This window comes from Meriones unguiculatus, chromosome 7, assembly GCF_030254825.1.
Source record: "Meriones unguiculatus strain TT.TT164.6M chromosome 7, Bangor_MerUng_6.1, whole genome shotgun sequence".
In the NCBI taxonomy this organism is placed as follows: Eukaryota; Metazoa; Chordata; class Mammalia; order Rodentia; family Muridae; genus Meriones; species Meriones unguiculatus.
The window spans coordinates 20,159,607-20,218,310 of NC_083355.1; the positions used below are offsets into that span (position 1 = coordinate 20,159,607).

The following is a 58,704-nucleotide window of genomic DNA, read 5'->3' on the forward strand; positions in this document are numbered from 1 at the left end:
ATAAGGCAAAACCTACGAGATTAAAAAGTGAAAGGAGATTCTGCATCCCATCCCAGACTTTACTGTGAACTTTACCGAAACAGAGAGGCATTGGTACTCATGTTGTCGTGACCCCCCAACCATAAAATTATTTTGTTCCTACTTTAACTATAAGTTTGCTACTATTATGAGTTATAACTATCTGATATGTGACTCCTGTGAGGAGGTCATTTGATCCCCCAAAGGGGTTGCAATCTACAGGTTGACAACTGCTGGCCTCGGAGGTACCTTGAAAAGGAGCAGAATAATTTTTTAAGTGACACAAGTCACAGAAAAATAGACAGACTTATGGTTGGATGAGGTGGCACACACCTTTAATTCCAGCATTCTGGAGGCAGAGGCAGGTGGTTCTCTGTGTTTGAGACAGCTTGGTCAGTGTATGTAAAGAGTTGCAGGCCATTCAGGGTACACACTGAGACCTTGTCTCAATCATTCAATCCATCCATCCATCCATCTGTCATTCAGTCAATAAATGGATACATTTGACTTTATAAAGATTTAAAATCTTCTAAAGCTAGACATGATAGCACACATTTGTAATCTCCAGCACCAAAGACATGGCAATTAAAAAAAAATATTTGTTTACCAGTTGGTGGTAGTATATGTTTTTAATCTCAGACTTGGGGGGTTCAAGGCCAGCCTGATCTACAGAGTGAGTTCCAGGACATCCAGGGCTACACAAAGAAACCCTGTCTTGAAAAGCAAAACAAAAAAGTTCTTTGTTTTGTTTTATTTATTTTATGTATATGAGTGTTCTATCTGCATCTACACCTGCATTCCAGGATTGAATTGTTGGGAATTGGTCGCCAGGAATTGAACTCAGGACCTCTGGAAGAGCAGAAAGTGCTCTTAACTGCTGAACCATCTCTCAAGCCCAGCAAAACAATATTCTGTCGTTATGTGTATTTTATTTTGTGTGTGGCTGTTTTGCCCACATGGATGTGTGTGCATCACCTGTGTGTCTAGTGTCCACAGAAACCAGAAAAGGGCACCAAATCCCCCTGGACATGGAGTTATTGATGGTGGCAGGAATTACATCTGGGACATCTACAAGATCAACCATCTTATTTCAGGCTCCTAACTGCTGAGACATCTCCTCAGCCTCAGACAGCAATTTTGAAAATAGCCTGAGGTATACGAGATCTTGCTTCAACAAAACAAAACACGAAAATGTTTCCCACATTTAGAGAGATCTCAGGAGCTCTCAGTTGGTTTCGTGCACAAAAGTTTGGGTCACATGCCTCCTCCTGGGTGGAGCAGAAGTCAGAAGTCATCAGCTGCCTAGTGAGTTTGAAGCCATCTTTGGGATCCATGAGACTTCCCCTTTAGAAAAAAAAAAAAGATGAATCCAGGCACAGTGACACACACCTTTAATCCTAGCACTCAGACAGGCAGAACTGGTGGATCACTGTGAGGTCAAGGCCAGCCTGGTCTACAAAGTGAGTCCAGGACAGCCAAGGCTACACAGAGAAACCCTGTCTTGAAAAAAAAAAGTATGGGAGGAAGAACTATTAGCTGGCTAGACCATTCATGAGAATTTATTGACTCCTGTGTATGAGTGTGCGTGTCCTTGTGACAAGGACTCACCATGCAGCCCTGCCTGGCCTGCAGCTCACTGCGAGGAGCAGGATGGCCACTGTGAAGATCTGCCTGCCTCGTGCTGAGATTAAAGATGTGCACTACCACACCGGTCCGTGAGAGTTTCTTTTGAAACCTGAGGAAGACATTTAGAATCCAATGAATCAATACAAATATGTGAATATAATTTACAAGAGGAACTGCAGTGGGCGGCCACATGACAACCTTATCAGTAATCAATGGTATTAATCAAAATAACGGAGAACTGCCATTCTCTGCCATTGTTTCCTAAACATAGCTTACTATACTGGTCGAGGCATCATAAAACAGTCTCTCTTATGGATTCCTAGAGGCATTACGAGCAATTGTTTTGAAAACAACTGCCCATATTAATAAATACTGAGAGCCAAAGTATTCAGTCCTTCCAATTACAAGGCTCTGACAAAGGGGACAGTCAACCCCGCATAGTGATACTGTTATCATCACACAAATTGGAAGCAATGGAAATTTTCAGCAATAAAGAGATTCACCAAGATCTGCTGTAATAAGCTGCAGACACGAGAACATTAATCACCAGAACTGGAGCCACACGGAGCACATTCAGCTCTGTTTATTAGACTTAGGGGCGGTGGAGCGGTGTCCATGCCATGGAAAACCTTCAAAGGACAACTTGGTTGAATTGATTCCCTCCTACTCTGTGGGTCCTAGGACCTGAACCTAGGTTCTCAGGTTTGGTGGCACACACTGTTACAGGTTGAGCCTTCTTGTCAGCTCAGATATACTCTATGTAAAAAGAAAAAGGCAGGTTGGAGATAGAGCTGAGTCAGTGGTGGAGTACTTGCTCTGCATATGAGAGCCCTTGGATTTGATTCCAGAGCCATGCATGCTCACTGGAGCAAGCTTTCTCTCTCCTTCTCCTCTCTCTCACCACCCCACTCCCCAGACTGCCCATGATGGCTGACACCCTTCATACTGAAGTCAAGGCAGTTCCTTGGAGTACTTGCCTCACACGGGTGAAGCTCTAGGTTCAAGCCCCATTTCTGTTAAAAAAAAAAAAAAGTCGGTATCATCACATACTTTACTATACTCTACTGTACTTTGGGTTGGAGAGATGGCTCAGTTTAACTACTGATGCTTGTTGCTCTTCCAGAGGCTCTGTTCCCAGCGCCCACATGGTGACTCACAACCACCTGTAACTCTAGCTCCAGGGGATCTGATGACTTCCTTCGACCTCCAAAGGCACCAGAGAGGAGCGTGGTGCACACATGAATACTCAGACTAAACACTCATGCACAGAAAATAAAAATGAATGTTTAAAAATTAAAATACTTAACATCTATTTACCTTATGTAATGTCCTTTCCCACTAGAATAAAGGTTATTATATATATATATATATATATATATATATATATATATATATATATATATATGTGCATATATATGAAGCCACCCTGCAAAATGCACTCCATCAGAAGGGTTTAAAAGACAATTTGAGTCTCCTAAAAAAATTACACTTTAAAAATGGACACCTGGGGGCTGGAGAGATGGCTCAGTGGTTAAAAGCACTGTCTGCTCTTCCAAAGGACCCGGGTTCAATTCCCAGCACCCACATGGCAGCTCACAACTGTCTGTAACACAAATGTCAAGGGATCTGACACCTTCACACCAATGCAAATAAAATAAAAATAAAAATTAAAAAAAAAAAATTGACACCTGCCGGGAGGGGGAGGTGGTGGCGCAGGCCTTTGATCCCAGCGCATAGGAGGCAGAGACAGGTGGATCTCTGTAAATTCGAGGCCAGCCTGGTCTACAGAGCTAGTACCAGGACAGCCAGGGCTACTTGGAGAAAGAAGGGGACCAATCGGAACAGAGCATGGGCGTTTCCGGCTCACCTGCCGGTTCAGGCTGCGCTTTCCCGCTCAGCCTCTGGAGGGCGCCCCGAGCCGGGTATGCGGGACCTGGACCAGGGCTTGTGCGTCTGCGGCCGTCAAGACGTCACGTCTGGTCCCGGGCGGAAGTCTTCAGCTAGCCGACCGGGAAGTAGCCGAAGACCGGGCGATGGGAACTCTGGAGGTCTCACTCCGGGGCGGACCCGAGGCCACCGTGCCCCCGCGGTAGAGCGAGCCTGGGCGGCGGGCTCCGGGGTCCTGAGGTGAAGAGCGTCGGGGCCTGAAGTGAGACTTTAGGAAGTCCTAGAATCCCTGACGGCCACTTCGGGGGCCCCTTCCCCCGCCCGGGAGTTCAAACTGCCTTAGCCGGGCTCTTCCCCGGAAGCAGGTCCTCTTGGTGTCAAACCGCTCCCGGAGGGAAGAGCGCGGAGCGGGATGGTCCTCTTCACCTCCACCGCCCAAGGCAGGGGCCAGCCTCCGGCCCGAGCTTCAGGGGCGCCGAGCCTTAACCTCTTCTTTTCTCCGCTGCCGCAGGCATGGAGGGGTCCAAGGCGTCCAGTAGCACCATGCAGGTGAGCTTCGTGTGCCAGCGCTGCAGCCAGCCTCTGAAACTGGACACGAGCTTCAAGATCCTGGACCGGGTCACCATCCAGGAACTCACAGGTCAGCAGGATTCGCGAGAAGGGGGTGGTCGGGAAGGTGGGAAATGGGCGACTTTAGAGACGACGTGGCTGCAGTCTCTGGTTTTTGGTTTCCTCATCAGGAGTAGACTGTTCTGACGTTGTCTCCAGAGTGAAGGAATAGAACAGATTTTCTTGAGGACTTACAGTGTGCCAGGTGTATTTCATTTAGTCCTTGGGACAATCCCGGTGGAAACCAGGCTTTGTGGCTCATATCCGTAATTGCAGCACTCGGGAGGTAGAAACAGGAGCTGCCTCAAGTTCCAGGCCAGCTTGGGCTATAGAACAAGTCCCTGTTTCTAGAAGTAAAAAGAGCAAGAGACGTTCCATGGTTATGTCCTTTTACAGGTGGAAAATTGAGGTTTACAGAGGTCATGTGTCTTGAACTTACCCGAGGGCCTGCTAAGTGTAGGGGAGTCTAGAGGCCTGAAGAAACGCTGAAGGTGACTATAGGGAGTTGAAACAAGTTCGCGGACCTGGCATTAGCCTGTAAACCTTGGTCTTGTATCCCTATGGACCTTGGTTTACTTTTTAAAAATTAGTACTATTACTTATTTATGTGTGTGGGTGTTTTGTTTACATATATATCTGTCTACCACATGAATGCCCGATGCCCAAAGAAGCCAGAAGAGGGTATCAGATCCCCTGAACTGGAGATAACAGGTGGTTGTGAGCCACCGTGTGAGGGCTGGGAGTCAAACCTAGGTCCTCTCTCTGCAAGAGCAACAAGTGCTCTAAACTACTGAATGGTGTGCCCAGCCCCTATTCTTATTCTTTTTGTTTATTATTTATACAGTATTCTGCCTGCATGTATGCCTACATAGCAGAAGAGGGCACCAGATCTCATTATAGATAGTTGTGAGCCACCATGTGGTTGCTGAAAATTGAACTCAGGACCTTTGGAAGAGCAGCCAGTGCTCTTAACCGCTGAGCCATCTCTCCAGGCACCCCTTCTTCTTTTTCTTTTTAGAAATATTATTATTACTATTATTATTTTAGACAGACTCTCACTATGCACCCTTTGGCTGTCCTCATACTCATACTGTCCTGCCTCTGCCTCCAGAGTTCTGGAATTAAAGACATTCATCAGCACTGTTTTTCACATTTTTAAAGGTTACTTGTGCATTGAAAGTGTAAAAGTGGTAAAGGCAGGGCCGACCCTTCATCTCCCAAGTGTTGGAGTACAGGCATGTGCTACTGTGCCCAGCTTTACACATTTCTTAACTTTTTGATATATTTTTAAAGTCTGATATTTATGGGACACCACTTGATGTTTGAGTACACAAATAATGTTCAAATCAGGGTTAGCACATTTGTCTCTTCCAACAGTTATTGTTTCCTTGCGGCAATCTTCCCTTCTGGCTTTTTGGGACTGTGCAGTTCATGATGGCTCCCGTAGTCAACACTGTTCACTAGGACACCAGAGTTTGTTTCTCCGGCCTAACTGACCTGTTGACCTTTATGTATCCCACCCCTACCAGCTGCAGCCCCTAAAAACCACCATTTTGCTCTCAGTTTAAATGAGGTATACCACATATGAGATGGTTCAGTGATTGCTTTTGTGTGCCTGGGTAATTTCACTTAATGTATGGCCTTCGGTCTTAAATGATGGAGTTCCTGTTTTTTAAAAAAAAAAAAAGCTGAATAGATTTTTTTGTGTATATTAGCTGTGTTTTTGTTGTTGCTGTTTTGTTTTTGAGGTAGAGTCTTAATATATAACCCAGGTTGGCTTTAAAAACATGATTGAATTTCCTCAGCCTCCAGAGTACTAGGATTATAGCCATGCGCCCCTGTACACGGCTCTCCCATAGGCCCTCTCCTGATTCCGGGGTTTGAGGAGGGCCTTGCTGGTGCCCGACAGTGTTCTGCCACTCAGCCACACCCCAACCCTACACTCTTGACACCCAGGAGCAGACAGAGTATAGCTGGTCAGGAAATTTTCTCATCCCTTCCCAGTTTCTCTAGGGTAGAGGGATACTAACTTTTGTGATGGAAAAACTTAACTATAGGGCTGGAGAAATGGTTTACTGGTTAGGAGAGTTTGGTGCTGTTCTTCCCGAGGACCTGAGTTCAGTTCCCAGTGCCCACATTAGGTCATTCACAACTGCCTGTAACTCCAGCTCCGGGTGATCTGACACCTTCCTGTCCGCCTGTGGACAGCCCACACCCATACTACACATATACCCATAATTTTTTTAAATTGTTTTAATTTTTAAGGGTTTTAAATATATAAGGAATCCCTACCTGCCTATCATCTAGTTTCAACAATTACAAACACATGTTCAATGATATTTGGTCTGTAGACCCATCCATTGCTCTCTGCTCTGTAATAACTAAAGAAATTGTCTAGGACATGAAGACTAACTCTTTCTGCATGACTCTTAAAGTCCTGACATCTATTGTGCTTTCAGGAAGAGGGGGAAGAAAACATTTTTCTATGTGTAAAGAATACAAAAAAGAGGGGCTGAAGAGATGGGTCAGTGGTTAAGAGTATTAGCTGCGCTGCCAGAGGACCGGGTTCAATTCCCAGCACCCACATGGCGCCTCACAGCTGTCTCTAACTCCAGTTCCTGTGTTTTGGACACACCTCACACAGACATATATGTAGGCAAACATAAAACAAACAAACATAAAAACAAGCGTATAACATAAACAAATTATTAAGAATTAAGGCGAGCAGTGGTGGCACAAATCATTAATCCCAGTACTCAGGAGTTCAAGGCCAGTCTGGTCTATCTATATAATGAGTTCCAAGCTAGCCAGGACTACATAGTGAGGCCCTGTCTAAAGAGAGGGAGAGAGGGAGAGATTGTAGTAAGGTTTGGGCTGGTAATGAGGCTATTTCAGATTCTTTCCCAGGCTTTGCAAAGCCCTCCTGCTTTGATGAGACTGTTTCTGACTCAGGATTTTCCTTACCCTTAGCTCCATTACTTACCACAGCCCAGGAGAAACCAGGAGAGACCCAAGAGGAAGAGGCTAACCCAGGAGAGGTAAAAGAAGTACCCTCTCCCCATCCTCCTTACAGTATGCCAGACTGGAGTTTTGACATGAAAGCACCACAGTACAGGCTGGATTTTTGCAGAGTGTTCGGTGCCTCCAAACTTTGGGGTTAATGATAAAGCGTGGTTATAAAAGACACTCTAGCCAGACAAGGTGTTGCCACCTGTAATCCTAGTGCTTGGGAGGCTGAGGCCTTGCGAGTCACAGATGAAGCCAGCCGGGGCTGCGTGGTGAGTTCTAGACCAGCCTGAGATGCATATGTGAAAAACAAAAAAAAATAGGGCTTAGAGCCGACGTGGTGGTGCATGCCTGTAATCTCAGCACTAAGAGAGGCAAAGGCAGGAAGATCTCTGTGAGTTTGAGTTCAAAGCCAGCGTGGTCTACAAAATGAGTCCAGGACACAGAGAAACCCTGTCTTGAAATTAAAAAAAAAAAGGTAGAGGGCTGGAGAGATGTCTCAGGTTAAGAGCACTGGCTGCTCTTCCAGAGGTCCTGAGTTCAATTCCCAGCAGCCACATGATGGCTCACAACCATCTGTAATGGGATCTGATGCCTTCTTCTGGCATGCTGGCATCCATGCAGATAGAGCATTCATGCATAAAATAAATAAAATCTTAACAACAACAACAACAAAAAGGTCAATGACTAAGGTTAGAGATGAATGACCTATGTATTTGGGCTGCTCCAGGGTGTTCTTGATTTTTTTAAATTTTCAATAGCTATTGTCTCCGTTCCTCTCCATTCACAAACATATCTTGCTTCGACAGAGGGTTGTATCTTTACCATGGACATAAAAGATTAGCAGTGTTAGAATATGTCATTTTAAAATTTTAGTGCTGTCAGTGATGACGCTGGGATCGTAATTCAGAGGTAGAGCCCTTGCCTTGCACGGGCCAGGCCCTGGATTCAGTCTCCGCTTCACAGTGATGATGATGATAACAATAATAATAGAGATGCTTTTCATTATCAAAGGTAGATGTTGGACGCTGTTTTTCTTTTGCGGGGAGCAGGTCGTTGTTTGGGTAGAATTTAGTGATTTGGGAGAGGAGCCTCTGTGGAGCAGCATCCTGTTAGAGGGCGTTGGCTTCACCCTTGTGATAAGGGAATATTTATCCACCTGTCTGTCTGTCATTGGGAAAATGGAACCTTAAGTGGGTTGGGAGCTGTTATTTCTGGCCACGTGCTCTGCAGGGAATCTAGGGTGCAAGGTCAGAGAAAGCCTGCAGAGAAGCAAAAGAGGCAGGCAGCTGAAGCCAGTGATGTTATGAAGAAATGCTGGAAAACTGTTGACGCTGATGGTGGGCATGCCGTTCTGGTACTGGCAGGCCCACTGCTTTTTTTAAAGTGCATTCAAGAAACACTTTTTTCCTAAAAATACATAGAGAAAGCAAACCAACCAACCCTTAAGTGGTCTACTTTGTGCCGCAACAAACTTCACTGCGGTCTGTTCTGCCTTCTGCCTTGTACTATGACTTAGGGTGTTTGCCTCCTTAATTGCTAAGTGTTAAGTGCAAACGGAACCACAGACAAAGTGTAGTATCCTTAGGATGCTGTTCCCCATCAAAGAAAGCAATCATCAGATGGTATGAGGAAGTTGTCTGTGCTGTGGGTCCTTTCTTAGTTTCTATGTACAAAGTCTGTATCTAGGTTTCTACCTTATTTTTTGAGACAGTCTCTTAACTTGGACCAGGATCAGTCCTGGAGCTTGAGGATTAGGCTGGCTGCTTATGTCCATAGGGTAGGAAGAACCTCCCAGTTTTGCCATTACAGGTGCACACCCCACTCGCTCTTTGGTTTTTGTACAGTTCTTTTTGGTTTTGTTTTGTGGGTTTGTTGTTTTGTTTTTGCTTCTGAGACAGGGTCTCTCTACATAACTTTGGCTCTTGTGCTATGTCAACTAGGCTGTTTCACAGAGCTCTGCCTGTCTCTGCCTCCCAGAGTGCTGGGCTCAAAGGCATGTGCCATCATGACCCATTTGTTTGTTTAACTGTGGGGATTTGTTTAACTGTGAACTCTGGTCCTGTTCCTTGAATAGAATGTTTTCTACTTAGCTGTCTCCCAGCCCAGAGACCACCCACTTCTTAAGTTGCTCAGTTTATCAAGTTCTTGTGGTTATCAATCTAGGCTAAAGCCAAATAGTTCTCAGGCTGTTGGGGAAATAAACTGCACTCTGCATTGCCAGAATTCTGATGCTCTCTTATTTCTGTCTCAGGAACCATTTGTTGAAACTCGCCAGGATGGTGTCTCTCGAAGATTCATCCCCCCAGCCAGGTGCTTACTATTCCTCATCCCCTGTTTCTTGCCAAAGACCAAGGACATTTTTCTTAGACTTAGGAGTTAGGACTTGGGACCAGGAGATGTAAATTATTGTCTAGCCTCTTGGCTCTTTTTAGGAAAGATATGTCCCCTTATCCCTGACCATCACCTTTCAGCGTGTTTTTTTTCCCCTGTAGCCATCACACAGAGTCAATACCCGCAGTAGTGAAGTGAGGGGTGCTGAGGGAGTGACTGAGATGGGTTCTTGAGAAGCTTTTTAGTAGATGTTGAGGCTCTTAGTTCTCACTGATGTAGCAGCTAAAAGTTGCTGTCAAGGAGAAGTAATATTAAAAAATGGTCTTCTTGATTCTCCTTCCTTTTTGCTGTAGACATACATATCAATTTTTGGTGCCCCCTCCCCCTCCTTAGTCCATCCAGGCTAACCTGGTGCTGAGTAGTGCCCCTGTGGAAGACCAGGATGGCCTTCCCTTGGGAGAGAGGTACTCTGGGAGGTCCGCCTGGGCTAGGAGTAGGAATGCATCTTGAGGCCCCTCAGCCGGTGTTCGAGAGTCTCTGCCACTGGCTGCACAGTAGGTGGAGGAGGCCTCTCTGCCCCCTCATGTGGCCCATGGGTGGGGGGCTATCTGCAGGATGATGTCCACAGAAAGTGCTAATAGCTTCACTCTGATCGGGGAGGCATCTGATGGCGGCACCATGGAGAATCTCAGCCGGAGGCTCAAGGCAAGTTTCCCTATTTCACTGTCAAGAAATATGTGTGGTTGGTACAGGGGGTGGCCGGGCGGGTAGCCCAGGAGAGGCCCCATCCTGACTGTCCCATGCTTCCAGGTCACCGGAGACCTTTTTGACATCATGTCGGGCCAGACAGATGTGGATCACCCATTGTGTGAGGAATGCACAGACACTCTTTTAGACCAGCTGGACACTCAGCTCAATGTCACTGAAAATGAATGTCAGAACTACAAGTGAGTTCCTCTAGGGCCAGGGTTTGGGCCTGGGAGACTCCTTGGCCCCTCAGATTTAAGAGCTGTGCTCCCCTCAGGCACATAGAACAGCAGACCGTGTTTGTGTCCTTGGCAGACGCTGTTTGGAGATCCTCGAGCAAATGAACGAGGATGACAGTGAACAGCTGCAGAGGGAGCTCAAAGAGCTGGCCCTAGAGGAGGAGAGGCTGATCCAGGAGCTGGAGGATGTGGAAAAAAACCGCAAGGTAGTGGCAGAAAACCTGGAGAAGGTCCAGGCTGAGGCGGAGAGACTGGATCAGGAGGAGGCTCAGTGAGTGCTTGCCCTGCTCTGCTGCCCTCTGCCTCTAGCACCAGGAGGGGGGTGTGTGCCAGCTGAATGTCTGATTGGGTCAGCTGTCAGTGCTGGGTCTGCTCCAAATCCTGCGCATGGTTCCTGGGCCTATTTCCAGAAGAGTGTTGGGAGGGCTGTAGATGAAGACATAACATGAGAAATGAAGAAAGGATGTTAGTTGGGTCCAGTGTGGCACCAGTGCTCTGAAAACGCCGCTCTTGCTGGGGCCAGTTAAATGGGTCTGTGGGTTTAAGTGCTTTCTGTCAAGCCTGATAACCCGAGTTCAGCCCTGAGACCCACAGGGTGGAAGGAGAGACATAGCTCCACGTACACGCAAATAAATAAATGCATCGAGAGACCCGGTGTTTTGAGACACTGGGTTTCTCTGTAGCTCTGGCTGTGCTGGAACTCCCTCTGTAGGTCAGCCTGGCTGAGAGACTCACTTTTAACTTGTTTCACTTCTGAAAAAAAATAAATAAAATCAAAAATACAGAAAATGTTTTGTCATAGTTCACAAGGTTCTTTTTTTCTTCTATATTTTAAAATGTGGGCATCTGGAATTTGAGACACTTTCCTACTTTGTAGTCAAAACATTCCTCTGAGAGGAAGTAGTGCCAACTGTAGAGAGTTCTGTAATTAAATGTAATTATATCACTAAAGTAAATCCTTCAGCAGAGTGATGAGAAAGAACCCAGAGCCAGCTCTCATGGCCCCCTTGGTGGCTCACAGGTACCAGCGCGAGTACAGTGAGTTCAAGAGACAGCAGCTGGAGCTGGATGATGAGCTGAAGAGTGTAGAAAACCAGATGCGCTACGCCCAGATGCAGCTGGACAAGCTGAAGAAGACCAACGTTTTCAATGCGACCTTCCATATTTGGTAATGAGTGCTGCCGGTGGGGGGGGCACATCTGGGAAGCACTTCATATTTGGACTGTAGCCGTTAGCAACACACCAGGTGACCACCTTCCGATAGGAGAGGCACTGTAGGTCATCTTTACCTAAGCCAGGTTTCTGTGTGCATGTGAGCACGAGGGTGCAAGCTCAGGAATGTGCACACACACACAGGTAGGATGCTGGAGTTCAGCGGTATCTGCCTACCAAGTCCTGTCTACCCACCAAATCCTGATACTTGCCTGATACTGCTTTAAAAATTATTTTTAATTAGCTGAGCCAAATTGTCTACTGTGCCTACAATGAAAGTCAGAAAAGGGGTCAGGGAAGAAGAAAAAAGATTTATAAAACTTGTGAGATTTTCCACTTTCACCCAAAACCTAGCCTGAATCCCTCTCCTTCAGATCCACACACCCAGGCTCCCCCTGGCGCTTTAAACAGATGCCCCAATCTCAAGTCACCTTTCCCAGCTGCTTTGATGCCGAGGTGAAACCCTGAGAGTCACTGAATATGCTCATGCTCCTCCCCTGACAGGAACCCACAAATACCGAAGTCAAACAAAGCCAGCAGGTGCCCTGAGCCAGCTCCTCCCTCCCTCTCCTTTAGGTTTGGGTGTTTGGGTGTCTGCCTTCATGTATATTGGGGGCATCACATGCATGCATGTCTGGTGCCTACAGGGCCCAGATGAGGGAGTCAGACCCCTTGGGAGTGGAAGAGCAGAAAATTGTGAGCGGCACTGTGGGTATCGGGAATCAAATTTGGGTCCCTGGAAGAGCAGCCAATGATCCCAATAGCTGGGCTTCTCTCTAGCCCCAGGCGCTGAGTTATCAACCCCAGACCCATTCATGCATTTCCTATTGAATTGGTGGCACTGAGTGTGTGCTGTGTGGAAGGCTTGTGCTGAGCACCAGAAGGGTCAAGCAGATAACACACAATCTAGCAGTTACCTGTGATCTGGAAGGACTTGGTAAACAGGCAGGAGTGCTACAGTGTGATAGCGATAGGCCAGGTGCTGGGCGAGCAGAGAGGACTTGCCCAGTTTGGGGAAGAAGCCTGGAAATTTCCCCGAGAAGGCTCATGTGGCTGAGAGTGAAGTACGGGTCTACAGAGGAGTTGTTCCTGGCAGAGAACATCGTGTGCTGAGAAACGGGAGCAAGGGAGTGGTGAACTGAAAGAACTGAAAGGATCTTATTGTGACTGAAACTTAGTGTAAGGAGGCAAGCGGATATAGGAAACCGGAGAGTTACCGTTATTCAGGCGTTTGGACTGGAGCCTGAAGGCAGAGGGAATGACTGGAGCATTTCAGATGGGGAAGTGACAGAAGGACATTTGCCTTTGTGAATGATAGCTTTTCTTAATAACGGGTGAGAAATCGGCTGGGAAGGAGGTTATGATGCTGGGCATCTAAACTGGAAAAGAGTAGCAGTCTTGAGATGGAGGGAAGTAGATTTTTTTTTTTTTGAGACAGGACTTCTGAGCATAACAACCTTGGTGGTCCTGGAACTCACTGTGTAGACCAGGCTGGCCTGGAAATCACAGAGGTCTGCCTGCCCCTGCTTCTCCAGTGCTGGGATCAGAGGTGTGCACCACCACACTCGGCAGAAGTAGACACAGTTGAGGCAAGTAGGAAGGGGCTAAAGAGATGGCTTGGCTGTGGTTGAGAGCATCTGTTGCTCTTGCAGAGGATTTCAATTTCCAGCACCTACATGGTGGTTCACAACCATCCATAATCCCAATTCCAGGGATCCAACAGTCATGCCTTGCTGCACATTCATACATGCAAGTGAAGAAAAGAAAAAAAACATTCATACACATCAAAAAAAAAAAAAATCTAAGAGGGGGAGGAGACAGACAGTGGTGCTTGCTGGCTTTGACTTTGATGTTTGTGTTCTTTTTAATTGGGGGAGGAGCATAAACATAGCGACTCTCACAGTTCTACTTTGGCGTGGAAACAGTGGAAAAGGTGATGCCTTGGGGCATCCGTTTAAAATGCCAGGGGAAGCTTAGGTATACAGCTCTGAAGAAAAGGAGAGGGAGTCATGCTATGTTTTGGGTAAAAGTGGGCAGTCTCAAGTTTTGCCTCTTTTTCTCCCCTGACCCCCGTTCTGCCTTTTCCTGCAGGCACAGCGGACAATTTGGCACAATCAATAACTTCAGACTAGGTCGTTTGCCCAGTGTCCCTGTCGAGTGGAATGAAATCAATGCTGCTTGGGGTCAGACAGTGTTGCTGCTCCATGCTCTGGCCAATAAGATGGGTCTGAAATTTCAGAGGTGAGAAAATGCAGTTCTTCCGTAGCACCCGGGTGAGGTAGGTCTTTGACGTAACGTGTCTGTACTACCTGGTACTGCTCTGCTGTGGGTGGAGGGCACGTGCATCTGATCCCTCATCCCAAGGCTCTTGCCTGTGGTATCATGGAGCAATCCTCAAACTCCAGCAGTGGTCCCCAGCAGTCTCCAGAACCTAATCTTTCCCTAAGAAAGTTCCAGGCTTCATTTTTTAAAAAATCCACCAAGGTATCCAACCTTTAGATATCAAAACATGTTATTGTGGTCTGCAAATGTATTGAGTCTCAGGCATAGCTATCCTGGGACAATGGACAACCCACAGGCCACAAGTTATATGCATCTTTTAAACCAAAGTAACTGGCATGGTGTTAAACACCGGTAATCCCAGTACTGGGGAAGCTGAGGCAGGAGGATCAAAAGTTCAGAGTCAACCTGGTCTATATAGGGAGACCCTGCCATTTCAAAAAAAAACCAAAACAAAACAAAGCCAAAACAGACATTAACGCTATTTTGATGAATGCTCCCCCAGATTGAAAATTCCTGGGTACAGCCAGGTGGTGGTGGCATAGGCCTTTAATTCCAGCACTCAGGAAGCACAGGCAGGTGTATCTCTGAGTTTGAGGCCAGGTGCGTCTACAGAGGAAGTTCCAGGACAGCCAGGGCTACACAGAGAAACTCTATCTCAAAAAATAAAAAAATTACTGAATTGCAACTTTGCAGTAATCACTACAGGAGTCTGATATATATCTCTCTGCACCCCCACTTCAGGTACCGCCTTGTTCCTTATGGAAATCATTCATATCTGGAGTCTCTGACAGACAAATCTAAGGTATTCTGGGAGGCCCCCTTTTCATTGGCTTACAGAGTTCTTGTTTATCCAAACAAAATGGGTTTGCTGTGGGGTAGGGCTGTAGCTTGGAATAGAGAACTTGCCTAAAGTGCGCGAGGCCTTGTGGTTTTGTTTTCTTTCTTTCTTTTTTCTTTTTTTTTAAAGCTTAGTTTTTATATCAGCTGCCATTTTCAGTTTCTCAGACAAACTTAAAAGGAACCAGCCTCTTGTTCAAACTTAGCTCTCTGGGGTTTGTAGAAAAAATTCCGTTTTTTACAACCTGTTAGAAAGGGGTCTGGGCAGATCAGAGGAGAGCGTGTACTTGAGGGAGGGGGATATCTGAGGCTCAGTAAATTTCCATTGGTAGGAAGCTGCCAAGAGTTGCTGTTTGCCGGTGGCTGTTGAAAGTTGTTGAGGGCTCTAAAAGACATTGGTCAGCTACAGTCCATGTTCTGGTGGGTGCAGGCGAAGCTTGGGTGGCTGGAGGACCCGGAATGACGGGGGCATGCCCATAGCCAGTCTTCTCTCCCTGGGCAGGAACTGCCATTATACTGTTCTGGGGGACTGCGGTTTTTCTGGGACAACAAGTTTGACCACGCAATGGTAGCTTTTCTGGACTGTGTGCAGCAGTTCAAAGAAGAGGTGGAGAAAGGCGAGACTCGATTTTGTCTTCCGTACAGGTGAGTGTTAACCCTGTATCCCCTGAGGACTCTGAAATTGTAGCAAGGACTAAACTGAATTAAAGGGCCAGTGAATGAAAACAGACTTTAAAAAAAATGGTCAAAAAGAAAACGGTGCACAGTCACATGACATTACGAGCAAGGACTGATTCGGTATTGTGAGCAGAACTGTGTAACCACCTGAATATTCTCTTGGGTGGTGGTAGAGATTTTCTTGGCACAGAGCTCGAGTTTGCAGTCCCATTTCAGAAAGGCTTTCGCTGCAGCCTTTGGGAATAGACAAGAATGCTTTTCTTAGTGTAGCAGCCCAGCATAGAGACTGGTTCAAGAGACTGAGTTGGAAAGGCAGGTGAGATGGGCACACCCATAACCCCAACACTCAGGAGGCTGAGGCAGGAAGAGTGTGTGGTTTTGAAGGTCAGTCTGTGCTTTGTAGTGAGAAAAGAAGGGGGCAGAGTTGAATTTTCTTGCACCCTAATACAAAGTTTTTGTTCTGCTTCCCTCTCTGCTCCTTGAGTTCGGGATGCCTAGGCAGACAGTGAAGGGTACTGTTTCCTTCACTCCCCCCTGCTCCAGACTTCTCACCTGTTTGGCTGTGTGTCCTGTCCTTGTACTCTGCAATGACAATGAGACTCTTGTGACAGCTTTTGGTTTTAGGCTTTCCAGCAAATCTAAAACATACTAGTGGTAGTTTTTCACCAGGCATTCTTTATCAGATAAAATGACGTGAACGGTCTTATGATGGAGTCGCAGTCCGTTTGCCTGAACTGCCTTCGTGGCTGTGTTACTGATGAGCTCTGCTGTGTCCATCTGCAGGATGGATGTGGAGAAAGGCAAGATTGAAGACACTGGAGGCAGTGGCGGCTCCTATTCCATCAAAACCCAGTTTAACTCTGAGGAGCAGTGGACGAAAGCACTCAAGTTCATGCTGACGAATCTCAAGTGGGGACTTGCTTGGGTGTCCTCACAGTTTTATAACAAGTGACTTATTCCTTAGGGGATGTTTGCTTTTAAGGTTTTACATTTTGTTTGGTTTGGAAAGATGCTTTAAATTTGGGTAATATTAAACCACATGTTTACAACCAAAAGCCACTTTATTTTAAAATATCATGACAGATAGTTTCCAGAGTATAGCACACCATGTGTAGCAGACAGCCCTATCATAGTTTTGACGTGGCCCCATGACTTCCCTCTTTCCCCTGAAAACAACTAAGTTAAATTTGCTTGTTTTTTTTTTTTTAAGTTAAATTGACATTGATGTGTTTTCACTGGATTTTATCTCTCAACTTCCTGCACTTAAAGTATGAAACAGAAAAGTTTTGAGATGATGTTTGTGGTACACAGTTGGGTAATGTGGGGAAAGGACACCAGGTCAGCAGCTGGGACTTTTAACTCTGTCCCCTCTCAGTTCTAGTACTGAATACCTACTCTGTTATCTGTTGGAATTACAGAATGGTAGTTGATACTGTTTGAGACATGGAGAGATCTAATTATTTGTAATAAAGGATTTGCTACCGTCTGTTAATTACCAAGAGGTATGCCAGTATGTTTTCCTTTGAGTATTTTATACTCTGGAAGAATTGAGCTCCAGTCGGTTCTGTAGAAGTTCTTTGAAACATGTTTTAGTTTAAAAAAGTAAAGCAGTGAGCCAGGCATGAGGGTACTTAGCCCCAGCATTCAGGAGGCAGAGTCAAGTGGCCCCCTGAATGCCAACCCAGCATGGGGTGAACAGCGAGGTGTAAGCGAGCCAGGGCTACATTGTGGGATCCTGTCTCAAACCAAAACCAAACAAAAACAGCTGTAGGGGAACAAAAGAAGAAAGGCTACTTCGGAGATACTCAGTCAAGGTCATCCAAAAGTCTGTTTTAAAACCCTCAGAAATACTTATCTCTGTATCTGATATTCCCTATTAGATTAAATTAGGAAAAATTAAATGTCTTGTTAAACAAAAATGAGCCAATTTCATAAACTAACTGTCCAATTCTTTGACGTTTTCAGCCTGCCATGACACAAGAGACATGCTTTTCCCTCATAACTATCTCTGATGTAGAGAAAAATGTGCCTGAAATTGAAATACAAGATACTGTTCAAAGGAAACTTGGGATTTTTGTGCCCCGAGTATGAAAGTAAACAGAAAGAAGGAGAATACAATGACAGAAGGCTGTGCGCCGGGGCTTGGCCAGCCTCATGTGTTAGAGGAAGCAGCAGTCCTCAGAGCTCTGGCTGCCTTGTAGGGAACAGGCTGTTGTTGCCCAGGAGTGCTTGCTCCCACGCTGTGAGTCAGGATTGCGTAAGAGACCTCAGCAATGCTTTCCAAGGCAATGCCCGTGATGCTCCGCAGGTGCCCTACGACCTTCGAAAGACAGATTGTTATCACTAAAGAATCTCACCATATTTTAGTGTACAAACACTTGTGCACACACATTCATGCACAAACACAAACATAAACACTTGCTTGAAATATTCTCTCAAGCCTCACAAGCTTTTCATTTTTCGGAACACAGTGGGAAAATTAAATCCAGATTCCTATGTTTGCTGATGGCCAAGTGTCATTTCCCTGATAGCGTAACATGAACTCTTTCTACTACTTGTTTCCCTCTATAAAAGATAAAACATAACTACAAAGGCATATGAACATGCCATGGGTCATAACTACAAAGGCAAATGAACAAATGGGACATGGGCCTTTCTTACCAATTTCATAAAAGAAAACCCAAACATTACCATCCTACTCTAGTTTCCCAACCCTCTCTTCCTGGTTGCCCATCAGTTCCTGGGTCCTGACACTTCTTTTCTGCAAGACTGTCTTCTGAGTTCCTTTAACTGATGGGGGACTGCTTCCTATTAAACAAATTCTGATCAGGCTGGTCCTGCTCAGTGATGCGTACCTGGCTCCAACATTCATGGTTTTGGATGAAAGCACTTGCTGCAATGATTCCAACTGCCAGCAGCATAAAGTCCTCCTTCACAGAGACAAACTTTTCCCTGAATAATGAAAACCATATTAATTTTGGACTGAGTATGGAATGTGGTCCTATATTCTCAGAGAACTTCAAGTATGAGTTGTTCGTGTTGCTCATCTTGGACTTTTAGACACAGAAAAAAGAGTGGTCAGAGAATAGCTCAACTGGGATTAAAGCACCTTGCATTTTGGGTGGCTGACAGGCCTTTTGTTGTCCCATCTGCCTTCCTAACAAATGTGACTGAGGCTTTGGCAAGTCTGACTTTACAGTAATCAAATACTTTTGTCCAAGTCATAGCCATGTGACAGGCTTTTTTCCCCCTCAAGTGACTATAAAAGCAATCTAGCACTCTCAAATTGTAGGTAGTTGGAAAGGAAGAACTAGAAAAGAATGTTAATTATTTGAGGTAATTTACATTTAATAGTAAAAGCCTTTAGGGGTTCCCTGGGTGTAGTCATTGGCGTCTGACCCATATAATGGCAGTTAATAAGAACCAATTAACCTGTGTTGGTTTTCAGTGCTGGGTATTGGATTTACTAGGCAGGTACTCTACCGCCACTTTCCAAACCGGGAACTCCTCATAGTCCTATGATCCGCCCTCTACTGCGCATGCCCAGAAGAGGCCTCCCCTAGAGAAGTTTCTTACCCTTGCAGCTGGCTGGGTGTGGAATTCTCAATTGAAGCCCTCAACAGGCTCTCGTAGATGGGTTCGTGCAGAAGATAGACCAGGTCGAGGAGGGTCAGACAAGTTGCGTGTAGTTGTGCGGCTGGGACCAGACAGCCGTTGTACCCTACAAGGAGCAGGGCCGTGGCCGGGAGCATCAAGTCTTCCCTGATCATGTCTTACGACATAACGCTGGCTAGTTGCCAGTGTGCTGCCTCATTGCTACACTCCACAGTGCAAACTCTGTTAGCAGGAGGCCAGTTTTCTTTGGAGACAGGGCCTCACTGTATAGCCCTTGCTGACCTGGAACTTTTTGTAGACCAGGCTAGCCTTAAACTTAGAGACCCACCTGCCTCTGCCTCCCAACTGTTGGGATTAAAGGCATGTGTCTTGCCAGAAGGTTAATTTTAAAGGCCAGTTTTCCATCTGCTGTACATAGATACAATTACAATACAGTTGTCCTGTCTTACATTCCTCCATAAACTCAGTTCTTGGATCCCGCACTAAGAAAACGGCTAATGATCAGGGTGTGGTGGTGCACGCCTTCAATCCTAGCATTTAGGAGGATAGCCTGGTCTACAAATTGAGTTCCCAGACAGCCTGGGCTGTTACACAGAAGAAAAAGCAAGGGTGACTAATCCAAACAGAAAGGTGCTGAGACCTTTGCATCACCTTCCCTGACTAGTGCTGGAGGGAACATTTTCAGTCATCCAGAAACAGGCTTCCCGCTGGTCCTCTTTGGTAGGCTGTGTCCCCTGTTCCCAAATCCCTGGCCATATTTGGTTTTTGCCTGCTATGCAAGTCTCCACCCCACATTTCCTGACACATTTAGTAAAGTACCTAGAACTTCAAGGAGCATCTCCACATATGCCAGCGGAGTGGGCAGGTTTATCTGGAAGTTCAGGGACTTCAAAACATCAAGCTCTGACTCTAGCAGCTCTTCTTTGGTGTGTACGTAACCGAGAGCCTGGAGGAAACTCAGAACTGTAATGTTGCTGACAATCTGAGCAGAAAACAAAGGCAGAGGAGAGGTGTCAGCATGCAGGTCCTATGCGCTGCCAGCCCCTGAGCCCACTTTGTGCAGGCAGGGGCACCTGCAGTCAGGTCCACGTTCTCTCTTCTCCAAGTGCCGGCACATGCTGGATTTCCCTTCCCTTCCGCCTACTCCTTTCTCCCTGCCCTTCCTAATTTTGTTTCTTTGTGGCCACCATCTCCCATCTACCAATTTCAATGATTCATTTTCTTTAAAGAAGCGTCCTTGACTCCCCAAGGCTGATGAGTCTCATTCTTAGCCCTCTATTCACACTATTTTTATTTTATTTACTTTCCACCCTGTTTACCCCTCTGCCTTTTCCCACTAGGTAGGAGATCCCTTGAGAGCACAGACAATATTTCTTGTGGCAGCCATAGTATCTACTGAAGCATCTGGCCATGGAAGAAACTCAAAAGTATTTGCTGAGTGAATGACTTTACTGTACAGGCACTGGATAGCAATGTCGAAACAGTTTATCCTTTTTAGGTGTAATCATTTGTCCTGAACGCCGATAGGCATGTTGGTAATTCAGGTACCTTATGTAAACTGTCCTTAAGTCCAAGGGGAGGAAAGGTGACCTGTATGAATGATGGCATCCGTCCAGCAATTATTACTCAGGGAACAGAACTTGAGGCTATTTAAGAACTGCCTCTGTGTGACTGTGTGTGTATTCAGGAGGTCTGCTTAGGAAGTGTAATCACACTCTGGAATTTCCACATGAGCGGTATCGCCTAGCTTAGCGGCGGGTTTCTCACAGCCACCTTCACTGAGCTGCTTTCTCTCTGACAGCCCGGTGCCCACGAGCAACCCGCCTCCTTACCTTGTAGTGGAAAGACAGTTTGCTGGCCAGCTGAACACATGACACCAAACGGAGTATAAACTTGTTGAAAAGCTGCTCTTTCAGAGCCCTCCAATTCTGCGATTCTGTCTTGTTATTTCTCGGCTGGAGTGTAGCTTGCTGACAGATGTTCTCGGCCTGCTTTACCATAAACCTGTAAGGGGAAAACGGAGAGTAACTCACAGTGACACCAACTAAAGGGACTTTGTGCTGCAGACACGTTGCATCTTATCCTGCTGGGCACCAGATGCTGGCTAGGAGAGCTACATTTGCAAGTAAAGGAGGGTGCAAACCCAGCAAGCCTCAAGGTAAGGGGCAACTGGTGCTGTGTAAAGATCCTGGCATGCCAGCCATTCTGAGGGGTACTAGCACAAAGGCCTTATGCACAGGCTTTACCTTTCTAGGATTTCTACAGCCTGGTAGCTCACAGATTTCTCCAGACACCATTGTTCAGACAGGAGAAAAACAAACTCTGCCAAAACAGGAAAGAAGAGCTTAATTCACAAGATGCAACCCAAGCCACTCTGTTAACTCTTGGCATTGTGTAAAAGCCATGATGGAGCAGAGAGGAGGGGGTCAGGAGGTGAGAAAGATGAGACTGGAAAACCAAAGCGGAGCAGTTTCCTTTGCTGCCAACAGGCAGATCAGAGGCATGGAAAGCAGGCCGACTCAGTGCCAAAGTCAAGGGCTTACCAATCCCCTCTGTGACCTTTGAGCCTCCCTGTGAATCTCAGCAGATAAAAGGTTTGGTCAGTTAGACACAAACATATACCAGGTGGCCTAGTTGGGCTCTGCCTCATGCTGGGAACCCCTATCTCCAAGGAAGATTCTTGGATGGATAAAAACCATAACCCCTATATTGTTTTTAGTGGAATGTTGGCAGGAACAGAAAGGCCCCTCCTGGAGCCTCGATAGTCTTTATGACACTGTTTGTTTAATAACCACCCTCTGCAGAACTCCCATTGCTTTACAAACACAGTTCACCTCGCAGCTGGCCACCACCTCTCCACCACCAGTTGGTTGGGTAAATCTCTAGTGTTACTGTGGAGTGCCTTGTTTTGAAGAAACACCCCCAAACTCAGAGAACATAGCCCAAGTTAGAGGGAAAGAGTCATTAGGAGGGTGAGGAGGGTGAGATACCTTGGCAAGATTTTATCCTGCTTCTGTTTCCCTTTGAAAGAACAGCCCCAGATAAAATTCTATTTAGCTTGCAATATCATTAGAGGGTGGAAACCAGGCTAAATGTCAGTTCTCAAGGAAGAAGACTGAAGAGCTGAGAACCTTTATCATTGATCAGCAAAAAAAATGACACAGTGGGCATCCGAGAAAATCTGACTTTCTTAGAAGAAAAACAATTTATCAGGCATGATGGCAATGCCTGTAAATTCAGCAGGTGGAGGAGGAGTCAGGAGTTCAAGGACATCCTCACTTACATAGTGAAGTAATAGCTAGCCTGGGCTACATGAGACCTGGTCTCAGAAAAACGTGGATTTTTTTTGTGTGTGTGTGTGTGTGTGTGTGTGTGTGTGTGTGCTTTTTGTTTGTTTTTTTGTTTTGTTTTTTGAAACAGGGTTTCTCTGTGTAGCCTTGGCTGTCTTGGATTTACTTTGTAGACCAGGCTGGCTTCGAACTTACAATGATCTATCCAGCTTTGCCTCTCTGTGTGCTAGGATTAAAGGCTTGTGTCACTGTGCCAGGCCAGAAAAAAATATTTTTTTCTAAGATTTATTCATGTATTTATTTTATTTTATAAGTGTTCTATCTGTATTTACACCTGCATGCCAGAAGAGGGCATCAGGTCACATTATATGTGGTTGTCAGCAACCATGTGGTAGCTGGGACTTGAACTCAGGACTTCTGGAAGAGCAACCAGTGCTCTAAACCACTGAGCCATCTCTCCAGCCCCCAGAAAAAAAAGTTTTTTAAATTCACAAAATGCTAAAGTCAAGCTGTCACAAGACAGTTTTGTAATATACTTAACACAAATTACAAATAGACTCACACATAAAGCCTTGTTACAAAGACCACAGTCCTAGCTAACAATTTCTATTGAGGAAAAAGAATTAAACACAACTATCTGTCAATGAAGCTGCATGTGGCGGCGTACACCTGTGATCCCAGCACTTGGGGAGGCAGAGGCAGGTGGATCTCTGTGAGTTCAAGGACAGCCTGGTCTACAAAGTGAGTCCAGGACAGCCAAGGCTACACAGAGAGAAACCTTGTCTCAAAACAAGACAAAACCACACACACACACAAAAAAAAATCCCAAAACAAAACAAAAAAAAAAAGTATCTGTTATCGGCCAAACCTTTGACCTTTTATTTGCTGGACCTTAGGTTTTATTTCCTAGCTCACGAGATGCATGTTCTCAGATCTTTGATCCTCGTTTTGGATTTCTTGAGACTTACTTGGGGAGTCGTTTTATTTATTTATTTTTATTTTAGTTTCTCACAGAAACTGAACTTGATCTAGGCAGAATGAATTGTAGTCACCGCTTGCTCTTGGCTTCACCTACTCCATGCTCTACTGCATACAGAAATGGACTACCACACACACGGTGTTCCAGCCTCTAAGGCACAGCTCCACCTCTGCCTCTCCTCACTGCCGAATTCCTCTAAGGCTCCATTTACATACCTGCTACTTCCATTTCATCATCCTCTCTCTGAAGTTTCTGCAATTTGCCCTCCACTTTTCCCAGTTTGCTAAGATGATTACATCAAAAGGCAGCAAGTCTTCCAAACTGTGAAGTAGCGGTCCTCTTCCGCCCTGCTCACACCCTGGAAGCATCTGAAACTGATGACCACCATCCTTCCAAAACTCTCCTGTTGGCTTCAAAAGACGTTTGGTACCTGCCTCCCTAACTAGTGTTTGTTGGTGGGGTTTTGTTGTTGTTCATTATTGTACTCCCAAAAATATTTTTTTAAAAGCAGGCAAGGTGGTGGACACCTGTAATCCCAGCACTCAGGGAGGCAGAGGCAGGTGAGACTCTATGAGTTTGAGGCCAGCCTGGCCTACACACTGAGTCCAGGACAGCCAAGGCTACACAGCGAAACCCTGTCTCGAAAATAATTTTTTTAAAAAAAATCGTGTGTATGTGTGTGAGTGCAGCACTTTTGGTGGCCAGAAGAAGTTGCTGGATCCCCTGAAGCTGGAGTTAGAGGCAGTTGTGACCTGCTGCCTGTGGATGCAGGGAACTCAGGGTGGTTCCTCTGGAAGAGCTCTCAACTACTCAGTCTTCTCTCCACTTCCTTATTTTATGTGTATGTGTGTATGTATGTGTTATGTATGCATGTATGTACACTACATTAGTGCAAGTGTCTGCAGAGACTGAAAGAGCTTGTTGGTCCCAGCACTCAGGGAGGCAGAGGCAAGGGGATCTCTTTGAATTCCAGACTAGCCTGGTCTACAAAGTGAGTCCAAGACAGCCAAAGCTAACCCTGTTTCAAAAAACAAACAAAAGAAAAAAAGAGAAAAAGAGCATGCTGGGTCTCCTGGGTATGGGTGCTGGCAACCAAACCTGGGTCCTCAGCAGTTCTCTTAACTGCTGAGCCATCTCTCCAGCACCTTAGTTTTGTTTTTGAGACAGGACATGGGTGTATCTCAGGCTAGGCTTATGTGGGACTCACTATGTTGTTCACACTGGCCTAAAATTTGCAATTCTCCTACCTCAGCTTCTTAAGTCCTGGGATTATTGCATGAGCCACCATGCAGATCACTGTATTGAGGGCTCTTTCCTGTTCTATTTCCCTGAGCACAAAATGGTTTCCCAAGGAATTACCCTTGATATGCTTCTCTCCTCTCCTTCTAGGAGTATCATGAAAGTAAGTTAAATATTTTAATTTCTAGTTCTGACCTTTAAACAGTCCACTGCTGACCTTCCTCTGGATGTTCTTCAGCTATCTTAAACTCAGTAGATCCAAATCAAAACAATTTCCCCCAAAACAAAGGTCATGTTTCCTTATTTTTTTGTATCCTGTGTATGTGGATGTGTTGCTCTTAATGGCAACACTCTGCTCCCCGTCTCGAGGCTCAGCCCTTTGGCAGTTATCTTTTCCTTCCTCATTTCTTAAATGAAAATTTGGGCTTCTAGATTTTGCCTCTGGGATGTTTTGCATCCATCCTTGCCATGCCCTGTTATCCCTCTTATAGACAGGCTCCTCTAGCCCGCCTCCTCCAGTTGAGTCCATCCTTTACTCTACATACAAAATAATTTTTAGCAAGGCAAAAATCCTGGTTTTATTTTCTATTGCTTTTCCGCATGCTCTGGCCAACCTGGGCTACAAGTGTACCCTCTATCACCACCTTCTCTCCTGCCTTCCAAAGTTTTATTTATGGTATCGTACAATGTGTACCTCAGATGTCACAATCCCTGGACCTCATCTTATCACTCCTTTAAATTCTCATAAAATAGCTTGTATTCTCTACGCCATTGTTCCAACCATACTCGCACCTACTTGTTCCTTGTTTCATATGTTTAATATTCCAACCCAAAGACTACATACTTTGAGAGCAATGGCTCTATTGCGCTTTTATCTTTGTATGCCAGGCTATGTCGATAATAAGCACTCTCATAAACACGTTTACAAAAAGAAGAGTAAGGGGCTGGGGTGCCTCAGCAGTTAGAAGCCCTGCCCTGGCTGCTCTTCCAGAGGACCTGGATTCAGTTACCAGCACCCACATGGCAGTTCACAGTTCCAGTGGACCTGACACCCTCACACAGACGTACATGCAGGCAAAACATCAATGCACATAAAAATAAAAATTAAAAAAATAAAAAAATAAATAAAAAAGAGCCGGGCCTGGTGGTGCACGCCTGTAGTCTCAGCACTTGGGGAAGCAGAGGCAGGTGGATCTCTGTGAGTTCAAGGGCAGCCTGGTCTAGAAAGCGAGTCTAGGACAGCCAAGGCTACACAGAGAAACCCTGTCTCGAAAAACAAAACTAAAAACCCAAACCCAAACCAAACCAAACAAACAAAAGAGGAAAACTCCCCATGATACTATGTGCCTTTAATCCCAGTACTTGGGAGCCAGAGGCAGGTTTATCTCTTGAGTTTGAGGCCAGCCTGGGAGAGTTATAAGCCAGGGCTCCACACTGAGACCTTGTCTCAAAAAAAGGACAAGGGGGGAAGGGGGGGGAGAGAAATAAAGAGTAAGAGTGCTGATAAGCCTCGTTCTTCACTTATAATCCCCACGACCTAGCATAAGAGGAGTAGTAACAAAATACATTTGGGCGAAAAAGGTTAGTGTTCCCAAGACTCCCATAAACCCGACTCCCCCACTCTGCATCCACACCCACGATCCGGGTCTCCCTGAAGCTGCCCATCCGTCCCGCAGCCTCCTTTACTGCTTGCTCATTCTGCTGGGCCAAGTGAAGAAGGGCATTTTCGATGGTCTCTGTGGCAACCACTCCAAACTGGAAGTCACTGGGGTTAGTAGGCCTTGGCCTCAAGGGTCCTTCCATATTCAGAAGTCTTTCAGAGCACTTGGACAGTTCACGGGATCCATAAACTGGCTTCCTTAGCTTGTTTTCAGAATCTTCTGCCACACCTTGGAGTCTTCCTTCCCTTCCTGTATGTTTGTCCTCGCCTCGAATCTGAGGAAAACGTAATTCCCACCACAGCCTCGAACTGTCATCAGCTTTTCGCGCCCCAACTGCCACGAAACGCTCAGCCAATCAGAAAAGACAGCCGCTTCTCGCCATTCCTGCCCCTCCTCTAGGGCGGAGAGACCCTGCTTCTACCCAGAAAACTCCACGCGGACTACAACTCCCAGAGGCCTTTGCGGAAGTCAAAGACTACAATTCCCGGCGTGTTCCGGACTCCACGGCTTTAGGGCGGAGTGGCAACATGTCGGCTCCCGGAGCTGGTGACCCTCTGGATGCTAAGAACGAAAATGCTCCATTCGCTCAGCGCATTGACCCGTCGCGGGAGAAATTGACCCCTGCGCAGCTGCAGTTTATGCGGCAGGTGCAGCTCTCCCAGTGGCAGAAAACACTGCCTCAGCGGCGGACCCGGAACATCTTGACCGGCCTGGGCATTGGGGCTCTGGTATTAGCTATCTGTATCCGTCCTGGTGGTTATACCGCGTATGGGGGAAAAGGAAACAAGACGTGTAGCTTTTAATGTGCGGGGACATGGGGTTAATACCTAATCTTACTGTCTACGCTGCTCTTAGTGGTTTAGTAATAACAACCGAGTTAAAGATTCAAAAAGAGCAAAAAGGTGACACTCTAAATGGGTGAATAACAAGGGTGGCACAAGAAAGGAATGCCTATATGCTTTGTGGTTTCCTGAACCCACCCTGCCAGATGGTTACACCTTCTACTCAGTGGCCCAGGAGCGGTTCCTTGATGAGCTGGAAGATGAAGCCAAAGCTGCCCGAGCCCGCGCTCTTGAGAGGGAGAGATCGTCCGGACCCTAACTGTACGGACCGTCTTCAAACTGCTGGAGCCCTGTACATGTTGGAGATGCCCGGTGATCTCACAGCATCACTGGCTTACTAACTTGGACCGTGATTGAGCCCAAGAAGCCAGAGACTGCGTTTGGCCACTGCCAAAGGGGGGTTGTTCATTTCACATGCAGTTTGTACAGTTACTCAGCCCTTCTTACTTCCTTGTTTGAGAGGTATGCGACCTTGCCTTTCCCAAACGATGTGGTTTACCCCTTCACCTCCCAGGAGCCCAACTCTTATGCAGAGTTGGAACCTAAAGCGGGAAAGATAGGGTCAAGTTAAGAGTAATAAAATGAGTCATCTCTCCTGAAGCCAAGCTGGTGTGTGGGGGCTGAGAGACACATGGCACTTCACGCTGGAAAGCTCCCTGGCAGTAGCTGCAGTGGTGGCATTGCCCCAGGGAGCTGTAAATGTTTAACTAGAATTACTTTTTCCGTGAGATCTTTCCACCTGATTTAAGGGAGAGATTACTGGACTGTTTGAGACTGAACCAAGCCTTAGTGGGGAGGAAGGTCACTCTTCTGTTCTCTGCCTTCAAGAACAGACTCTAATGTCACGGCCTTTTCCTGTCCGTAGATTGGTTGATGAGGGATGAATGGACGAGTAACTTCATTCTTTTAGCAATAACTGGTACCTGCCTATACAGGCCTAGGGTGGGGTCTGGAGGGGATCATAGCTCGGTCATTGGATCACTGGTCATGTAGTTTCCTCATGACCTGATGGCAAAAAGCCAGAAAGCTGGGCAACTTCCATCCTGCCTCCTATTGTGAGAGAATGGCTTCTAGATCCTCACCTTTTTTGTTCTTGCCCCCAGTTCCCAGGGAGATGCAGACACAGAGCCACGGTCCCTTTTCCAAGTATTTTTATTGGATGCTGTTAACTTTGGTGGTGTGAGTATACCTCCTACACTCTGCCAGCTGAAAGCTGGCCTTCTACAAGCATCTGGACATTTGTTGGATTGCTTAGTGGTTGGCCCTTGCCCGGGGAGGAACAGAAGATGAAGGTGGGATAGGCTACAGAAATGACATTTCCACACAGCAAAGAGTTCCCACATGTTTGACTCTTCAGGATAACACAACCGCATTCTCCATGCCCACAGGCCTTCTACCCTCTCAGTGCTGGGGTGTTCTTTGCCGAGTTGAGTTGGTCACAAAAGCATCAGGTTCTGAGAGCCCAAGTGCCATGGTGGGCCCTGGTGTTGGGGAGACATAGGACTTCTGTTTTGAATTCACTGGAGGGGAAAAGAAAAATGCTGAAGAAATGTCCAAAAGGGAGGCAAGGCAAAGCTGCGGCCAGTCACCATTCCCTGGGCTCTCCCTCCCTTGGGCCCGCCCTCACCATCCTGCCAACATCCCCGGCGAATGTCACCCCCTTGCTTGCCCGCTGCTCCTGGGAGCCGGTGCTGCTGCCACTCAGAGAGTTCCTTCGCATGATGCCTGGGAGCAGGATGAGGGAAGGAGAGAGCACTAGGTGAAGGGAGGAAGAGCGAGGAGGGGGCTAGTCCCCCAGAACCAAGGGTGGACCGCCAGGGCCTGGAGAAAGTCTGTCTCGATAAGGAAGGAATCTCAAGGGAAGGATGAGAGCGGGCTGGCTGCCATCTCACCAGGGCCAGGGAGATCGGAGCGCTGCAGGCTGTTGCGGCGGGAGGTGGGAAAGCTACCCTTGGAGAGGCGGCGCTGGCGGCAGGACAACATAGCAGCGGGGGCTACGATACCAGGTGGGGGCTGCTTCCCAAGCCGGCTGTACAACTCCTCAATTTCCTTTTTCTGTAGGGTCTGTAGTGCCTCCACTTCCGACAAGTGCCTGAGGATGCGTCGAGGGCAGGGAAAGGCTAGTTACCCACTTGGTTCTCCCAGGTTCCGCTCTAGGAACCTCTGCCGCCTTCCCCAGACTCACTTCTGCCGAAGGTTCTGCAGCTCGGCCCAGAACTCCTCATCCTCCCCACTGCTCTCTGACTCCTCGCTGCTCAAACATAGGCTGCTGTAGGAGTAGTTCATCCACACTGGGCTGGGGTGGCTCAAGAGCGGGGAACTGCCCCCGATTCGGAGTTCCTTCCCTTCATCCCCTTCCTCTTCAATCGCAACCCCCAGGCCCTCAGCCGCACGGTCGCTCTCTGCCAGAGCCTCCCTGGTCTCTGGTCCCCCTGCAGCACTGTCCTCTGTGTCTGAGCTCTCTGAGGTCAGCTGAGGGGTTGGAAGCTTCAGGGAGCTCGAGAGAGTTGGGGATACTGGTTGTAGGGGAGGCTCTGCTGGTTCCTTGGATGAAGTCACTTGGAAACGCCCAACAAGCTGGGGCTTTCCCTCTGCAGAAAAACGAGGGAAGTGAGGAGCATGAAAGAAATCTAGCAGAATATAAAGAAATGCCTGGGGGGTAACAGGCAGGGGGAAGGTCAGGGATTAGAGGCCTCACCTTCAGAGATGGGTGCCAACCTAGCTTCACTGAGCAGCAGCTGAGCGGGATTTTGGGGGGCCTGCAAGAAAGTGGTACCGTGAGGAAGGGAAGGCTCCAGAAGCCATTGCCTCATCCATATTCTCTATCCTCTTCATATGGTACTCACCTCGCTCTCTGTCTCAGCTGTTTGGGGTGAAAGGCTCTCCTGGGCACAAGAAGCAAGAGGAAGGGGCAGGCTCGGCAGAGGACCCGGCAGCACCGGAGGGGATTGAGAAGGAAGCCCAGGGGAGGGGGACAGCAGAGACTGGGCCACAGTCATCACAGCCAGAGAGAAGGCACTAGCCAGAGAGAGGAGAGGGGCTGCCGTGGTGGAGGGGAGCGGAGGAGGAGAGGGACAGGCAGGAAAAGAAGGGGGGTTAAGAGTGACTTTGGAGCAACTAGAAGAGAATGGATGAGAAGAGCTGGTGGGGAGACAACTCGTGGGAAGAGGAGAAGATGGGAGTGGAAACTGAGGAGTGCTGGAGGAGGAGAGGAGAGGGGAGATGGGGGCCTGTGGACAGAGGCTTGAGGAGACGGGGGAGAATGGGCAGGGATGGCATGAGGGTGAAGTGATGGGAAAGATGGAGCATGGGAAGACAGGAGGAGTCCCAGGGGAAAATGGGGTTCCAGGGGACAGGGGGGTTCCAGGAGAAGATGGAGTGGTGGAGAAGGCGGCCCAGCTCCTCTGTTCCGGGGAGGTGCTCCTCTGGGGCTCTGGTGAAGAGGGAGGTTGAGGCTCCAGACCACCATGGCCTACACCCTCCACAAGGTCAGCCCACAGGTTGGGATGAGCGGGAACAGAACTTACCACTGGCTGGGCCTGGGAGGGCTGGCAGGGCTGCTGGCTCCTCCTGAGGGAGAAAAGGGGCCGTTAGTCACAGTGGAACGCCGAGTCACGGACGGGAAGTTACGGAGTGGGATTCTTAAGCTACGACCCATGAGCCTCTAGGAATCCAGACCTGAGCTTCTTGGGATTCAAATGTGTATGCTGAAATATGTGGAGGTAAAGAGGCATGAGAGCTGCCAACCTATTCTCAAGCGGGTCAAAAGAACATAACATACAATACAGAGGAAGAACGGGAAAGCTAGTTTCAATATATATGTATATGTACATATATATTTACATACATTATGTAAATGACTGGCAAATCTGGGCAAAGGGCTGCTAGGAATATGCTCTACAGTTCTTGCAACTTCTTTTTGCAAGTCCGCTCTTACTTCAAAATACTGAGGTAGAAGTATTCATTCACAGTTTTCTGGAACAAGCGTGTGCGGCTCTCATCATCTTTTTACACAGAGTAAGAGCCAGTTCTAAGGTCCTCAAGGAGAGAAGTTAGTCTAAGCAGACCTCTGAGGGCAGAGTCTCTTCCTGCTGGAGAGGTCTAAGAGCCTGACCTGGGGTCTCGGGGCATCTTCAGCAGCCTCCTGGGGACCAGGCTCTCTCTTCAGCAGGGTCTCCACTCGCTGGATAATCTCCCGGATCCGGCTCAAGAATCCATCTCGCTCCGAGGGCAGAATGAACTCATTATACACCTGGCAGGGGTTAAGGGATGGGAGGAGGCTGTTATCTCACCACCGCTGCCCTCTTCCCAGTGTTTAAACCCAACTGCTCATACCCTGCATCATCAGCTACGTAGGTGTTGAATGCCAGGCACTTGTGGTCCAGGAGATAGGTAGTCCAGGAGGAAAGGAGCTAACATTCTCAGGAAATGTGTGCTGTCTACACCAGTACTTTCCTGCATCATCACATTTAACGCCAACAGCTAGCTGGCTATGGTCTATTAATAGCCTCCCTTTGCAGTGAAGATAAGTAATGCTCAGATTAAGTTCAGCTGGCCCAGGCCTGGAGGGATGACTCAGAGGTTAAGAGCACTGGCTGCTCTTCCAAAGGAAGACCTAAGTTCAATTCCCAGCACCCACATGGCAGCTCACACCTGTCCATAACTCCAGTTCCAGAGGATCTGACACCCTCACACAGACGTACATGCAGACAAACCACCAATGCACAGTAAATAATTTTTTTTTTTTTTTAAAAAGTCCACCTGGCCCAATGCCACACTATTTGAACCGAGATCTACTGAAAGCCAAAGCCCAAGTTTTTTTCCACAGTTGCATGCTTTCGGATACAATTTCTGCACTCACATAAGGATTATAAAGTACAGCACATCACACAGGATCCCGTTCACACATGGCAGAGTTAAGTGAAACAAGGCAGTCAGTGGTAAATGTCACTTTCCACTCCACGAACACCGAGCACCTGCTGTTTCAGCCAGGTCTCACTACATTGCCAGTGTGGTTTCAGACGTGTGGCAATCTTCCCACCTGACTTTGCTGAGGGCTGGGACTACAAGTATATACCACTGTGCCCCACTTTCGATGTATTTGAATTTTTTTTTTCTTTTTTAAGCCACGATTTAGCTAGGCATGGTGTTGCTTGTCCTTAGTTCTAGCAAAGGCAGGGGGATCTCTGTGTGTTGGAGGCCAGCAGGGTCTATAAAGTGAGTTCCAGGCCAGCCAGAACTACACAATGAGACCCTATCTCAAAGATCACCGAAAAACAACAACAAAAAACCCCTACAACTTAGAAAGTGCTGATAATCTGAAACTGGAACAGCAAGATAGGTAACGCTGCTTGTCACCAAGCTTGGATATATGAGCTCAATGGCATGACCATATCTCAAAAGAAAAATTACTCTTACCAGTTATCTTCTGACCTCCACCCACAAATAAGTAAAAACAATAAAAATCTGCAATTGAGTCTACAAAGTGAGTCCAGGACAGCCAGGGCTCTGTTACACAGAGAAACCCTGTCTCAACAAACAAACAAACCAAAAATCTGTAATTGATTACTTCCCCCAAATGCTCTCCCAGTAAGGAATAGGTCATACACCTCTGGGGATGGGAGAACCTGGGATGGCATCACACCATGAAATTTGATGCTGAATCTTACAAATGAGGATTAAAAAAGGCAACCCTTCATTGAAGATCTAATGCCACTTACATGCATCACCAAGTTAGATCATCTTGAAAAGCAAATAGTAATCAATGAACAGCTAAGGTTCTGAGAGGCGAAGAAACCTGCCCAAGAGGCTAACTCCGTAAGAGAGCACTTGCCACAGACCCAGGATTTGATCTCCGACGCCACAAGAAAAGAGGGAAAAGGAAGGTACGAGGAGGGAATAGAAGAGAAAGGAAACCTGGCCAAGCTCACTGAATTTCAACACAAGAAACTTGAACTCAGGTGTTACATAAAAGCCAGTGACAAGGTGGTTCTCAACCTCTGGGTCGCACACAAAAACCCTCTATATCGGGTATTTACATTACGATTCATAACAGTAGTAATATTACAGTTATGAAGTGGCAACAAAAATATTTTTATGGTTGGGGGGAGTCACCAAAATAGGAGGATCTGTATTAAAAGATCGCAGCCTTAGGAAGGTTGAGAACCACTGCTCAAGCTAGTCTTTCTTTCCATTCCACCGTTTCATTCCAGCAGAAGAGAAGGGAGAACAGCCCGAGGCCAAGAAAACAGCCTCGAGGCATGAACAGGTCCTGAAGAGAGGACTCTGATGCCCTCGGATGGACCACGGCCATACTTCCTGATTTGAGAAGCACGAATACCAGACAATGATGAAAAGCAGCAAAATTAGAGCCAAGCCTCAGCTTCTGCTGCAGAGGAGTGAACTAGTGAGAAGAGAAAAGAAAATGGATCCTGGGGTGGGTCATTGGGCTTGTGCGGCTTCTGGATGGGCATGGAAAAACCATGGGGAAAGGCTTTCAGACCTACAGACCCCCAAGCAGACAGAAGAGGCAGAAGCAGGAAGGTGCCCAGCCACTTTCAGGAACTATTCAGCAATGTGCATGGTCTGATACAGACTCTGGAAGGGCCTCGAGGAGGCTTGACGAAAGATGGCAAGCCTTAGGTGCCAGGTGATATGTTCTTTGTCCTGTAGACCAGGTGAATGATATCAAGGAAGAGGCACTTTAGGGAAGTATTCCTACAGCCTGGTGTTCCTCCATCATCTCAGGGGCTGACACCTGCCATCCCACTCTGTGGAAATGGTCTCCCATCAAGACTTCTTTTTTTTTTTTTCCTTTCTGGTATTTGGGGAAAGGGAAGGGAAGAGGAATTAGGGCCTCCAAGAGAAGAGGTAGAGGCAGATGATTGGACGTATAGACAGGCAGACAGGGACAGAGCCATGAGGGCAGAGAAGGATCGTGAGAAAACATGGGGACAGAGAGAAGCTGGAACACAGAGAGAGGGAGACAGACAGAGAGAAATGGAGAGACTGAGCCCCCATCAAGACCTCCAACAAATGCAGCTCTGCCCTAGGATCCTTCCCTGTGCCGCCTGCTTGAAACTTTTCACTAACACCCTTCTACTTCTTTGGCTCCAACTTGCTGTTCTTCAGTGACTTGTCTACCCCTCCCCCCCAACTCATTCCAGAACAGGAAGTTTTCAAGAGACACACTCCTAAAGCTCCTGGGCCTCTCACCTTGTAGCTATTTTCACCCTCAGCTCCTGACTGAGGACTCCTAAACCCATCTCTCCCCAGCTCTGCTGGGCCATTTCCTGTTGCCATGGAGGACCTTGACTCAGCTGTTACCCTGTCCTCATCTCAGGCTTCTCTTGAGAGTAGCCTGCTCCTCTCTGTTCCTCTGATACGGGTTGTCCTTGATCTCCCGTCCCCTTAACTCCCCAGCATATCAACTCAGCAAATATTTATTGGGCATCCACTACCCACCCTGTACTACGTCAAGAGCTTACTGGATTACGGGGCAGTTTTCCAGAAACAACCCTTGGATTCAACCTTTCTCCTCCTCCCATACTCCATTCCTCCTTCATTCTTGTCCGGCTTCCTGTGTCTGGCCCCCCAATCACATTCTTTACTCCTGGATCCCTCCCAGGTCCCATAGCAGAAGGTCTTCTTAAAACCCGGTCTCATCAGGCTTCTCTCTGCCTGACTTTCTTTCTCTGCCTGCCAAGGTCGCCTGTAGCCTGGGCTGGCCTCCAGCTGCTGGGCAGCCAAGGATGACCCCAATCCCTGATCTTCCTGCCTCCACCTCCCAAGTGCTCGATTACAGGCATGCACCGCCACAGCTGGCCTTCTTAGCTCTTCCTGTATGTGCCGAATTCCACGTCCCTGCAGGATCCTGACTGTGCTTTCCTCATCAGGCCCTTCCAGCATCCATCGCTAACAGCATTGCTCGTGCTGTGCCCTTTCCACCCTTCCCTGCCATTGCTACGGCATGGGTAAACCCCGGTCCTTCCTGTGCCACTCCAGGTGTCACACTATGACTCCTCTAGCAGGAACTTCCGCACATCACTCATGTCTACCCCAGTCCACGTTAATCCCAAAGTACTCCACCTGAGTGGATAAACAGAAATCTCCTCCACACCAAGGCTGGAGCATCTTCAGAGGTCCTCTGCCAACCAGTGTTTATAAACCCTTGCTGCAGGGTCTGGGTATAAGCTCAGCACCAGTGGCTACTAGGAGGGATGAGCATCTTATAAAATGCAAACACTCAAGGCTGGAGAGATGGCTCAGAGGTTAGGAGTGCTGGCTGTTCTTCCTAGAGGTCCTGAGTTCAATTCCCAGCAACCACATGGTGGCTCACAACCATCATCTAATGAGATCTGGTGCCCTCTTCTGACATGCAGGCACACATGCAGGCAGAATAATGTACAAATGAGTAAATAAACTTGAGAATGCAAATGCTCTGTCCTCATCTTGCCCCCTCTCACCATGGCAGCCGCAATTTCTTCTGGGCTGTCCCCATCCAGATCAAACCGGAAGGTCACCATCTTGTTGTTGTGAGTCTGTAGCTGGCACTCCACGACTCTGTCATTCTGGTCTGAGACCTTCCGATTCAAAGTTAGCGGAAAAGAAGAGATCAACGCCTCTGCCTTAATCGTGTTATTTCCAAGGTGGAAATACAGCCAACATAACAGATTCTAATCCCAGAGTCTGCCACCAAAACTAGGCGAGATGCCTCGTGGCATTACCAGTCACACACCGAAACTCCCTTTTTCTGCCCCAACCCCCATTACCCTGGCAGTTGGTCCTGTAGGCTATTCTCCAGCTCCCGTGCCCTCCTTACACTAGTGACCCTCAGCCGGGACCGGGATCTCCGTCGAAGACTCTTCATTGGAGTTTTCCTCATCTGTCCCCCTTCTCCCATGTCACCAAGGCCTGAGGTTGCATCTGAGGCATAGCTGGACAGGGGAAAGAAAGACAAGTTTGTGAGTGGACAGTGGGAACCCAGAACTTTCTGTGTCTCACCCAGCCACCCCAACCTAAACCAGGACACACCTTTCCGCAGGAGAGAAGTCACTGCCGGGGCCAGACCGTGGAATAGACAAGGCAAAACCCTGTAAGAGGACACAGTTCGTGAGATCAGGGCACAGTGACTGCTGCTGATGGTGGTGATCCAGGAAATGGTGTCAGGGATGTAGGGGGAATGCCAGGGAAACAGGATGGGAGAAGATAAGGACAAGAGTGGTGTGCTTCAGGGACCTGGGGACAGGTTAGGGGGTTGCAATCAAAAGAAAGGGATAGATAGGTCATGGGGCTTTTGAGTGGCTGGAAGTCCTCCCGGGTGACCCTCTCTCACCGAGGGCAAGCAGAGATGGGACTCAGCGGGGCTGGATGGCACCCCCCCGGGGGGCTGAAGGGCAGGGTCTGAGGCATCCAGGAAGCCGGAGGAGCTGAGGTAGCCATCAGTCTCGCAATCAGCTGGTAGGGGAGGGAGCGGATCAAAAATAATAATAACAATAACAATGAAGGAGGAGGGGACCTGCCTGAGCAAGGAGGGACCTAAAGCCAGCAGGGAATTGTGGGAGTGTTTGTCCCCAAAGGAAGGTTCATGGCTGGAGCAGGAAGGCTGTGTAAGTCACAGAACTTCTAGGCTGGACTTCTGGGACCTGAAACTCAAAGTCAGGGTGACTTACAGGTGGTAGATGAATAGCTGGCATGGCGGAAGAGGAAGGATTGGTGCTGGTCAGCCTCTGGCTCCTCAGGCTCTGGCGGAAAGGCACTGGGGGGACCAGAAGCCATGGACGGGGTTGCCGGAGGAGGTCCCAACTCTGGTGGCAGAACCTCCAACTCCCTGGCTTTTCGAAGCTTCTCCCGTTTCCTCTGGATGGCAGCAACCCGCTCTCGAACTGCACGGGCCACAGGCTGGTAGTCAGCTTCACAGACTAAGCCCAAGGCTACCTGGAGTCAGGATAAGAAGAGAGACAGTTTCAGGTCCCTCCACCCCCACCACCAAAGACCCACCAGGGACTGGAGAGCTACTTGAGTTAGAAAAATGCTCGCAGCACAAGCAGCACCCCCAGTCTCCTCCCCAGTGCTCACACAGAGAGTTAGGCGCACATGCTCGTAACCCCAGTGCTGGGGAGGTAGAGCCAGGCAGAGCCCTGGAGCTTGTTGGCCGGTCTAACCTCCAGGTCCTCATTTAAAACTAACAAACCAGGGAGCTAGTTCACTTCACGTATGCACTTACACATCCGTACATGCAGAGAAACAGAGACAGAAGGAGAGACAAAGACACAAAGAGAGAAGATGGGCCAATCAGGATACCTTTAAATTGAATCTGGCCTTCACACATATGTGCATACATATCTGTACATGGGTACATGGGGGGGGGGGGCACGGACCTATCAGGACTCCTTTCTCAGACCTCTAGATATAAGGAGGGAACTATTTATTGGTTAACCACTGTGCGTATTAACTGAAAACCCACCATTATTAAGTCTTCTCAATAACGTTATGGAATAAAATTTGCTGTGGTTGTTTTGGACATGATACTGCAGTCATGAAGGCCTGAATTCCAACCTCCAGCACCCATGTAAAAGCATGTGCACACATGCACACACGCATGCACGCACACACACACACACACACACACACACACACAAGTGGGAGGGAGAGAAAGACAGACAGACAGACAGACGGACAGACAGTCCTTACTCCCTTGCAGGTAACGGATGAAGATATTTGATCTTGAGGGCAGGCAAGGTGGCTCTGTGTATATAAAGGTGCTCACTGCCAAGCCTGGCAACCTGAGTGAGTTTGATCTCCAGGACCCACATGATGGGAAGAGAGAACTGACTCCCACAAGTTGTCCTCTGACCTCTGCATGCATGCACCCACACACATGTGCACAGTCTGACACAAAACAAACAAGATGTAACTTTTGAAAGATTTAATGCTGAGTGAAGCTGGGCGGTGTTTTCAGGATTGCTTCTGTACCACATTTCAAATAGTCTTAAGTTATTATTATTTTTTAATAGGGTCTCACTGTGTATCCATGGCTGGCTTGGGGTTCACTGGTTGGATTCCTACAGCCCCATCTACCTCTGCCTCACAGGTACTGGGACTAAAATAAAATTGCAGGCGTAGTGGCGTGGCGCCTTTAATCCCAGCACTTGGGAGGCAGGGGCAGGTGGATCTCTGTGATTTTGAAGCCAGCCTGGTCTACAAATTGAGTCCAAAACAGCCAGGGCTCTGTTAAAAAAAGAGGAATCCTGTCTTGAAAAACAAACAAACAAACAAACAAAATGCCCCACTAAGCCAACAGTCTCAGGTTCGTGACCCATCACAGATGACCCTTGACCTTGAAACTGCCATTTCTCTATTGAGAATCCCATATCTCACACCTATTCCCTACTCCACCCCCCCCTTCAGGCTCAACAAGCTTTCAGGATTCTACCCTAGCATCATTTATCTCCACACCTGCCTTCTCTCCTTTTCAATCAATTCAGCTGTGAGCTTTGCCAAGTGAGTAAAAGAATCGATCGAGGCAGGGCCACCTGACTTCAAACCTGAACGGCTTGAGACAAAGTCCCACTTTGTCGTTGGTTTTCTTGGACTCTAGGCAGTCAATCCCTCCGAGCTTGCATCCCACAGCCCTCTAACAGGGTCACGTGGAATGCTTTCTCTAAGCCACCTACGATGTTAAGGAGCACCCACTACCTGTCAAACAGTAAGGCGCTGAGAAAAAAAAAAATCAATAAAATGTTGTCTGGTCAAGAATAGTTCCTGGTCCAGCAGAGGAGACAGACGGGAAATCATCCAGGTATAAAAATAAAGCCTACGGTTCGAGGTTGTATAGAGCCCCTCCCCTCCCCCTGCCACACACACACACACACACACACACACACACCGGCTGATTTGAAAAGAAACATTCAACTTTTAACTCCACAAGAGTGACTGTCCTGGAATTGATGACGCTAAGCATAGAGGGAAAAGGAGATAAGAAAAGGGAAAAGAAGGTGGAGGGGGAAAAATAAATAGATAAATTGCCAAGAAGAGCATTCGGTGATAAATGAATCTGCAAGGCACAGCTTAGAGGATCCAGGGTTTGTTTTGAAAAGAGGACTTTGGTGTGTACAGGTGGATTAGAGCGGAGAGGTGGGGAGACAGACGCCTCCCTGTGGGAAATGTGGCCTTCTCTCGCCATTTGGTGCCCCTCCTGTGGACTGATGTCAGGTTGGCTGAGCCCTTCACGGGTTCAGTCAACGCAGAATCTACCCTCTCCTCACCATCTCCTGAGCCACCTCCTCAGCAGCGTCCCGGCCGAGCTGGAAGAGGAACTCGATGGCCTGGTTGTCGCGTGGGCGCCCCCCGCGCCTCGCGTCCTCCATTCGCAGCCAGAGCTTGAGACCCGGCTTCTCTCCGTCATCCTCCTCTGCCAGCTCCACGTGCACACCCCGTTCCTCTCGGAAGAACGCGTGGGCCAGGAGATCCTGGATGGTGAACCTGGGGACCGTGGGCCAATGAGCAGAGCCCGTTACCACCCGAGCGAGCTTCGTCTCCATGCCCTCTCTGCCCCGGGGACCCCACCTCTCGTTCTTATCCGTCCGGATGCAGCCTTCAATAATCTCCTTCACCTCTGGCATCTTCACCTTGTAGAAGCTGTTGGGCTTCGTGCCCTGCGAGAAGGGGTTGCATGAGGCCTCGGCTAGCCTGCGAGCCAACTCTCAGGAAGTCCGCAGGGCAGGCCGGCAGTCGCCAAGGCTCGGGTGGAGGGAGGTTGTTGGTACTGAAAGGCTTCGCTTCAAATCCCATTCCCAGTACGTGTGGTTGGTGTGACCTTGCCCAAGACTTCCAGCTGTTTGTTCTTTCATTTGTAAATGGAAGGGCAGACCGTTTGCCTAGCTCACCTGACGGGCAACTAGAACTCCTGAGACAGGATGTGAAGTCTTCCGTAAGCCATTATTAGTATTACACACCTTCTTAACCAGCTTTGTGAAGGGCTGGTTGGAGGGCAGGAGAGTGGGAGGGCCAATGGGGGTCCCTTCTTCCCCGAACCCCACCCTTCTTCTCACCGAAGTGACCTTTCGGTAGATCTGTGCTGCGTTCTGACACTCGGAGTAGGGATACTCAGACGTGGCCATCTCCAGCATGCACATGCCAAAGGCGTAGACGTCCACGGCCTCGTCGTATTTCTCCTCGTACATCTCGGGGGCCATGAATTCCGGGGTCCCTATCGGACCCACAGAAAGGATCAGGTTTCTTCCTCCTGGTCTCCTCCCTCCGCTTGGGTATATCCATGGGATTAAGTAGCCTAAGGGCAACCGGAGGTGACCAACTCTTGCCCAAGCGTGTTGCAGGCGGGAAGAAAGGGTTGCCCTAGTTGGGTAGCTCTCCAGAGCCCCGTTGGAGCGGAGGGGGTGGGGGTCCCACGCTCTTCTCTCCCGTAAGGGGGCTAGCGATGGCAAGGGCCCTCCCTGCTGGGGAGACGCACCGATGACGCTCTTGGCAAAGGAGGCGCGCTTGAGCGTGGCCAGCCCCAGATCTCCGATTTTGACAGAGCCCGAAGGGCCAGTAATGAAGACGTTGTCACACTTGAGATCTCGGTGCAGGATGGGGGGCACTCGGGAGTGCAGGAAATGAAGGCCCCGCAGGATCTGGCGGCTCCAGCGCTGAAGGACTCGGGGCTTCATTTCTCGGAACCGCCTCAGGTACCTGAGAGAAGGCGCACAGCTGTAGCCGCCCCGCAGGGACACCTGTCCCCGGCTGGGAAATTCCTTCCCATCCCACCGGGCCACCTCTATGTCCCATGCCAGCATTCCTTTAACCCGGAGTATCTCTGGACCGGAAAGAAACTGAGTCAGTAGGCGCAGTAAATGGGTTACAAAAGTATTTTGTTGGTAAATTCGTAGATAAGGGCAGCCGCCAAGGAAGGTGCTGTGGGAGCTCCGGAAGGAATGACTAAATGTCCCAAGCGTGGGGGAGGACTGGCTCTTGTCTTGAAGGAGGAGTACAGTAAGTTCAAGGGTGAAGACGGGACGGGATGGAGACTTTCCAGACAGAAGGGGCTGCAGGAGCGGCAGGGCAGAGTGGGAGGAGTCGCTGGGAATTGGGTTTGGCTGTAACTTCGGCTCAGGGTGACAGTGTGTCTCAGGAACTGGGCGGACTTTACCCCTGGGGGCAGTGGAAAAACTTGGAAGAGGTTTAAGGACCGAGTCAAAGGGTCAGATTTCCTCAGGTTGCAGGAAGATAACTTGAGGGCAAGTTGGGAAAGACCCTTCAGGAGGTTTGCCGCGGGGGGGGGGGGGCGGGGGGGCTGGGGGGAGGAGGTCGGCAGTGCGGCAGCGACGCAGAGGCAAAGACCGGCAGAGGGAAGATGTTAAACAAGGACTTCAGAGACCCCACTGTTGGGGGGGAGGGACGCAACGAAGGGATCTAAGTTTCTGACTAGTGTGCTGGATGACACTGTCACTCACACAGTCCGGTAGGCGGGAGATAGCCTGGTTTTAGGTGAGGAAGTTTGAAGCAACTGGGAGAAGTTCCCGGAGCCACCGAGCGATGTCCCATCCTCCCCCCTCCCCACCACCCCAGGCCAGAGCTCACGTCTTGAGCGTGCCCGAGGTCATGAGTTCGGTGACCAGCACGATGCAAACCTGGCCCCTCAGCACCGACTTCCACGAGTCATAGAAGCGGACGATGTTGGGGTGCTGCAGCCCCTTGAGCATCTCGACCTCCTCGGAGAAGCGCTGCCGTTCGGCCCGGGAGAGTTTCCGAGTCTGTGGGATGGGGTGATGGGGGTCACGTCAGACCTAGACTCCCAGGGAAGCGCATGGGACATCTGGGGTAGCGCTGGAGGAAGAAATGAGGGCAAGAGCATACAGCTGGGGCGTGGTTGGTGAGATCGCAAGCCAGAAGGGCTGCAGACCCCCAACTTTCGGTTGGTCCCTTCTGATTGCTCCAAGAACACACCCATCCTGGGCCTGGGGCAGCACTCCGGACCCCCCGCCGGACACTAGGGCCTTTATGCCACCAGGTCTGGGAGCCGTGTGCTCAATAGCGCCTTTGTGGCCACCAGAGCCGACCGTGGTGTCTGTGTGTGTATGCGTGTGTGTGTGTGTGTGTGTGTGTGTGTGTGTTGGGGAGGAGGGAGGGTTCACGGGTGCTGGCAGCCAGCAGGCAGCAGGCAGCCCATGGGCAGGGAATTGGGGCCGACAAGAGGTTGGCTCTAAAAACTGCAGGATCTGGACAGAGGTTAAGGAAGGTACCAAGGAAGAAAAGATCCGGGACTAAGGCCAGGAGATGGCCCCCCATGGCTAGGCTGCCCCACCCATTTTTTCTCCCTCCTCCTCCTCCTCCTCCCCGTCCCCTGAGTCTAGCTGATTCTCCTGGCCTGACTTAAGAGCCTGGGGCCGGGCACTAGCAGGCATTAGGGGGAAAGTCCTGCTCCTGGGCTAAAATGGAAGGACCCTTCCTCCTGGTCTTGTCCCCTAAAAGTTTCAGAGACCACTCACACTTACAGTGGAAGCAATGGGAGGGAGAACCTGCCAATCCACATCCTCCTTAAGTCCAAAAGTTGCAAGAGCTCAGCAAATTGGCAATGGAAAGGGAGACCTCGGGTATGCAGAGGGGTGAGGAGCCGGACTGGACTCTAGCTAGAACTAGAGCTGCCTGCCTGTCCCGCTCCTTGAGGCTGTTGAAAAGTCTATAAAGCTGATTGCGCCAGAAGGGGCCTGGTGAATGCCCAACTACCCTAAATCTTTCTGGAGGTGGAGAGAGGGCCTTGGCCTCAGCTCCAGGCCTCCCACATACCCATCTCTACGTTTGTAAAGAGGGAGAAGGGGGGAAAAAAAAGAGGACCAGGATCACAGCAGACAGTCCCAGGACTTAAGAGGAAAGGGCAGTGGTTGCCCAGGGCAGGAGACTGGAGGGGCCGATCCCCTGCCCACCCACTTTTCCAGTGCTCAGATTTGTATGGAGGCTTGGAAGTGAAGCTGTCTATGTTCAGTGGCTTTTTTTGAAGCCACCATATACCACCTGCCTCAGTTTCTACACTCCTAAACCCACCCGACTCCGTGAAATCTTGCCGGTGAGGAAAGCAAGGGTGTCTGGGTACTTAAGATACAACAAAAACAACCTTCTTTACGTTGTCCTCCCGTTTCCTCAACCTAAGAGCCTCAATGGGCCCCATCCTGAGGGACCACCGAGGGGGTGCCCAGCCACACCTGCAGCTCACACCAGGCCACTTCTACCGTGGTGTCGGTGTCTAGCCCTCGATACACGGTCTTGAAGGAGCCTCTTCCAATCTCAATGTCAAACTTGAGGTATCGGCCGTCCGGAGACGTCGCCACAGCCTGGGTCTCCGTGTCCTCTTTTTCTTCCTGCTCCCGCCGCCGCTCCCGGGCTGCAGCATCAGGAAGCCTCAGTGGCTCCCGGGACCCCGGACCTCCTGAAGATCCCGTGAGCTCAGGACACGCAGAGTCTGCAGCCTTCAGCGGGGCTGTCCCGGTCCATGCGCCCTCGGGGGGTTCTTTGGAGCTAGAAGGTGGGCTCCTCGTGGGGCCGGCGGAGTCCGGAGGATCAGGGGGTTCCGGAAGGAGTGAGGCTGTTTGAGACCAGGAGCTCAGCAGTCCCAAGTCGACCGAGCTGCGGCGGCTCGGTCTCGAAGAGCGCGGCCGGGATTCAGTCTTCCCAGAAAAGCGGCGCACTCGGCGAGGAGGTGGCCCCAGGCGGGTTGGCCCGGAGGAGGCGAGAGTCGGAGGTGGCCGCAGAGCCAGATCAGCCTCGGTTTGGGACATGGGGACTCCGGTCTCCGTAGTCCGCGGTGCTAGCATGGGGAAGGGCCGGCCGCCGCGAGGCGGAAAGCCAGGCTGCTGGAGGTGGCCTGACAGACGGACCGGTTGGGTGCGCAGCGCTCTGCCTGAGCTGCTGGGGCCCCAACCCCCGGCTGGCCAGCCCGGCGACCCGCCCCCGGCTCCGCCCCATTGCCCGCCCCCGGCGGAGACCGGTCCTCACCCCCCAGGGCTGCCCCCTTGTGAGCCTGGCACGTTGCACCGTGTGGAGCTGGGGCACTGCCCCTCACCTCCGCGGCCGCTTAGTCCCCGGCTGGGTGCCCTGCTCTCCAGTGTCCCCGCCTTCAAACCTTCCCGGCAAGAGCTGAGTGAGTGGGAGGCGGCAGCGGGAATGCTCCCGCACAAGGAGAGCGAAAACATCTTTGGGGTGGGGGAGTTGGAGGACAGTGGAACAGGAGATGAAGAGTGACCGCCGCTCCTATGCCTCCCCTCAGTGGGGAGCAGGGTGGCTGCACACTCCTGATAAGGCAGCACCATCGGGTCCTAATCAGAGGGAGTAGCCCCAGGCCTAGTCAGTGTTGGAAAGGTAAGGTTTTCCTGACACAGCTGGACCCCTCGTCTGCACAAGAATGGGTGTGTGTACCCCAGGACAGCCCCCTTCCCCCACCCGCCCTCAACCGAGAGCTGGTCACCCATCAGCCCCACTCCACCTTGGCCTGAGCCTGGCCCTGGCCAGAAGGGCTGTTTTTGCTGTGGGCTCTCCTTCCTCCCCTTGTGTTTGCCAAAGTCTTCAATAAACCAAAGTCCACATCCGGTTAGCTCCCCCAACCCCCCCCAGCTCCCCTTGGCCACAACTACCCCACCCAGACCAGATGGGTAGAGGGAGGGGCTTCAGAATAGTTCAGGACTTCCATGGGGGAGCAATTAAGTGACTCCAATTTAGAGAGCAAGCAGGCTGTCCCCAAGCTGTGTTCCATCAGCACTCCTCCACACAACCTACCCAGCACATGGAAAACCACAGGCTCACAGAGCCCCCCAGGCCCAGAGGCCCTTCTCTTGTACAAAGGCCAAAGGATTCTTCTCTTTCCTTGGCCGGGACTCAATCAGGTGGAACTAGGCACCGCCTTCCTCAGTGCCATTCCAGCAGCAGCAGTAACATGCAGACAGCGGGAGTAGAGACTTTAATATTGTAAATCCGAGTGGGCCCGCCTCTCACTGCCAGGCCCCTCTGGGGCTTCCTAGCTCCATATTGCCTGGAAGGCTGCCTGCAGCCCAGGGTTCCCCCATCCCCTAGGAAAGATCCAGCACCAGCCTGAGAAGGGAGGCAACAGCAGCTAAAGGAGTGGGAAGGAGGAGGAGAAAGAAGCGTGTGCAGGCGCATGTGGGTGTGTATTTACGTGTGAGAACACATGTAATGTGTCAGGTTTATAGACCCTGGCTCAGGGACTGTCTAGGATGGGAAAGGAGGTAGGGCAAGAAACACATCCTTTCTCCTGGCACCATGGGCTCACCCTATCCCAGGGACAGATATAATGGGCTAAGTGGGAAATAACCCTAAGCCCGAGCTTTCAGGACTTGAGCCCTTTGAGTCTGGTAGAGTGACAGATCCAGTCTGTGGGGACACTAGGTCTGTCTCATTTTGAAAGCCCTGGAAAAGTGGGAGGTAAGAAGGGAGACAGGTCTCTGCTAGAAGAACTTGACTCCCCGGCCATCGCTGACAGTAATGATCTCGGCTTTGTGCTCCTGCTGTAGGGCCTGCAGAGCCCGCAGTAGGGTGGCCTCATCCAGCCCGTGGAACTCTAGATAAGAAGAGATGGTCAATCAGGGATACACAGGTCTTTTGGTGGTTGAGCAAAAAAGCTGAGACCTTCCAAAGCCAGGATATTCATTCTGTGTGCTACCTGTCCTGCAGCAGCTGTCACTCACACTTCCTGGGCATTCCTTGGGAGTAAGGAGTAGAAGGCAGCCTGGGTCAGCAGGAAATGAACCAGGCTTCTTTCACCCTTCTCAATTCTGCAGGATCCAGCCCCCAGAGTCCTCTTTTCCATCAAATAGCTAATGTACCGGGGATACCTTCTGCTTTTAGAACCACAAAGTAACCCTGATAGTCAGATCTAAGCTGGGCCCACGCACTGGACAGGAACCCTATCTGAACATCTGTACAAACCAGGAGGATCTGCTTTAATACATGGAAGTGTAGTCAGCACCCCCTAGCCAGGAGACTGCTACAGTTCATAGCCAACACCTGCCCTTTCCTAGCTGTAAGGGTGCCAAGGTCCAGGGTAGTATCCAGATATGGGATGGTACTGTAGGGAGATGTGAGAGGCAGCAGACAAGCCCTGACAGGCTTGCTCACCTCACCCCTGAGGGAGCCCAGCTCAAGTCAGGGAGTGAGCATTCTGGGGAAGCCTCCAGCTTTGCACAGGCTGAGTGGTGGGGTGGGCCAGGCTGCAGTGCTGAACTCATGGGGTGACGGTGGGAACAGCAAGCAGGGGCTTGCAGGGAAGGGGAGACAGCCAAGAGCTATAAGTCTGCTGGAGTGCTGAGCACCTGGCAGACCCCCCTTCCCCCAACCTCCCTTCCCCTGGCAAAGGCTGAAACTTTTGGTGATCCTGGGGATCAGAATAAAAGAGTCACAGAGTAAAAGGACTAAGAAGATGTTTACCCTATGTAAAAATCAAAGACCATGCAAATCCTTGCCTGGCAAAAACCCAAAGTTTTTAAGTGGGTTGGGGGTGGGGCTGGGGGTGTTGGCTCAGTCCCTTCAGCTGACACGCACAAATCTTGAGCTCTCAATAAGGAAGGGTGAAAGAGAACTTGAGTCAGCAAGGAATGAGATTCCAGGCTTAATCCCCCACGCTTGCTTCCTCAACTGGCTTCTACAGCCAACAAATCTGAACATACCCCTGGAAAGTCTTATAAAGACACACAAACATCCACACCAACAAAAGAGTTATTCTGTTTGTGAACCTGAGTGGGATGGAATGTTCAGATGAAAGCTTAGAACTTTTGCACTGGGCTGGAGAAATGGGTCAGAGGTTAAGAAAACTTGCTGTTCTTGTGGTGGTAACAGGTTCAGTTCCCAGCACCTACAAGGCATCTCACAACAGTTCTAGGGAATCTATCCAATGACCTCTTCTGGCCCCATGGGCACTAGGCATGTATGCGGTGCACATATAAACACTCAGGTAAATACTCATGTGTATAACGTAAATATAAATCTTAAAAAAAACCCTCAAGACTTTTGTATTACGGAATTCAGAGACAGAGAAATGGTTAGTCTGAAGATGCAGTAAAACAATACTGGTCAGGAGGTGGTGGCGCTCTGAGTTTGAGACCAGCCTGGTCTACAGAGTGAGTCCCAGACAGTCAAAACTACATAGAAAAACTCTGCCTTGAAAACAAGCAAAAACAAAAATAAAACCCTAAACACACACTCACAAAATCCAAACCAACCAACCAAAAACAAAAGACCAAACAACAACAAAAACACAACACAAACAAACACCCAAAACCACCAATACTGAGGAAAAGAGGATTATGATGCGAGAATTGGAAGAAGAAGGCATTACCTTCATCCTCTGTGTCCTCCCCACTGGTCAGTTCATACAGGGTAAACACAGAGTTGTTCTGGCCACTCCTGGACACCTGAGGGCACAAAAAAAATGAGGGCTGAGTAGGGACCAAGAACCTCCTGGGAGGAGGTAAACTTCTACCTTTTTCTCCAAGAATGGTACCTACACCCAAATCAGGACTGTCACCTCTTCGGTGTCCTAAACCCATAAAACCAACAGGTGCTATATTTGTATGTGTGTACACACATTTGGAACCGCTAAACCACAGCTGTTCACGTGTCTCAAAAGTGACCTCTCATTCTGGTTATTTTCTGTTCAGGAATGGGTGGTGTGTATTTGTTATATTTAGGCTGTTGATGCTTCCTCCCCTCCTTCTCTCCTGGGAATGTTTGGGACTGGTGGTAACCAGGAATTTGAGGGACAGAGTACTCTGTCATCATACCCACACTGTTTCAGAAGGTCTCATTCATGTAGACAACGCCATGAAGACACAGTGGAAGAGGGAACCCAGGGTTGTTTTTTTTTTTTTTCTCCCTTCCTTTCCCCATTTATCTCCTGTGGCCAGAGGCTCCAGCCAACAATAGCACTCATGGTTCCCAGTGCTGCATTCTCCAAACATGGCCTCACGTAGCCTCTGGCCTCTTAGAGGCAAAGAAAGGAAGATTCTGTATAGGAGAGACATTGAGCCACTGAAGGATGGTTGCCAGGAAGGCCCATGCTTCCTCCGTCGCCCACTCCCCTCTTTGCCAAGTTTGGTTCTGAGATTGCCAGCTATCTGCTGGGCACAAGCAACAATTCTTCTTTGCTATGGGTCATTACTTAAGTGCTTAGCAGGGTGGCCTCACCCATTGATAAATGAGTTTCCCCCATTCTTCGGGCCTCCGCCACATGATCAGGAAGCTAGACTTATTCTTATCCAACCACTCGAGGTTCCCTGTAAAACAGATACTCATGAAAGAAAGCATCATGCTCTAAAAAAAGGGACAGAGAGGGAAACACCAACACGAGGACAGAGCAGAAGAGGCTCTGCTTTCAGAACGAGAGACACAATATGTATTTTACTACTCTTATTTATAAGGCATCCTATTCTCTTTAGTCCATTGAGGAATTTTAATTTGGTATAATAATGGGGGGAAAGAATTGGGCCATCTCAGAATACTTGGGGCTTCAAGCTGAGGGAGACCAAAAAAAAAAAAAAAAAAAGGAAAAGACTTATCCTGCTCTGCCCTCAGGAAAACTCAAGTAAGAAGAAAAAGTAGGTATCTGAGAAACTGAACCCACCTTTCTTCCTCAGTTCTTCTAATACAATCTGAATTGACTCCACAGGAAGTTTCCCTGGTGAAAGGTTAAGGGGAGGTACTATATGTGAACTGGATTAAATAAAACATTTTAGAGCGGGGCCCATGATGAAAAGTCACCTAGCTCCTTCCTTTCCCTCCTATATATACATGCAGTTTTTGAAGAAGATAGAAGTTTGCATTTACTGAATATTCTGGAAAGGAATGTAAAATGAAACTTTCAGTTAGAAGGAAGAACTAGCAGAGTGTGGTGGCATAGGCCGGAAATACCAGCTCTTATGAGATGGACACAGGAGAATCACCAGTAAAAAGCTGGGCTGGGCTATAGAGATCATGACTCTTAAAAAAAAAAAAGTTTTAGAAAATAAAGGGTGTTACCATTCCCATCATTCTCTGTCCTTTTCTCCACGTATTTGGCCTATGAATCAGACAGCAAAAATAAGTGACCCTCACTTCCTGGGAGAGGTAGTGTAAGTACAGAAAATTATTAAAGGTGATTTGGGGTTTGAGCTTCACAGAGTGGAGATTCAAATAGTTTAAAAGGGTCCAGGTTGTAAAGCTCAGGGCTTGACTCAAAGGTCCGCATTCTAAGACCTAAGGACTCATTACCTAGGGTAAGGGGACTGGCACTGCCTGGGAAAATGCAAGTAAAATGATTGTCTGTCGTGTATTTTAGCTCTAAGTCCAGTTTAAGTAGAAACCTGCCTACTGTGGGTAAAGGGAGGCGGGGAGATGCAGTCTGGGCATGTAGAGAAGTGTGGGAGTGCGTGTGTGTGGGCTATGGAAGAGCCCCAGGGAGGATACGCTGTAGCTTGACGTTGTTGAAGAGCGGGCTCTCCTGGGCTTCCATCACCGTCATGCTGGACTGTTTGTGCAGGCGACAGAAGGACAGAACCAGAGAGCACCAGGCGGCCAGCTGCTTCTGCCGAGTGTCCACGTTCGGCTGTAACCTGCCGGGTGAAGGGAGTGGGACGCAGAATTAGAGAGCGTGAGAGAGTGAAAGCAGCACCAGCTCAGCAGCACATTAGGGAAGAAAAGTCGGGGGCTGGCTGGACGAAAGGCGGCGGCGGCTCCTTTCTCCCCCGGAACCCCAAGTGAATCATCAGGGTTGAGCCCTGGGCCCCGGGGAGGGGAGGGAGGTACACGGGGCTTCTCGGGGTCTAAGCCTCACGTAAAGAAGGGCGGGAAGCGGTATTGCCACGGCCACTCGAAGCTCATCGCCATCGTAGTAGCCCAGAAAACCCGGAACCAACAAGAGCTTCCGGAGTCCGCCTGAGCACGTCCGGGCAGATAGCACAGCAGAAAGGTTCCGGACTCCTTTCGGGAGGCGCTTAGCGGGATGGGAGCGGTCCTTGTCACCAACCAATCTGCCACTGCCCTTAAAAATAAGAAGAAGAAAAGAAAAACAACAACACTTCACCATGCAGAGCAGAAAGAGCCCTGAAAGTCTTCTGGTCTAAACCCCGAAAAAAGTAGTGATTTCTACAAACTGCGCACTCAGCAGAACCAAGCAGAATGCACATCTCCAGGCTTCTTTCCATTCGTGTCAATTATCATTTCAATTTAAACTCGAGATTCTGAAATTTCCTGCATTCTCACCCACGTTGATTTCACGCCTTCGTAACCGTGGGAGCATGTTGTGTGGTTTGCATCACTATAAGCGACTTTGCTCTTTTCAAAGAATCAAAACTAATATTTAGCTCTCACGTGTCCCTCAACCTCACCTTTCTAGACCCCAGACTTGGAATCCCTTTGGCCTTATCAGGTCTGTCCCTTTGCCTGCCAAACCTACCCAGGTCTGTCTCTTTGCCTACCTAAACCTACTCAGGTCTGTCTCTGCCTGCCCAAGCTACTGGTCAGCTCCCAAACCGGAATTATTGTTCCATTCTTCCAACACTACCTCACCGGCTGAGCAATGGAAAATTGCTGAAGACCAGAATGTGTTTACTGAATCCCAGGCTCCTTGACTAATCTCACTACTGGGCTCTCAGGGGAGCCTTGTTGGATCTAGAAATACAAGTTTGAGAGTCTACTGACCTGAAATGCAATATGAACCCATGTGAGGGATGAAAGTGTGAAACAAAAGGTGTATTGAAAACAAGGCTAACATTTGACTGCTAGGAAATGCTCAGCTTTCAAGAGTGAGGGGGAGCCAGGCTGTTTTCATTGATTACCTGTTGTTCATCAAGATAGCGGGACTGTGTCTATCTTTCAGCTCGCTGCAGAATGACTACTAGAATCCCTTAATGTTTCTATATCACCATGCTTAATTCTTACCTCAAAAGCTCCTCTGTGCTTTCCCCTCTCCCTTTCGGACTCATTGTCATTCTTCCTTTATAAGAGCAACACCGTGCCATCACTCTCAATGTGCCTTTTCAGTTCTCTTCAGACATCCCTGTCATCTTGCCTTTCTCCCTTTCTCCATGGCTCAGTTCAGTCCTATTTAAAAAGTGATGTTTGCTGAGCACACCACAGTCCCAGTGCTCAACCTTTAATCCCTACTGACTCAACCTTTTGAGTACTGAGATTATATATGTGTGCCACGTCCTACGAGGTGGGCACTGAACTTGAACTGGCTTTGAATGCTCCACTCCCCTGTCATGGCTTTCTCGGTGATGGGTTTTCAGGTATGTTCCACCACACCTAGCTTTCTCTCATTCTTTTGTTGTGTTTCTCAAGACAGGGTTTCTCTGTGTAGCCCTGGCTGTCCTGGAACTCACTCTGTAGACTAGGCTGGCAGCAAACTCAGAGATCCACCTGCCTTTTGCCAGTGAGGGTGTGCCATCACTGTGCTCTCTCTCTTACTGTAAAGGTGAGCATTTCCCCAAAGTCAAACCTCAATTGTGTTCTTGTCAATAAACATTTAAAGCTCTTATACTGCCTATGGACTCATATTGTGCTTCAGGACAGAAATAATTTCCAAATGATATTTCTACATCCAACCTTTCTCCCCAACCCCCTCCCCACTGCTGATTATCTATAGGATGTAACAACTTGTCCCATTGTTACCTCATATTATACATCTCTTTCTTCCTTTTTTGTTTTTGTGGTTTGTTTTTGTTTTCTTTTTCTTTCTTTTTTTTTTTAAGAAAGGATTTCTCTGTGTGTAGCTTGGCTGTCCTAGAACGCACTCTGTAGACCAGGCTGGCCTCAAACTCACAGAGATCCACCTGCCTCTGCCTCCCGAGTGTTGGGATTAAAGGTGTGCGCCACCACCTCCTGGCTATATCTCTCTCTCTTTTTTTCCTTTTCGTTTTTAATTTGAGACACAGTTTCATGTAACCCAGGCTGGTCTGAAATTCTGTATGTAGCCAAAGATGATGCTGTTGAGCTGATCCTCCTGCCTCCACCTCCTGATTAGATTAGAGACATGCACCACCACACCTGGCAAATCCTTTCTTTTTTTTTTTTTTAAGATTTATTTATTTATTTATTATTTATACAGTTCTCTGCCTGCCTGTATGCCTTCCTACATGTCAGAAGAGGACACCAGATTTCACTATAGATGGCTGTGAGCCACCAGGTGGTTGCTGGGAACTGAACTCAGGACGTTTAGGAAGAACGGGCAGGGCTCTCGACTTCTGAGCCATCTCTCCAGCCTCGTCCTTTCTTTCTTTTTAAAGAAGACATTATTTTATTTTTACCTATGTGTACACATGCATTTATGCAGGTGCCCATGGAAACGAGGAGAGGATCTCCTGGAGCTGGAGTTACAGGTGATTGAGAGTGGCCTGACATGGATGCTGGGAATGGAACTTTGGTCCTCTGCAAGAGCCGGGAGCACTCGTGACCTCCTTGCTATCTTTTCGTTCTTCCACGTTTTTTCCTTTAGGTCAGTTCTGAAGGTCAAAGTCTGACCTACCTTTAATACCTCTCCTTCACCCCTTCATGACCAGTCCTATAAATTCTCTTTGTTGATTTTAATCATAAGTTCTGTTTTATAATTCTGCATTCCCACTCATCAGTTTAGCTAAGTCTTTTTCTCACTCCTGGATGCCTTTGTTGTTTCGTTTTTGAGACAGGTTCTCACTATGTAAGCCTAGATGGCCTGGAACTTTCTACATAGATCAGGTGGCCTCAAACGCCACCTGCCTCTAGGCACTAGGATCAAAGGTGTGGGCCACTACTCTTGGTTTCTTGTAATGATTTCCGAATTCATGCTCATTTTCACTCTTTGCTCTAGGGCAATACATTCCATCTAAGGCCTTGCCATGTACCAACTCTGCAGTGATCACATATCATGGTTTGGATATGAAATGTTTCCATGAAGGTTTATGTATTGAAGGCTTGGGCCTCAGCTATGCTTGCTATTGTTTAGGTGCTCAGATCACAAAGAGCCTAACTTCACCAAGAGATAATTCATTAATGAATTCAAGTTGAACGGACTATAGGGCCTGGCTGGGCAGTGGTGGTGCATGCGTTTAGTCCCAGCACTTGGGAGGTAGAGGCAGGTAGATCTCTGTGAGTGTGAGGCCAGCCTGATCTACAGAGAAAGTTCCAGGACAGCCAAAGTTACACAGTGAAACCCTGTCTTGGAAAACAAAAGAAAAAAAAAAAAAAAGAAAGAGGAGGGAGAGAAGGAGGAGGTAGGGGGTCTGGTGGGAAGAAATAGGTCACTGGGGGCATGCTTCAGAAAAGTATATCTTTTCCCTAGTCTCTGCCTCATTCTGCGTTTCAGGTGTCATGAGGTTTCTGTTTGGCCACAAGCTCCCTGCCGTGATGTTCCTGCTTCACCATGGCCCCAGAAACAATGAAACCAAATAGCCATGCTCTGGAACATTAAGAAAAAATAAATAAAACTTTATTTCTTTACATTGCTTTTGGCTGTTTGTTTGTCTGTTTTTACCACAAGCAACAGAAAGGCTAACACCACATCTCTTGTGAGCATCTCAGCCAGAGAGGATTCCCTCCCTTTCTTTGCACCTGATACTAAATTGTGCTGTTTCCCTTGTATGACTGCCACTGCACATTCTCTAGACATTTTCTTACTTACATGTACATGTCAAGTTTCCCAGGGGACGAAAGCTATTGAGAGTGGGGACCAGAGTTGCTCTAACCTTGCCTTTCCAACACTGTGCTGTACACAGCATTTTACTCCAACAGGCCCCTGGTACATATTAGTAAAATGAATAAAGACAGATTTGTATTCACAGAAATAGAGAAAATGTTTATCTCAGCTGGAAAAAAAATTAAATATGCTTAGGTTGCTGTGATGGTGCTGACTTTTAAACCTAGCACTCTGGGAGGCAGACACAGGCGGATCACTGTGTGTTTGAGGCCAGCCTGGTCTACACAGTGAGTTCCAGGGCAGCCATGGCTACCCACAGAAACCCTATCACATACACACACACACACACGTATGTATGTATATATGTATATATATCCTTCGGTTACTGGTTGGTGCTGGTGCATGCATTTAATCTTAGCACTTGGGAGGGAGACACAGGAAAATCTCTGATTCCAGGACAGCCAGGGCTACACAGAGAAACCTTGTTTCAAAAAAAAAACAAAAACAAAAAAAAAAACAAAAAAACAAAATAAAAATCCTTTGGTGACAGACATAGCCTGAGACAGGTATATCTTTGACAGTAGGTGGGTTCCAAGAAACAAAGGCATATAGCTGTAACACTGATAAGCACATGCCAGGAAGCAGACATGCACGAATTTAGAGATGCGGCATATTTCAGCAGGGAAAACAGAAGCCTCTAAAGAGGCCGAGAGTGCTGAAAAGGATACTCATATGTTTCCATGGAAAGCAAAGCTGCTTTGCATGTTTTGGGGGACAGGGGACCTTGCGAGTGTAGCCCAGGAAGGATTGGAGATGAGTTACCTGGTTAGGAGAACAGATCCCCCCTGTCTGGGAAACACTGCTCATATACAGAAATGGTGAGTTGCAGAGAAGTAGATGTGTCAATGGAGTATCGTTATCCATATTTCTCAAGAAGCTTATAGAAGGGCCCAGCTAAGAACTAGGTTGCGATGGAGACACATAACCTGAACCTCAAGATCCAGAGTTTCTCAGCCTGGAGCATCTTTCAGACACCATACATGGCCTGGTTGTAGGCCTTAGTGGACACCAGGGGGCAGTGTGTGGCTATGATGGATCTAAGACAATGTGGGATGAAGGCCAAGAACCTAGAGGGGAACAGTAGAATCATATAAAGGAAGCCCCTACTGTCTTGGGCCTCAGTCCTGAAGTCCTTACGGATAAACTCCTGTTGGTAATCATATTCCTTCTCTCTGGATCTAGAGTAAACAAGCATGAAGTAAGGGCAAAGCTGGGCTCCTGGGTAGCCTTTCTTCCTTGCAATGGTTACTGTAGAGAGATTTCTTGTCCCTCCCCCCACACCTCCCCAGCTGCAGGCCCCCAGCTGCTGTCCAGACCGGAAGGGAGTCTCTTCCTGCTCATTTCCTGGAGCTGGGTTTGGAGAGGGGCAGGAAAGGCCCCTCCCTGGGAGGAAAGAGTGTAGGAACATGGCCTTCATGCACAGGCAGAGGGCAGGTGAAATGAATACAACAGCAGGGTCATCTAGATTCCTCAAGCTCTGTTGCTCAGTCACGACGCCCCGTCGGATTATCATCGACACAGACGCCACTAGGAACGGAATGTTGTACAAAAACGTGTTTTATTTTAAAGACAACAGACATTGTGCCATGACTTCACTTCGCTTCCATTTCCACCAATCCTGTGGAAGTCTGTGGGAAGGATGAGAGTGGGAAAAGAGGGGAGCGGGAGGGAAAGAGTGATTCCCAGCTCCAGTCGGGGAAAGGGAAAAGATGGCCGCTGAGAAACGGACCCTAGGCCTGGGCATCGCTGTCTTTACTCCTCCACACCACAATAGTGACAAGGAAAGGGATGAGGCAGATGGGGGCTATGATCATGGCCAAGAGCACATCTTCAGGGGGATCGGAGAGGGTGGACTGCACGAGGGTACAGTTGGCAAAGTGTATCATGTGAGTCTCAAAGATGATTTTTTCTGCCAAGGAATTTGGGTAGCCCAGGCCAAACCTTTCTGCCTCGTACTCCAAGCAGTATCGCAGGTCGCTGTAATGCCTGGAGGGGGGAGGGGGCGATATAGGATTTGAGTGAGGGGAGGGTTTGGCATGGGGAGAGGGATGTCCTGCCCGCATTCAGCATTCATTTAGGGTCCACCCACAAGGAACAAGCCCAAACCCCTGGCCTGAGCCACCCTTCAACACTGTCCCTACCTGCTAATCAAAGTCCAGTTGCACCAATCCTTCACAGAATCCATGTGACTCTTATAATGATCCCAGCAGGGTAGGACACTGGTCTCATAGTCCTCAATAGTCCCTGTGGGGACAGATGCTTCGCCATGACCACCCCCCTGGCCCTCCCTCCAAGCCTGCCAACGCAGGTGTTTCCAAAGTAGGGTCCTCTGCCTTCAGTTAAGGGAATCGAATCGCTCCGAAAATTTCCCTAGCAGGACACTTGCCTCTGGGAGGAGGAGAGTCCAGGCTCAGGAAACCTGTAACCGCTTCCGTGTGCACAGTATTGCCTTCCCTAGCCTCACAGACATAGCCACAGCCACCTGTTTGTTCTTCTTACCCAACTGAGGCAGTTGGGCTGGGGCTTTGTGGGATGACAGGCAGAAAGACCATAGGAACCCGAAGGGCCATCAGAGAGGCTAGCGGGCCCTAGGCTTGCCTTGTGAAAGGACCCCTCCCCTCCCTGTGCTGGCTTTATCCTTCCACAGACGTGGGCACCCACCTTCTGACAGATGGCTGTCCTCAGTGGGATGAGACTCATTCAGGGACTCCGGAAAGGTTGAGACAGCTGTATAAACAAGTGAGAGAGAAGGGTGGGATGATGTGGGGAGGGGTCTGAGCAGTGGCGCCTGTTTATGGGTGGCGTCCAAGGTCCAAGGTCCTGTAAAGTCAGCAGTACTTTGGAACATAAGGAGGAATAATCCACCGCCCACCCCCCGCCATGGGATTGTCCTAGTGCGGGAAAGGAGCTGCTGGTACCAGACGCGTCCCACAGGCACCCAGGCCCAAAGCCCCTTCTTCCTTGCCAGTCCAGAACCTCCCAAGACCTCTCCGCCCGGTCCGGGCAGGCATCCCAGCTTTTCTTAAGTGGGAAGCAGCCGGGCTGTGCCAACCCGGAGATGCTTTACAGGCAGGGCCCATCCGCAGGTCAGAGCTGCCCTGCACGTCGGGTTGGTAACTCGCACGGTGGTCCCGTGCTGGCCTCGGTGACGCAGGCCCCTTCCCCTCCCGGATTTCCCGCGTCTCCCACCCCGGGGCCCCCGGCGCTGCGCTCACCGCCCGGCAGCAGCAGCAGCAGAAGGAGCAGCAGCAGAGGGAGGCGGAGCGGTGCCGGCCGCCGGGCGCGAGTCACAGCAAGCGGCGCTCCAGCCGGGTCGCGCTCCACCCGGAGCCGGGCCATCACGCCTTGGGCGAGATGGCGAGGAGGGGCGGCGGAGCTGAGCTGGCCCAGGCGGGGACGCCTATATCCCCGGCCCGAGCCGCAGGAAGCCGCGCCGCTTCCTCGGAGGGGCTGGGACGGCGGCGGCCACGTGGGGGGCGGGGTGCAGGGGGGAGTCACGGCCGCACCCGCGCCTCGCGCCCGCCTGGCGCGCCCTGGCCCACTCTGGTTTCCAGCTCGGGCTGCGGGGCTGGACAGCTCCCCCTGGAACCCTAGAACTGGGATCCGCTTCCCGCTCTAGACTAGCTCTCGTCTTCCATCATCGGCTGAGGGATTCAAGTCGCACCCCCTTCCTTCTCGCTTCCGAGGGGTGGAGACCAGCTGCTGTCCCACACTTGGGGGAAGAGGGATGCGGTTGCGAGCTCCAAAGGCCTCCGAGGCCCTAGGATCTGAGGCAAGGGGTTCGCGGGAAGCGCCGTCCAGAGCTGAGCCCGCCCCGTTTCCCAGGGAACACCCACTGAAGTCTGCCAAAAGCCAGAGAGGAGGAGAGGGGCCTGGCCCTAACGAGAAAGGAAGAAGGCCAGGGAAGCCGGGTAGGGAGGAAGAAAGGACTAAATAACCCCGCTTCAAGGCAAATTCTGGGTCCTTCACCCACAAGCCTGATAGAGGAGTGCAAAAAGTAAGACTACTGCATTGGCAGGAAAATGGCCACCCAAGTTGCTAGAAAGAAGAGAGGGATTAGAACTTCCAATACGTCTCTTAGTGTTTGAGGTGAGTTATTGTCCTCCTTGTTGCTGCGGTGGATGGAACCTCAGCCCCAATGTCGTCAACACCACTGTCATCATCACCGGTTTTACAGAGTAGGAGGCAAGCTAAAGCTCAAGCAAAGACCCCAGGACTCAAACAGGTCCTAATTCTACCTCCCCCTCCCCAGCTGTACAGCCTTATACGATTGTCACCAGAGCTTCTCATGCAGTGTTAGCACCTTGCTCTCCTCCTATCCAGTTTGTGGAGAGAGACTGCACTCACTCCACAGAAGCCAGTTTTCTTTTCTCCTCTCCTCAGTGGCTTGACCGTGGTCACATTACGGGGAAGCCCCAAGGCTCAGCCTGGGCCCCCAGGGACTCTTCTGCCTGCTGTCACAGCTCAGCTGTTGCCGTATACTGGGCCAGCGAGTCATTAGCCTGAAGCAGCCCAGGAGCTTGTTTGGTCATGATGTTCGACTCCAGGCACACAGCTGTCAGCGCAAAACTTTCCCAATTACTCCCAGACGTTGACCCTTGAACTCAGCTGTTGCTGTTGTCCCGGTTCACTGATGCCTATCACTAAAGTTATCTTTCATGAACTCTCCTTTTTTAAAAAAAATGTCATCTCAGGCGCTCTAGCTGCTGCATCATGGCCACAGGTAGCCTGACAAGGAGCAGGTAAGCTGTAAGAGAGGAGAGGTAGGCCTTTGAACCCCCCCAAAGCTCTGTTGGTAAGAATCATTCTTGCAAAGGTGCAGAAGAGAAGCTCATAGCCTCAGGGCTACTCCAAACTGGGGATCAAGTTTTATATCTCCCATTCTTCACAGAATT

The 58,704-nt window shown here is 49.1% G+C and overlaps 6 protein-coding genes across 12 annotated transcripts; 2 read left to right on the forward strand and 4 right to left on the reverse strand.

The window, feature by feature from the left end:
- The first annotated feature begins 3,615 nt into the window (after positions 1–3,615).
- Becn1 (beclin 1) lies at positions 3,616–17,395 on the forward strand. Of its 2 annotated transcripts, none has more exons than XM_021641163.2 (12): positions 3,616–3,771; positions 4,043–4,171; positions 7,111–7,178; positions 9,401–9,459; positions 10,095–10,185; positions 10,291–10,427; positions 10,543–10,737; positions 11,488–11,634; positions 13,770–13,919; positions 14,703–14,763; positions 15,301–15,443; positions 16,260–17,395. In XM_021641163.2, the coding sequence occupies exons 2-12, from the start codon at positions 4,045–4,047 to the stop codon at positions 16,426–16,428; spliced, it is 1,347 nt and encodes a 448-aa protein (XP_021496838.1). In that variant the 5' UTR covers positions 3,616–3,771; positions 4,043–4,044; the 3' UTR covers positions 16,429–17,395. The 2 variants fall into 2 exon arrangements, with proteins under 2 accessions (XP_021496838.1, XP_021496837.1); XM_021641162.2 differs by having other exon boundaries at positions 3,628–3,793.
- On the reverse strand, positions 16,663–26,696 carry Cntd1 (cyclin N-terminal domain containing 1). Of its 2 annotated transcripts, XM_021641165.2 has the most exons (7): positions 26,234–26,696; positions 21,338–21,413; positions 20,924–21,095; positions 19,911–20,073; positions 19,053–19,197; positions 18,332–18,428; positions 16,663–17,796 (listed from the first exon to the last, which is right to left on the reverse strand). In XM_021641165.2, exons 1-7 carry the CDS (start codon positions 26,400–26,402, stop codon positions 17,629–17,631), a joined length of 990 nt encoding a protein of 329 aa, XP_021496840.1. In that variant the 5' UTR covers positions 26,403–26,696; the 3' UTR covers positions 16,663–17,628. The 2 variants fall into 2 exon arrangements, with proteins under 2 accessions (XP_021496840.1, XP_060242649.1); XM_060386666.1 differs by lacking the exon at positions 21,338–21,413 and having other exon boundaries at positions 26,234–26,364.
- A 45-nt stretch (positions 26,697–26,741) lies between these two features.
- On the forward strand, positions 26,742–27,702 carry LOC110550892 (cytochrome c oxidase assembly factor 3 homolog, mitochondrial). Its single transcript, XM_021641166.2, has 2 exons — positions 26,742–27,001; positions 27,249–27,702. The coding sequence occupies exons 1-2, from the start codon at positions 26,788–26,790 to the stop codon at positions 27,359–27,361; spliced, it is 327 nt and encodes a 108-aa protein (XP_021496841.1). The 5' UTR covers positions 26,742–26,787; the 3' UTR covers positions 27,362–27,702.
- Positions 27,703–28,236: 534 nt separating this feature from the next.
- Positions 28,237–44,903, reverse strand: Wnk4 (WNK lysine deficient protein kinase 4). 5 transcript variants are annotated; one of them, XM_060386668.1, is made up of 19 exons: positions 43,302–44,903; positions 41,683–41,855; positions 40,574–40,794; positions 40,155–40,312; positions 39,670–39,758; positions 39,369–39,585; positions 36,774–37,038; positions 36,437–36,558; positions 36,136–36,194; positions 35,924–36,038; positions 35,568–35,684; positions 31,217–31,354; positions 30,630–30,672; positions 29,949–30,535; positions 29,801–29,861; positions 29,288–29,693; positions 29,106–29,194; positions 28,730–28,827; positions 28,237–28,622 (listed from the first exon to the last, which is right to left on the reverse strand). In XM_060386668.1, the coding sequence occupies exons 1-19, from the start codon at positions 43,908–43,910 to the stop codon at positions 28,620–28,622; spliced, it is 3,570 nt and encodes a 1,189-aa protein (XP_060242651.1). In that variant the 5' UTR covers positions 43,911–44,903; the 3' UTR covers positions 28,237–28,619. The 5 variants fall into 5 exon arrangements, with proteins under 5 accessions (XP_060242651.1, XP_060242650.1, XP_021496848.1 ...); XM_060386667.1 differs by having other exon boundaries at positions 28,772–28,827; positions 28,995–29,194; XM_021641173.2 differs by having other exon boundaries at positions 28,995–29,194.
- Positions 44,904–45,034: 131 nt separating this feature from the next.
- Positions 45,035–50,023, reverse strand: Vps25 (vacuolar protein sorting 25 homolog). Its single transcript, XM_021641220.2, has 6 exons — positions 49,913–50,023; positions 49,546–49,691; positions 48,725–48,778; positions 48,289–48,377; positions 47,441–47,516; positions 45,035–45,667 (listed from the first exon to the last, which is right to left on the reverse strand). Exons 1-6 carry the CDS (start codon positions 49,963–49,965, stop codon positions 45,555–45,557), a joined length of 531 nt encoding a protein of 176 aa, XP_021496895.1. The 5' UTR covers positions 49,966–50,023; the 3' UTR covers positions 45,035–45,554.
- Positions 50,024–55,348: 5,325 nt separating this feature from the next.
- Positions 55,349–57,578, reverse strand: Ramp2 (receptor activity modifying protein 2). Its single transcript, XM_021641188.2, has 4 exons — positions 57,025–57,578; positions 56,471–56,536; positions 55,951–56,053; positions 55,349–55,795 (listed from the first exon to the last, which is right to left on the reverse strand). The coding sequence occupies exons 1-4, from the start codon at positions 57,146–57,148 to the stop codon at positions 55,540–55,542; spliced, it is 549 nt and encodes a 182-aa protein (XP_021496863.1). The 5' UTR covers positions 57,149–57,578; the 3' UTR covers positions 55,349–55,539.
- Between the last annotated feature and the right edge of the window lie 1,126 nt (positions 57,579–58,704).

Bases quoted from the DNA above. Each gene is read 5' to 3' on its own strand.
- Vps25 (XM_021641220.2), bottom strand. From the start codon at position 49,965: ATGGCGATGAGCTTCGAGTGGCCGTGGCAATACCGCTTCCCGCCCTTC. The intron at 48,779-49,545 runs GTATCCTCCCTG...ACCTTTCACCAG, and splicing joins CAACAACGTCAAGCTACAGC to GGAAACTTCCTGTGGAGTCA. The intron at 47,517-48,288 runs GTGAGGCCACCC...TTGTGCCCTCAG, and splicing joins GGAAACTCATTTATCAATGG to GTGTCCAGGAGTGGCCAGAA.
- Cntd1 (XM_021641165.2), bottom strand. From the start codon at position 26,402: ATGGAAGGACCCTTGAGGCCAAGGCCTACTAACCCCAGTGACTTCCAG. The intron at 21,414-26,233 runs GTGTGGATGCAG...CTGTTTTGGCAG, and splicing joins CAGGGAGACCCGGATCGTGG to AGTTTGTTTTTCTCCTGTCT. The intron at 19,198-19,910 runs GTACTTTACTAA...TGCTCCTTGTAG, and splicing joins GATGCTCCTTGAAGTTCTAG to GGTACAACGGCTGTCTGGTC.
- Ramp2 (XM_021641188.2), bottom strand. From the start codon at position 57,148: ATGGCCCGGCTCCGGGTGGAGCGCGACCCGGCTGGAGCGCCGCTTGCT. The intron at 56,054-56,470 runs GTGGGTGCCCAC...CTGTCCCCACAG, and splicing joins GGACAGCCATCTGTCAGAAG to GGACTATTGAGGACTATGAG. The intron at 55,796-55,950 runs GTAGGGACAGTG...TCCCCCCTCCAG, and splicing joins AACTGGACTTTGATTAGCAG to GCATTACAGCGACCTGCGAT.
- Becn1 (XM_021641163.2), top strand. From the start codon at position 4,045: ATGGAGGGGTCCAAGGCGTCCAGTAGCACCATGCAGGTGAGCTTCGTG. The intron at 9,460-10,094 runs GTGCTTACTATT...GGCTATCTGCAG, and splicing joins AGATTCATCCCCCCAGCCAG to GATGATGTCCACAGAAAGTG. The intron at 13,920-14,702 runs GTGAGAAAATGC...CCCCCACTTCAG, and splicing joins ATGGGTCTGAAATTTCAGAG to GTACCGCCTTGTTCCTTATG.
- LOC110550892 (XM_021641166.2), top strand. From the start codon at position 26,788: ATGTCGGCTCCCGGAGCTGGTGACCCTCTGGATGCTAAGAACGAAAAT. The intron at 27,002-27,248 runs GTATCCGTCCTG...CCACCCTGCCAG, and splicing joins GGCTCTGGTATTAGCTATCT to ATGGTTACACCTTCTACTCA.
- Wnk4 (XM_021641173.2), bottom strand. From the start codon at position 43,910: ATGCTAGCACCGCGGACTACGGAGACCGGAGTCCCCATGTCCCAAACC. The intron at 41,856-43,301 runs GTGTGGCTGGGC...CCCATCCCACAG, and splicing joins TGGCCTGGTGTGAGCTGCAG to ACTCGGAAACTCTCCCGGGC. The intron at 36,039-36,135 runs GTGTGTCCTGGT...TCCCCTGTCCAG, and splicing joins GACTTCTCTCCTGCGGAAAG to CTATGCCTCAGATGCAACCT.